The sequence below is a fragment of the Cydia pomonella genome, chromosome 1 (assembly GCF_033807575.1).
Source record: "Cydia pomonella isolate Wapato2018A chromosome 1, ilCydPomo1, whole genome shotgun sequence".
NCBI classification, from domain to species: Eukaryota; Metazoa; Arthropoda; class Insecta; order Lepidoptera; family Tortricidae; genus Cydia; species Cydia pomonella.
Window position 1 is genome coordinate 33,696,037 of NC_084703.1, and position 59,804 is coordinate 33,755,840.

The 59,804-nt window shown below is 36.5% G+C and overlaps 2 protein-coding genes across 7 annotated transcripts in view; one reads left to right on the forward strand and one right to left on the reverse strand.

Moving 5' to 3' along the window:
* The first annotated feature begins 10,641 nt into the window (after positions 1-10,641).
* LOC133520588 (TAR DNA-binding protein 43-like) lies at positions 10,642-44,197 on the forward strand. Of its 6 annotated transcripts, none has more exons than XM_061855112.1 (3): positions 10,642-11,558; positions 13,439-13,522; positions 40,752-44,197. In XM_061855112.1, the coding sequence occupies exons 1-3, from the start codon at positions 11,312-11,314 to the stop codon at positions 40,802-40,804; spliced, it is 384 nt and encodes a 127-aa protein (XP_061711096.1). In that variant the 5' UTR covers positions 10,642-11,311; the 3' UTR covers positions 40,805-44,197. The 6 variants fall into 6 exon arrangements, 3 of the variants coding, with proteins under 3 accessions (XP_061711096.1, XP_061711087.1, XP_061711107.1); XM_061855103.1 differs by lacking the exon at positions 40,752-44,197 and adding an exon at positions 30,474-31,252; XM_061855123.1 differs by lacking the exon at positions 40,752-44,197 and adding an exon at positions 13,615-13,745 and having other exon boundaries at positions 10,645-11,558.
* A 13,904-nt stretch (positions 44,198-58,101) lies between these two features.
* The window catches only part of LOC133520568 (glutamine--fructose-6-phosphate aminotransferase [isomerizing] 1-like), a 7,166-nt gene continuing 5,463 nt past the window's right edge, over positions 58,102-59,804 (reverse strand). The window contains exon 1 of the mRNA XM_061855075.1: positions 58,102-59,804. This exon is cut by the window's right edge and continues 5,463 nt beyond it. The gene's annotated coding sequence lies outside the window, so the exon portion shown is untranslated.

A 59,804-nucleotide genomic window follows, 5' to 3' on the forward strand; every position in this document is an offset into this window, starting at 1 on the left:
ATGTATAAGTGTGACCATATTCTGAGGGGTGTTATATAAGTGATACTGAACAACTTTTCTGTGGAGCAAACCCAGAAATGGAGATAAATAAATTTGCTATTCCATAGAAAACATTAAAATATGATTAATGTTAGATAGAGCAAATAATAAGACTCGATTTCCTACCACTACATTTAGGCTTTGCGAGTCCTCCCCCGAAAAGCATTGTTGTCCCAAACGTGCACGGCTGTCACGCTTATTAGCATCCGCAAATCTAGTGGAAAACGTCAAATAGCTACATCTTATAAAACAAATCCCAAACTCAAAAAGTACTGATACTGAACTACGGATTTTTATACGCTTTTCACCTATCAATAGAGCAATTCTCGAGGAAGGTCCAGGCGTGTAACTTGTTAAAGTTTTCTGTGAAATATGACGATGTTTGCTAATGACGTCGCAAAAAATCACGCTGTCTAGGAGCTTTAGTCGAAAACGCTGCCTAATCCGTTTGAGCTATAACTAAGTTCACGTAATATGTGGTACGTATTTGCAAAGCTATTTACACGGATCGCTATTCATATTCACAAAATTAAATACGTTAGTTATATTAGCATTTCACACAGATTACAATGGGCCCATTATAATATGTATGAAATGCTTAATATACCATAAACCATACAATTTAAATGAATATTTCAGGATAAATTGTAAATTAAAGTTCTGTTTCGAGCTATATAACTTATACGAAATGTTAAAGATGCTAACACCCGTTAGTACCAAATGTTACCACCTTATGCGCTGGGATCGCTTTACTTACCCCCACCATGCACTTCGCACTGTGCCAGGTGCGCCATCTTAAGTTATTCAATAAGTTTCTAGCTGGAAGTGCTGGAAGAGTTGATGTAAACTTAATATTCATGTTACCTTGGGGTGAATTCTAACTTTTAAAATGTCAAAATAATAATATTATTGTTTTATTATTATTTGATTTCAAGTACAGATTAGATGAGATCGTGAAATTTTGACTAGGTCTCCTTATTTTAACTTCAGAGCTGTGGTTGAATGCTTGTTGTTTCTCTAAAATGTTTTATTAGTTATGCACTTATGTAAAACCTTCGCCTAATTATGCGATAAAAATTGAATGGAGTCAAGTCAGGCGTGACTCCGTGTTTTCGTCACGCCGCTACAAGTACATGCGGCCCTCACCAGTTCTGGTGACTAGCAATGGCTGTCGGGCACCGCTACGGAACGGATAATTTATGTTGATATAGCCAAATTTGAAAGATTTTGTATTAGCTAAATGACCGATGTGCTGCAATACTGCTACAGTCGAATACATTATTACTGCAGGAAATTTCGAAATCTGTTAAACTAGTACGTTAACGGTACTCGCTTCGGACGGTGCCAACCCTAGCGGTAGCCACGCTCATACCACGCCTTTCGAAAGAGCTCGGTTCAATCAGAAACGTTTATGCACGTTCGGTATACCTACCTAAAAAGGGGTTTTGATTACAGCGAATCTTCTGTACGTAGTAGTATTATTATTGGTTCTGTGGTAAAGTGTAATTGGAATATGGGATAGGTACACCATGTGTATTATTGTGTATGTTCGCTTGGGCTATTTCCATTAGTAACACTAACATGAAATTTAAAGATAAAAATTTTATTGTCTTTTCAACACACTTGCTCAAAAAGACGTTTTTATTCCACCGATTTTTGTCTCATAATCCTAGATATTAAACACGCGTGCTTTTTCAGTATATTATAACACTTGGGCTTTTTCATTATATTATCCGACTGAGTTAAGAAGGTAACTGATTGCAAATAATATGCATGGAAAATCTCTTAATTTGGTTGAGTAATACATTTTTTTTCTAACCAACTATTAGGTTTCAAATGTTAGTTCAAAGCGGTTTTATCACACCAAACATAATTTATAGATTAAATTATCTCGTAAATTACATAAATGAATAAACATAACAATTTATAATATATATGGACGAAAATGTCATTTTCTAGCATTGTAAAAGAAGAACACATAAAATTAACGCTGCCAATAATACTAATAATACTTATAGAGGCAAGAGCCGAGAACGATAGCCTTTTACCATCAAAATCGGGTGAAAAATAATTGGCGGCATATGAATCTTTTATTCAATGGAAAATCAGCAAAAACGCCCAGTCTTTCTTGGAAAACATGTTGGTTGGTAGCTTACTTCAATGAACTGGCGAATAAGTGCCTACAAGCCCAGCACGCTTTGGTGCAATTATTTGATGTTAAAACTGTAGGTAAGCCAACATTTTGAAACTTGTACTTTTACTGTTTTGACAAAAAAATCTAATTTATAAGTTTTGTTTTTTCCTCGCAAGTGTGTTGAAAAACGTCGTATGAAACGCGTGTGCTATGGTCATTACATACATCGGCTTTCTTATTGCGCGCTCGCTTGCAGCTCGCGCGCACAATATCGCCTCGTGTGTAATGACTAATGACCTACTTAGCACACTTGTATCATAATGTATACTATTACATTTCGTGTTTGCCTATGTTTGCTTCTATTCGTGTTTTATCCCAGGTCCAAACCCTCCCGAATTCATGTCTGTATGGCTTGCTATGTTAAACATACGGTGCATTTATATTAAATTGCTTTATTTCCTGCTAGAATTTTAATTTCCTCAAAGCTTAGTAACTAAAAAAATATTTGTGGACAATATGATATATCCGATTTACCGTATCATCAGCGAATATTGTTTTTTTTTTTTTAATAAATAAACTGATTTGAAATTAATATAACACCTTAAAAGTAGGCATAATATCAAATCAAAAATTGAATCCTCGCATCTAGTTCAAATTAATCTATCCTAATAGGCATAAAAAAAATTTGGTTGTTATAGCGCGTGATAGCGTTATAAATATAATAAAGCGGCCTCGTGCGAGTCGGACTCGCGCATGAAGGGTTCCGTACCATTTAAGACGTATTAAAAAAAATCTACTTACTAGATCTTGTTCAACATTTTACCACTTTGGACACACATTTTACCACTTTGGAAGTGTCTATCGCGCAAACTATTCATTTTAGAAAAAAAAGATATTAGAAACCACAATATCATTTTTGAAGACCTATCCATAGATACCCCACACGTATGGGTTTGATAAAAAAATATTTTTTTTTTCATTTTATGGCGTATTAAAAAAAACTACTTACTAGATCTCGGTCAAACCAATTTTCGGTGGAAGTTTGCATGGTAATGTATATCATATATATTTTTTTTATTTTTTATGCTGTTATTTTAGAAGTTACAGGGGGGGCGGGGGGGACACACATTTTTTCACTTTGGAAGTGTCTCTCGCGCAAACTATTCAGTTTAGAAAAAAATGATATTAGAAACCTAAATATCATTTTTGAAGACCTATCCATAGATAGATAGATAGATATAGATAGATAGATAGATACCCCACACATATGGGTTTGATGAAAAATATTTTTTTTTTAATTTTATGACGTATTAAAAAAAACTACGTACTAGATCTCGTTCAAACCAATTTTCGGTGGAAGTTTGCATGACAATGTATATCATATATTTTTTTTAGTTTTTTCATTCTGTTATTTTAGAAGTTACGGGGGGGGGACGGGACACATTTTACCACTTTGGAAGTGTCTATCGCGCAAACTATTCATTTTAGAAAAAAAAAGATATTAGAAACCACAATATCATTTTTGAAGACCTATCCATAGATACCCCACACGTATGGGTTTGAAGAAAAAATATTTTTTGAGTTTCAGTTCTAAGTATGGGGAACCCCCAAAATTTATTGTTTTTTTTTTTCTATTTTTGTGTGAACATCTTAATGCGGTTCATAGAATACATCCACTTACTAAGTTTGAACAGTATAGCTCTTATAGTTTCGGAAAAAAAGTGGCTGTGACATAATCGGACAGACAGACGGATATGACGAATCTATAAGGGTTTCGTTTTTTGCCATTTGGCTACGGAACCCTAAAAAATAATGAAAATCATTTATGTCGGATGATTCAATCCATAGTTTGTTAGTAACAAATAAACTTATATGACTATGTTAGTACCTAAACTACGATGTTGGCAGGTTCAGTGCCTAACGAATAATGCACTAGGTATCCCATCTGCCCATCTCCCTGTTACTACGGTCAGGAGACCGCGGCGTGGCGTGGAAACCGTTAACATGCGCGTCGTCGGCGAACATGCCCGACGCGCTGCAGTATCGCGGCAGCCGCTACAGTACTCTGAACGCGTCGTTGTACTGTACACGCATGACATTCTTAGTACGCTGCGTGTCCACAGGCTGCAGGCGTACAGCGAAGTACAGTACGCCCGAAAAAATGTTATATATAGAGAGGTGTTTGTGGAACCTTGGGTGTTTTAGACAACTTATAAGAAAATGTATTGGCCGGGTGCAAGATGGCAGCGCCGCCTAGCGTTGGCAACTGGGTAGGCGCTCAAGTATAATGAGCGCAACAAAATAAAGATTATCTTCTTCAAAAACATTTGTTATAATGCAGTTAAATGCGCAAAATCTATTCCTTTCTAAGGTTAAACACATTTGGTTTTTAGCTTTACTGGAAATAGTAAGAATTATTTTTGTATTTAATACTATTATGTCAATATTATTCGTTGATCTTTCGTTACATATTATAGAAAAAAAATGTATGTTTTGTTGTGTTTTGATAGCATACCTTGTGAAGTTCTTTTAGCGAATACGTATGATGTTTTTAAATATAAAAACGTTGTCCTTTTTATGGATTTTAAACGGCAACTTACACCTACAGTACGATTATGTTACCTCGTTCGTCATCGTTCTCGGCCATACGCTTGACTTGACAGACGACAGACAGAATGAAGATGAGGAGATAATTGATAATTTCATAGAAGATTGACGTTGAAAATAACACTTGCACAGTCTGAGCTATCAAAATCGATGCCAACTTAGCTTGGTCAAAGTCTATGCGTCTGGCTTTACGCGCCAAAAGCATGCTTTTGACGGTCTTTCAATAACTGATATTATAACTATTATTACAATCACCTAATGTTAGCATACTGTAGTATGCATACTATTGTCTTAACAAGCAAGCATTAATTCTGTGTTGACGTAAGCTAGATCAAATGTTTAACCGTTAAGTTTATTTTTTATATTCTCGTAAGACTGAACATATTAAAATTATTTTAAACATATTTCGATTCAATTTATATAAAATCTGTATGAAATGCTAAATGTAACTAACGTATTTAATTTGTTAATATGTTTGTGTGCGTGTATATTTATTCGTGTAAATAGCTTTGCAAATACCAGATTATAAGTATGTGATCTTTTTTTATAAGTTAAGAATGGGTATAGTAAATTATCCTTAAAAGATAGATATATACCATCGCGGACTTTTTTGTAGACCAATCAATGAGAGACAATCCCACCATACATTGTGTTGTTATATCTTAAACGGATTAGGCAGCGTTTTCGAATAAATCTCTTAGACGGCGTGATTTTAGCCGACATCTTTAGCAAACATCGTCATATTTCAACCAATTTACACAAAACCTTAACAAGTTATACACCTAAACCTTCCTCAAGAATCACTCTATTGACAGGTGAAAACCACATGATAATCCGTTCAGAAGTTTTTGAGTTTATCACGAACATACTAACTGAGAAGTATTCATACACCGCGACATTTGTCGCCAACTTTGGCCACATCAAGCGCTGCGATCGTTTTTATTTTCCCGCCAAGCCGCCTGCACCCGGCCAATAGGCAAAATGTAGGAAATTGCAGATTTTTATCGCGATTTCGAGGTTGACCTAGTAGTAAAAGTTGATTGTTCACCTGTCAGTGTAAGGCCTGAGTAGACGCTCTAAGCGGAGCGTTCGGCGGGGCGTGCAGTGTGGCGTCGAGCCAACAAGTGATTTGAGCAGCGTGTACTAAGCCCGCTCCTATACGTTTGCATTTGTTAACATGGACGCCGCAGGCCCCGCCCCGCTTCACGCCCAACTCGAGCCTCAGGCCTTACATTCAGACTGTAGACACAACAAAATGAGCATGTCCATAACACTATATGGGTGTCTCAATTATATTCCTAAATCAGAATGAGTCCGTCAGTGCCAAATCACATCTGAACATGTGTTAATGCTCTAATATGTAAATGTATGTATCACTAAACAACGTACTCACGTGGATCCCAAAAAAAATTGGCATCACAAATGCATGGTTAAAAAAATTCTAGTTCCTGGTGAGAACGTTGGATATGAGCCTATTAATCTAGGTATGTCAGTTGTACAAAAGACTGAAGTGTCCCCATAAACAGGGGTTACGAGCCCCTCAAGCCGTTATCAATCGCGATTAAGCCATTTGATTGATAATTGTTATCGAAGTATAATATAAATAAAATTATTGTTATGTATTGGACATCGGCTTGGATCTCATGATATTGTGATTGAACGTGAATGTTAAAATAGAATTAAGAATTAGACTTTAGCTTCGATGTCTTAATGTATGGAGGTATATATAAATGGTGCTGTTGAATTCAATTCTCGCGTAGCTTGGTGTTAAGTAAGCGAAAAGAAACCTTAATGTGTATAAAAAGAGTTTACAAACAGCAGTGTACATCAGCATATACTAGTTTGCATAAATTATGTTTATAGTAATGTGTAAGATGTTAACCCCTGGATTCGCATAGACTCGATTACGGATAAGCAAAAAAAAACAAATTTCCATTCTAAATTTATACGTTTAAGAGGAAAGGGGACGAAGTTACGTGAACGCTTCTACATACAAAAGTATATAGTCCCCAACTTCCTCTCTGGATAACATAGAAAATATTTTTACGCAATTTGATGTACGTACATTCCAAAGATATTAGTTGAGAACTTTTAAAAAATTGCAAGGTAATTGCATTTGTTTTTCGATCATAACTCTTAATCGAAAAAAGTGAAACGATGTGGCATGGCTATGGTGCAATAAATTGTGTAAATATATTTTCCACAAAGTTAATATTCAGAGAGGAAAATGGAGACTACGTTTGTATGGACAAGCAGACGTCCACTATCGCCTTGATTTTTTGGTTGACAATTCGACCTCTGACAGTTGAAGGGTTAATATTGAGAACCTAATACCTATACTTGCTGGAAACACCGACAATTAATTAATTATAGGGTAAATCGTCAATTACTGGCCACTGTTTAATTACTGGTCACCTTATACTACATATGAATTCTATTCATCTATAAACAGAATTCGTTTTTAATATTAATTAGGTGTTAATAACAGGCCACCCTTCAAAACTACCCGACTTATAAAAAAATGAATTCCGTTTATAGGTAAATAGAATTATTAGTATTATTACTATACTAAGGTGACCAATTATTGAAGAGTGGCCAGTATTTTACGATTTACCTTATCTACTGATAGGAAGGCCTCAAAACTATTAAAGTATGTAAAACAAAGTTGTTACACTTGCGTGCAGTTGTAATTACGCGAAGTTCTACAGAGAATATAAAAGTGTCCTTCTTGTACTCGATAGTTAAGACACGCTTTTTGATTTCCTGTAACTTCCGTATGAAGGGTAACTATTGCCATTGGGATTAACTATAATAACTACGTGCAAGTCAAAAAATATAAATTATGACAATGTGTCATAATTTATATTTTTTATTAAAACCTTAAGAGTCACACGAACCTGCCGCTAAAATGCCGCTCCCATACAATCGAAATAACGCTCTCATTATAAAATTACAAGCTTTAATTATACGAAACTTAACATATTATCTATGTCTGATACTAGTTTTCGTTGCTAAAAATTATTATACCTACATAGAAAATAGAGCGAGTAGACGTTGTGTATGTTAACTTCTACTCGCTCTAATTTATTTATAATGTTATTAATGTTTGTGTGACTCTGTGTCTGTGAAATATGGTATAACAGAATGAGGCGTTACTTTGTGGAAATCCATACTAACTAAAACATAAATGTTACTTTGCTAATCCGCGAAATAATAACGTGCTAGTCAGTCAGTGCTAACCATGCAACACCTTCTAAGAAATGTCGATTTCATGGGCCAAAGTTATCTGGGCTTAAGTAACCCGACGGTACGGTACTAACCACAGTACCCATCCAGCACCGGTGGCACGTCCATCGTGTAATTTTTGTATTCTAAATAGCTAACATATTAATACTAAGGGAGAGTTTTTTAAATATTACGAACGGGAAAGACAAATGTCTATAGAAATGGTACTTTTCAGAGGTTCATCCATATTTCCATTGTTATCATTATCAAGATAAAAGGTACCAGACCACTATCGGTGCCAACGTAGCACCACTGGAAATACTGGAATAGTTGATAAAGTTGAACTCCACTGTATAAGACAAATAAAATAACTTTTAACATTGTAAAGCTATTATTTTACTTTCCTTTTTTAGGTTTATTTTAATATTGTCTCATGGGTTTCATGATGTAATGTCCATTCCATTCCAAGTAAAGTTTTGGGAAGCTTTATAAAGCAGAGAAAAAAAGCTATGTCCATCCCTTTTCAGTGGCCATAATACTAGTACAGCGAAAAACAGTTTGATTCTCTCTGACTATACACAAATAAGAAAATCCTCGCCAAACTATATATTCCATGTTATCCTAATATCCCACACACATATTTTATGACTGTTGACACACTTTTGGTCAATGTACACTATCCGGTTTATATTCTAGGTCGGTGCATACTCGTTGAATATAAAATTGTGTTATTAATTATAGCACAACTTTATATAAGGGTAACTTATAATGGTGTTCAGTACCTCTAGTGTAACTTCCATTCGATAGCGTAACGTAACTTTCGCGTTTAGGTTAAGTCTCATTTTGTATGGGATTTTGAACAGCGCGCCAAGCGGGACGTTTTGGAAAGTCAAAAATCTCATACAAAATGACACTTAACGCAAACGCGTACGTCACGTTTCGTTGTCGAAAATATTTACACTAGGGGTACTGATTCATTTTAAGCAGTCCTTTCAAGTAAAATTAAAATTGTAAAAAAGGCCTATAGTTTATCGATATGACTTTAAGCATCTGGTTCCTCATTGTTAATTGTACATAAAAATGTGGGTGGGTGTGTGATGCTACGGTGACCGCGAATCGGGCGCGAATTTACATTCGCGGCTCGTGGCTCGTCTTGTGTCTCGGCCACAGCTCGTGAGCTTGTCGAGCTAGTCAATTTTAAACACAAGGGGCACGGTATAAGGTTTGTAACCGAATGAAAAGCCAAAGCAAAAGCGCGCGTCCCCCGCGAGCCCCTTTATAGTAAACACCCCTATAATGGAACAGGCATCAGTAATGGTATGGTATAGACAAATCTTTTAAAACAAGCATTTACCATCAGTTTATAATCGCTGGCTACATTTTGCCATAAACAAGAGCCAAAGAGCTGTTTAAGTTAAATATTTTGAAAATGAACGGCGCCATACATTCCATGACTGGAGCAAAAAACCAGTTTTAATTGGTTAATAATATTGAAACCAATTACAGTAGCTTTCATTAAATACATAGAAAACAAGGGACGAATTGGACATTCAACTTTTAAAGCGTAAAGCGGTAGAAATTTTACAGGTGTCGGTGAAATACCAAAAACACTCCAAATCTTATACCTTTAAACGAGCAATTCTTGTATATATATATATGTATATATATTTCTGTGATCTCGGAAACGGCTCTAACGATTTCGCTGAAATTTGGTATATGGAGGTTTTCGGGGGTATAAAATCCATCTAGATTAGTCTTATGTTTGGGAAAACGCGTGTTTTCGAGTTTTCATGCGTTTTTCTTTCGACGCAGAATATAGTCGCTAATTTCGTGTTGCCGGCTACTGTCCGTCTGGTCCAGCGGGTTAAGACGCGGACTGCTAAACGAGTGTTACGGGTTCGAATCTCGCCCGGTACCTAACTTTTTTTTTTTATATTTTCAAGTTTATAAATAATTTTTTTAATTTTTATTGTTTTAGACAAGTTTATTTAATTTAGTAAAAAAATGTAGTTAAGATTATCACCTACACACCACCATATTACAATAAATAGTTATAACCGAGCTAAGCTCGGTCGCCCAGGTACTTTTCTCTTAAATGTTCCATATGATACACTTTATCAGTGCCTACCGTGAAAACCGAAATTCGCAAATTGCGGGGATTTTTCTCTTTTACGCCTACTAAGACATAGAGTGACAGAGAAAAATGCCCACAATACCGCGCGCCACTATCACATTCTGAGGGCTTATTTACCTATTAATTGGGGGGTCATCATCAGGGGGGAAGATATCACGTGATTTTTTTTTCAAAGCGGGAAAGCTGAAAACAACAATATTACTCAAAAATGTAATCAGATCAAGTACTCCGCTCTATCGTCCAATGTGTATTTTTATATGATTTCCAAGCTTGGGGATCTGTACAAGGACCTTTTTTTCTGAGTTCATAAAAGGAAAACAAGGAGAAAAGTGGTTTCAATCAAACTGTATTTACTATTGTTAGTTATAACTGTTTTACAATTACCTACCTAATTATTATAAGTACTAGGTATATACATTACTCATGCTTTTCAACCGCAACTTAGAACTGAACTGTCACAATTTGCGGGAGCTACAGAGACATGTCAGTCGATCCTATTTCTATGGGGAGCTACGAGTATGAGACGTTTTTCCTCAATCATCCGCCATTGCTATAAAAAACGGATATATATGAAAGAATGTATGTATATAAGTGATGAGCAGATTTTTACGGTGCCTGTTTTTGAGAGGTAGCATCTCGAACATATATGTACAGTAGAAACGACATTAGATTTGCTTAGCGTCTAAGGGTACCCCGCATCATAATTTTATTATCACGTGATCTTGTGGCAGGGGTGAGGGAGTTGCGTTAAAATCACCAAGGGGGAGCGGGGGGTCAAAAATAGGCCAAATATGATCACATGATTTCTGGACGACCCCTTTACCGTAAACGGCAGAATTTTTCAGCTAGAAATTTATGCGCATTTCGATTCCATCTAGTTATATCTTCCAAGATATCGCCAGAACTTTTGGTACTCATCGTACATAAAAATGTGGCTGTGCCTGTGTGGCTACGTTGACAGCTGGCTTAGACTCCATCTTTAGGAATATTATATCTATGCCCTATCTTACCCATTCATTCTGCTGGCAACATCAGACCAACGAGAAAAAAAATGACTGACGAGATGTCGGCCATTACATTAATATAAAATCGATTACATTGAAAGTTAGAAAGCCGTAAATATACTCTGATATTCAAGAAAATAAGTATTTACAGTTGTATTCAGATTTAAAATGAACTCGAAAAGTAGAAGTAATTATAATGAGGACCTCTTCGAGTATATTAAAGTCAGTGAAGATGAAGATGACGCTAATGCTGTGGAAATTCCTTGCGAACTTGATGGCGCCTTACTTCTGTCAACGCTTGTAGCGCAGTTTCCTGGAGCATGCGGCTTGAAGTACCGTCATCCTGAAAGTAAATCTGTCCGTGGAATTCGTTTGAGTGATGGCAAGCTTCACCCTCCGAATGATGCCGGCTGGGGTAAGCATCTTTATATTTGCGTTTTCCCCAAAGAAAACAAACGTAAGATGGAAGATGTTTCTCCAGAGAACTCTGCGGCGAAAACAAAACGTCTTGAGAAAAAACTTACCTGTTCTGATTTAATTTGTCTTGGATTACCATGGAAATCAACAGAAGAGTCCATAAGGCAGTACTTTGAACAATTTGGTGAAGTTGTTATGGTTCAGCTTAAGAGGGATAAAAATGGTACCTTTAAGGGATTTGGCTTCATTCGCTTTGCAACATATGTATCTCAAATGAGAGCTTTGGCTCAACGGCACAATATAGAAGGGCGTTGGGTAGATGTGCGAATCCCTAACTCCAAAGAAGGAGTAGTTCCTCAAATGCCGTGTAAAGTATTTGTTGGTCGATGTACTGAGGATATGACCGCAGATGATCTTCGGGATTATTTTTCCAAATTTGGAGAGGTAACAGATGTCTTCGTTCCAAGACCATTCCGAGCATTCGGATTTGTTACATTTTTGGACCCAGAAGTAGCTCAAAGCCTATGTGGTGAAGACCATGTTATTAAAGGAGCATCAGTGTCTGTTTCCAGTGCTGCACCAAAGATTAAAGCCAAATCTAACCAAAATTGGAAGGATGATGGTTATGGGCCAAATAACTGGGATGGAAACAGATCAGGTCCTTCTGGGGGATCAAATAATTCTGGTGGAAGTAGTAACATAGACTCACTAAATATGCAAAACTTGGGCATCAATCCAAATGGAGGCCCACCGGCCAACTTCAATTTACCTATAAGTGTTGTAGCAGCTGCATTAAATCAAGCAGGATGGGGAGGATTTCTAGGAGGACCTGGTAATGGGGGTCCTAATTGGCAAGGGGGTCCTCCTCAAAGCAATTCGGGAAAAAATTGGAACAGCAATCAAAATTGGGGTCAGAGTGGTCCTCCTCCATCATGGAACCAAGGAGGTGGCAACCAAGGTTGGAATGGCAATAAGAGTGGCAACTGGGGCCAAGGAAATTGGTCGAATGGCCAAGGAGGGTGGGGAGGTAATGGCAACAACGGGTCAGGCCCTCCTGTGTCAAGCAGTGCATGGAACAACAAGCCCCAGACATGAGGTGAGAAAGTACTGCTGTGGTACATGTTGGCTTGTATATGTTTATATGGTCATCACTAGGTTAAGATCAGAGTGTTATTTAATTAATTATTATTCCAAATTCAAAGTCAAACAGTGTAGAATTACATAACTCTTTAAGTGGTAATGAAAAAACATACCTCATGTACCAATTGTATTTTAATGTAAGCTGACAAAAGCAGTGTGTTATTTTGTGATGTGGAGTGCTGAGGGTATTATATTAATAAATAAGTATGTATTCTGTGATGGATGTTTTAATTTTAAAAGAGGGAGTGATTCTCTTATGTTGGGTAATATTTTGAAGTCTTGGACGTATGATAGTCAATATGGAATATGACACTGGGAATGTTTTACCCTTGGGAATTGAATATGTAGGAATGAATGTTTTACTTCTGACTGGAAGGTTCCTTACGTTTTTTAATGAAGAGCAGGATGCCATGGGCATGGTGTGCACAGGTGTGTGTGACAAGTGGCTGTGCTTCAGCCGCAGGAGTGAAGTCTGAGCCAGATACAACAAGCTGGAATATGGTGAGTGGGTTACAGTATGTTCAGTGAGGGTCAGCTGTGATATATGGATGATTACCATTTGTTGTTATTTGTCTGTTGACACCCCTGTAGCATTAAGCATTTTATGAATTGGTAGTAATATTGTTTATGTGGATTGTAATAAACATCAACCTTTGCATATATTCAATTTACTATCTATTACACAATAATTTGTTACATTTCAATTACAACTTATTAGTTCTGTTATATTACTTTCAGATATAACATGTGAAATTGGGATTCAAATAGTGATGCCAGAAGAAACTCCACAGCCGCTCTTTACATGCTCGGGGAAGATGGGAGGTAAAATCATAATGCATATTTACTCACAATTAGTATGTGTACCTTAAATCTTATTTGCTCCTTTAGTCATACAAGTATATTATTTTCCACAGCCATAAGGGAGGTATTAAGGATGAAGTGATCGCTGAAAGAAGTGCCTAATCAATGTTATTTGTTGTTAAGTTGAATACACTTCAGTATTGTTGATGAGAATACTTTATAAGATATAATTTTATTTTATTAAGTGGTTCATATTTTTTACAACTATTGACCTGAAGAGCATGACCATTCTCATAATGGTAAAAAAGTAGTGTCCGACCGAAGTTTCGGTTTCGGCAGGTTTCGACACAAAAATCGCCGGCCGCACCGAAACTTATGATCTTGTACTTTCGTATCTATTTTTTAGTGTAAAGACTGTTCAATTTACTTCGTGGACACCCAATATCTATCTATATATATATAAATGCACATGTTCTGACTGACTCATCACGCAGAGCCGAAACTACATATGCTAGAAAGTTGAAATTTATACACTAGGTTGCATTTATAAAGTGTATAAGAGCTAAGAAGCGATTTTGAGAAATTCAACCCCTAAGGAGGTTAAAAAGGGGATGAAAGTTTGTACGGGGTTCAAGTTTTATTTTGAGCTAGGAACTATTTAAAAATTTTTTTTATTAAAATGGAAGAAAATTTATTTCAGCCTTGTTGAAAATTCATCCCACAAGGTGGTGAAAAAGGGGTTGAAAGATGGTATGGAGATTAAAATGTGTTTTTCGAGTGCGGAACTTGAAACTTTGTATATTTGCATATTGTTAGAGCACGAGAAAAGGAATTTTAGCGTTTTTAAAAATTCATCCCCTGAAGGAGTAATGATTGGAAATTTTTAAGTAACCCAAAGCGGGAGCTACTATGGCCAGAATCTACTTGAAGGTAGGTTAGTAGTAGTAGTAGTAGTAGTAGTAGAGGTAGTTAGTCGGAGTTGCGCACGAAGGGTTCCGTACCATTACGCAAAAAACGGCAAAAATAACACGTTTGTTGTATGGGAGCCCCACTTAAACATTAATTTTATTTTGTTTTAGTATTTGTTGTTATAGCATCAACAGAAATACATTTTCTGTGAAAATTTCAACTGTCTAGCTATAACGGTTCATGAGTTACAGCCTGGTGACAGACAGACGGACGGACAGACGGAAAGAAGAGTTAGTAATACGGTCCCGTTTTTTGGTACCAAAACTTAACAAGTTTTCAAAATTAATCCCCGTAATTACTTAAGAATGCGTTGAATGTTTGAATCTATGCAAAGCCGCTACTGAGATTGTAAAATTAGTATTGTAATAAATATTTTGCAGATGAAAATTATAGGTGTAATATAAATCAATTAGTTGTGTGCTACTTTGCAGCGCGGGAGCGGCGCCACCACAAATTAATAAATTATATGACGAAATTACGTACATCATGTACCTATAATGTTTATGGCTGTACCTCTACTAGGGAGCGCAAATAATGCGCATTGAAAGTTGCGCCACTGGGGAGCATATTCTGTAGCGGCGCCACTTAGTACATAGAGATAGAAATGATATTAGCTATTTTTTTCTTATGTAAATTGATGTACTACTGCTGTTTGCTACGTACGTACTGAAAATAATCATTAAAATCATTAATTAGTGATTTTATTTACTTTCATTGATTCCGCGTTCATTGAGCTTCAGGATGACGGGTGGACCTGAGCGAATTTCAACGAAATACATATTTATAAACATATTGTACCTTCTGTGTATGTACCTCAGTGTACTTTTAACAGAACCCAGTGTTCCTCTCCCTAAAACGCTCTAAACAAAGCTAAAGCGTTCTTATAAATTTCGGAGGAACACCGAAATAAACCAGTTTTTACCGGTATTTTATAAACCGGTTCCGAGCCTTGATTGTACCTTCAGTGTACCTCTGTAAACTTTAATAGAAATCAGTTTATCTATCCCTAAAACAAGCTAGGCTCAAAAGAAGGTCCACCCGCTAACCAGACTTCAGGTTGGTGGGTGCACCTATGAAATCTTGCATTATTTCTAGCAAAATGTATGTAGTTATATTACTTATATTTTACCTTCAATAAAAACCAGTATAACTCTCCCTAAAACAACATATTTAAAAAATAAGGTCCAACGATGGACGAAACTTAATTTTGGAAGAGGAATTTTTTATTAAAGGTACACTAGAGGTACAGTATAACTACATACATTTTGCGTGATATAAAGTAAGATTTAATAGGTCCAGGCGAGTTTTAACGGAATATTTATAAACATATTGTACCTCTAGTGTTCCTCAGTGTACCTTAAATAAAAATAGCTGCATCTCTTCCCAAAATATGTTACGCCCAATATTAGGTTCACCTTGGTGGAACTTATTTTTAAAATATCTGACTTTAGGGAGCATTACACTGGTTTTTATTGAAGGTACACTAGAGGTATAACCACATACATTTTTGTGAAATAAAGCAAATTAAATAAGTCCACCCGCCATCCTGACGTCAGAATGGCGGGTGGACCTTTTTTGTTAGATATCTCGTTTTAGGGAGAGGTACACTGGTTTCTGCTAAAGGTACACAGAAGGTACAATATGTTTAGAAATATTTCGTTGAAATTCGCTCAGGTTCACCAGCCATCCTGACGCTCACGGAACGCGGAATTAATGGAAATAAATAAAATCACTAATGAATATTTTGAATACATACGTAATAAACAGCAGTAGTACATCAATTTCCATAAGAAAACAATAGCTGATTACATTTCTATCTATGTATACTAAGTGGCGCCGCTACAGAGTATGCTCCCCAGCGGCGCCACTTTCAATGCGCATTATTTCGCTCCCTAGTAGAGGTACAGCCATAAACATTATAGGCACATGATGTACGTTTTAGGTACATCATTCCATCATATAATTCATTAATTTTCATCGTGGTGGCGCCTCTGCAGAGTAGCACACAATTAGTTGGTCTAGAAACGTTTTATTTCCCTAAACATAATAAAACGGAACTCAATGATATAGAAGTGCGAATAGAATGTAAATAAATTGGTAAAATTTTCGAAATATACTCGTATGCGCCACATAAATGCCTGCATATACATTTTTGACGCTTGTCGAGAATCTGCAAATTATTACATTCGTTTAAATTATTCTAAACGTTTAGCTTCTCGCCTATCATTTCTTAAGTTCACCTTTACAATGCCCCAGTACCTACTTACCACTCATATTGAATTACTAAGGTCCACTGTCTGACCAGCATAGTGCGGCACTTGCCAAATCAGGCCAAAACAAAGCAGGGATAGTCTTTCTGAATTCGCTACCAATATGTTACTTTTGCAAATTGAACGCACTTTTTAGGAAACTGGAATAAATTGGCTATCAGGCAAGAACTTTCTTCCCGAATGTATCTGTGTTTATGGATTTCTCCTCACCGGGTACATGTTGTCCTAATATGACAGCAGTGTAATGTTGAGGTCTTGTTAAATTACTTTATTCATATTTTTCGTACATTTTGTCATCCATTAAAATGCAATGAGATTAATCTTTTCATTTCTCATGCTTTGAGGCTCATTGTTGTTCTATGAAGTGTACAGAAAAGTCTGTATCGCCAGAGGAGTGTCTTTTCAAAAGGACTTATTTCCATTTCTCTTCATTTTTTAACTATCAATGCTAGTCTGCTAATATTATAACATAAAATTACGCATTTGCATTAAGATTAAAGTTCTAAAAAGTCCCTTCTTGTTCTCTAAAAAGAGGTTCAAATATCGAAGTTCGGATCAAAAGGGCTTATTTCTTCCTTATACATACACAGTGTTCCTTGGCTGATATTGTTATTGCACTTTGATTATCGTCTAGCCCAGTAACTACGAAACAATAAATATTAAACATGTTTATTTCATATTAAGGTTTATTTTAACCATTAATATCATTAAGAATTGCCACTTTGAAATTTACATACTACTTCATGTATAATAATTAAATTAATTAATAACTTATACTCGAATGAATATTAGTAGTGAATTTTAATTTCTGAGTAAAAAGTTATCGATTTCGAAAAAGTATTCAATGAAATGTGCAAATCTAAAAAGTGAATATCTCACAAGGCCACAAGAAAACGGCTTAATTCCTGAAGGCATCAAAAGTGCTTAGTTCTGAAATTGTATAGTAGCTTAAATTATTATTTAGATTGATAAAAAAACGTATGCAGTGCCATAGCATTTATGTCAACTTACTTTAGTACAATATCGAAAATAAAATAATAATTACGAAATGAAAACCGTGGATTTATGTTTTTCTCGATTTCCTGAAAAAAGTTTATAGTGGAAATAATTAAGCCCTTTTGAAAAGACACTCCTCACTAGAGCATTTTAGTTTCAAAGTATGATTTTTTGGGATAATCAATTGAAGTTTTGGTTTAAATGGATTTGTTATACAATTTCCATTCTAATATTTAACTTCTCATTCCATTAACAACAATAATTTTGCCTAAATTGTTAATTGAAAGTACCCTCTAGAAATACTATAAAAGTTAATACTTTGTCATGTTTTTTTTATAAACATGTGCACTTTACTATCGGGTGAAAAGCATAATTTCAGCCTCGGACTATTCGAGCGCCTAACTACCTCTACTAAAATGAGTGCCTTTTATCCCTTGGTTAATAATCTACTATTAGTAAAATCCTGTACAGGTAGCCGCGATTGCTGCTCTGCAATTCTTTTGGCCATTTTATGCTTTTTATAGGATATTTTAAACTGTTCCTACGCTAACGTCTACTTTCTGGAATTTCGCCGATAAGATATTTTTAGAACTAACTTCTGGGCTGTGATTTTGTAAACTCTTCAATTCTTTGATGCTCTCCAAATGTTTAAAATAGGTATTTTGATTTGCGTTTGACTTACAGTTTAGCAGTGAATACTTGCCTGTGCATCATAATTGCACAGCTAACATGCAAAGGTCTAGATTAATTCGAAGCATTGGGAAAAGTATTTGACTGCTGGAGAACAAATATGTAGCAATTGATGAATAAGAGCTTGTTGCGAACTTTCGCCAATTGTTTTTAAATTAGCAGATTAAAAGAGGTGTATAAGTGTCCACTCAGTAAATTGAACAGGCCTTATTGGAGCTTGGTTGATTGTGACCTTTAAAAATACTAAACTTTTTATTGTACCACCTATTCGAATTATAGGTATTTACTTTTTCATGGGTAACGGTCCAACGAAAGTTTCGGTTTCGGCCGAAACTAGAACCAAAATCGGCAATAAAACATGTTTCGGTCGGACACTAAAAAAAGCAACACGAATTATTAATTGAAGGAATTATGCAATGATTTGAAATTCTTTACATATCACAAAACAATTATGGTGCTCCGGACGTTTGGGAGGCGTGCGCATGCAAATGTAAGGGGTACGGTCACGTCTGAAAATATCGATACGAAAAAAGTGCCAAAAATATGTATACACGACTTTATTGCCCATATATTAAGGTAGTGTATACATATTTTTGGCATATTTTTCGTACTGATATTTTCAGACGTGACTGTACATTACACTGTGCGGATTCTGCCCTTGCCTGTGTCATGGGATGGGACGCACGCAGAGGCAGCACTCCCGCCTGGGTGTAAGGACTATTGAGAGATGGAATCTAAAATGTACTAGCTAGGCTATAGGGTGAGAGCGATGGACTAAGTACTAGGCTGTGGGATATAAAACCGGACGACTGCCGGCGCGCCGTCGCCGCCGGGTTTTTTTGCCACGCCGCCGCCGCCGATAAATGATCGGCGTGACCTTGAGCGTTGTTAATTAGCTATTCCAACTTGGTATTTGGATTACAATTTAGTTTTTTGTATTAATATGTTACAGTTGTTAAATACATCAATTATTAACTAAATGAAGCTAGTTGTACAAAGTATTTGACAATTAAAATTACTGATCAATCCTCAGTATTCAGCGTCAAGACAGATGAGGGAGCGATATATGAAGTTGGGTTTTTCTCTGTTAATTATGAATTCACATTCAACTATTAATTAGAATTTTTATGCCCTCACCTCACATACTAAGAGAGAATGTTTAGTCATGAAAGGATTACAATTAATTAGGCAAAGAAAACACAGGGCTCATGTACCATGGGATCTCAAGGTGCAACAGAAAAGGAAAACTAACTAGCGCGCGATTAATGACGCGACATTTTCTTGTCACACGGTGCTATGTTTACAGTCACCTGGGCCTTTCAATTAACCAAACATGCATTTTTGTGGTAGTTATAAGCCCTTTCTATAGTCGGCCATCTAACAACAACGGTAATATGACTCGGTACAGTCAGCGTCAAATACTTGGTAGCAGTCAAAGTGGCCAAATAGTTCGGTACACCATACTAAATATATGGTGTACCGAACTATTTGGCTACTTTGGTTGCTACAAAGTATTTGACGCTGACTGTACAAAAGTCCTTGTCAAAGTCAAAGTCAATATATTCTTTATTCAAATAGGCCTAGCAACAAGCACTTTTAAATCGTCAAATTTTACACAATATCATCTCATATCATCTTAATCCAAATATCAGAGCAATTTATTGATGCAGTTATTATTGTTCTCAAAAAACATTGAATTATTATAGATGATGGCAAACTTAAACACCAAAACTGTGCTACTATTTTCACCTGGTTGACGGGAATAACAAAAAGAAATACATAGAAATGGCTTAAGATCAACCATGCTAAGACCACAGAAATGGTAGTAAACAGAGCAAACATAATCCCAGTTATCAACGCACTCGGCGATTACAAAAAAACGAGCTATTTTGTAAATCTTGGGTTGTTAACCAGTACCGGTTGTGGCACCTCCGAGATACGCCGCAGAGCTGGCATGGTTAAGAGTGCTATGGCTAACCTCGACAAGATCTGGAAGAACAGCCCTAGCCAAGGTGTCCAGGCGCGGATACAAGATTTGGCTTAGGGGGGGGGGCCATTTTGAGAAAATCATATATTTTTGGTAAAAAATAAAATTTACTCAATTTAGTAATGTGAGAGCCAGGGTTTTAGGGGGGGGCCATTGCCCCTATGCCCCCCCCCCCCTTGTATCCGCGCCTGAAGGTGTCAATCGCTATCGTTACGACAATCTCTGTATCATTCTTCCAGATTAGTTTGACAATGACAATCGGGTTTCGATCGCTACGGAGCGTAAGTGATTGGCATGTTAGCTACGCGGCCAGAGGTATTCGACGTGCAACTAAAGTGCAGTTGGTATGAGCTCTCGTCGCAATATTCCAGTATGGTGTCGAAATGTGGAGTCTCAAAAGTTTTACGTGGCAAAGGTTGACGCTATTGAAGATTGCTGCTCATAACTTGGACAGCAAGAAGACCAAACCCCTCCCGGCTCTCCATGGACGAGCCCTTAGCTTAGAGCATATTAAGCGGTTTTCAACGCATGATGTGAAGAAACATGCATTTAGGCCGAATTAATGGCAAACGTGCTCGGGGTGGAGCATGTGTGAGATGGTCGAACGTTATGAAGATGTCGCCTGGCGGCAGTCTGCACCGGTCAGTCCACACGGCTTATGACCGCACGAAATGGAGACAAATTACATGTGGTCGCGATCCTCAGCAAAGAGAAAATGGTGCTTGTACGATAAGAAAACCATTAAAGGGCAGCTATAGCAGTTCAGTATGTCTAGTAAATTTCAAAGATATTTGGAGTTCTATTTTGTTAAACTACCTCATTTTTAATACGATAAGACATGGAAATCGTGAGAAAATGGAGAGTTACAGTTAGGATCGAAGGTCATTGGGACCAGGTTGAGGTAACTTAATGCAAGCCAATTACAAGGGAAATCAAGTTATTATACCTATCCTATATTAATTTACAAATCCTAATTTACTCACAGCCTATTCAAAACTATACGTATTTCACTTATAGCAATCTGGATTGATCAGATTTTCAAGAAAAACAACAAATAGATGATTTTTCTTTAGAAACCTGTAAATCAAGGTCACGCCGAAAACACGCCGCCGCCGCCGCCGCCGATTTTTTGGCAAACGCGGCCGCCGATCATTTTTAAATCGGCGCACACGTCTACTCTGCTTTAAGACTCGACTCAGTTTTTCAGACTCTTATAATTAAGACGAAACTCGAGTCCTTTTCGACTTATTAGAGTCCCGAGTCGTTTGTAGAGACTTGAGTCCTTTTCGGAGACTTGTAATTTTTTTACAAATAACTTCGAAGTGCGTTGTCTTTATGTAAAATTCATGGATGTATATAAAATAAATCATACAATAACGCCTATTTCCTTTACTGTAGTTTAGGTAAAACCTATAAAATTTGTTGACCGAGTCTTTATTCGGAGACTCGAGTCCTTTTGATTTGCGCTTTAAAAAGACTCAATAAAGGACTCGATTCGGGACTTAAAAGACTCAGAAGTTTTTTAAGCTCTGAGTCTCGTAAAAACGAGTCGAGTTCATCAATTTAGACTCAAAAGACTTGAGTTCCTACCAACACTATATAAACGGGCATGTCGCCGTCCCGGGGAGTTACTCAGAATACTCAGGCATATTATTGGCATTATTGTCGGTTGTTCTCATCTTGCCAACGTCGAGTACATCCTAGTGTCCGACCGGACATGTTTTTTTGCCAAAACCGAAATCGAAGGTTCGGCTTTGGCTCTAGTTTCGACCGAAACCGAAACTTGTGAACGTGTTGAAATCGTTGAAAAAATGTCAAAACCGCTTTTGGGTCATTATTTGATTTGGTGTAAATTGGCAGTTCCAAGGTAAAAAAAAATATTTTATGTATTTGTTTGACCATTATGGAATGTCTAAGATGCAAGGATTTTGAAAAACGTTTTGGTACCTTTCTGTGAAATTTTATCTACGAAGATATGGACCTCACAATTTTGAAGTGTCATGGTGATGACATTTTATGTGCTTGGTATGACGTTAGTACATGGTAATGACAAATTATCATATTTACCATATAAATAATTATATATATTTTCTCACTTTAAGTGAGATATAAAAAGATCTAAAAAAGTAAAGCCCAGGCATACGATTCCTATCGAAGTCTCGTTAAGCAAAGCGCAGCGCCATCTGTTGTATACTGCGTTAGTTATATTAATTAATATAAATATCAGTACCTGGGCGACCGAGCTTTGCTCGGTTATAACTATTTATTGTAATATGGTGGTCTATAGGTGATAATCTTAACTACATTTTTTTACTAAATTAAACTTGTCTAAAACAATAAAAAATTATATATAAACTAGAACATTAAAAAAAAAACAAAAGTTAATTCACCGGGCGAGATTCGAACTCGTAACACTCGTTTAGCAGTCCGCGTCTTAACCCGCTGGACCAGACGGACAGTGGCCGGTAACACGAAATTAGCGACCATATTCTGCGTCGAAAGAAAAACGCATGAAAACTCGAAAACACGCGTTTTCCCAAACATAAGACTAATCTAGATAGATTGTATACCCCCAAAAACTCCCATATACCAAATTTCATCGAAATCGTTAGAGCCGTTTCCGAGATCACAGAAATATATATACAAGAATTGCTCGTTTAAAGGTATAAGATATATTTCAGTCGTATTGTATAGCGTGGGGACTATAGCCCGAGCCCTCTCGCACATGAGAGGAGGCCTGTGCCCAGCAGTGGGACGTATATAGGCTAAATTATTATTATTGTTATTGTATAATCGTTTAAAGGTATAAGATTATAATAGATTTTGCCGTGCTAGTTTATTAACTTCACTTAAGCGCCAATTACATCCCCATTTCCCGAAATCGCATATCAGGCCCGAAATTACACCCGAGTTTTCGTTTCACGGAATATCAGCACATCGTTAGCAATATTTGAAATGTAAAAAATACTTTGTCTATATTTACCATGTTCAATGTTTGATATTTTTGTATATGTATAATTTTTTTTTACATATCAAATATTGTAAAAGGTGAAGGTGCCGATATTTGGTGAAACGGAAAAATACTCTTTCTCGGGCCCGAAATGGGGTCTGATATCAGGCCTGATAAAGTGTGAATGTAATTGTCACTTCAAGAATATAAAGGCGACGGTATCGATGAGAAAATTTTCAGATTCTGTCAACACACAAGCGCACTTCACGCACACTACTTACATTTTACTGGGACAGGTCAATGACCCATCATGTTTTTTTTAAAGATAGCACTTTTAGTTTAATAGTATTAACCACTGGCCTTCTTCGAGGAAATGAAACTGTAAAAGCGTTCCATTGAAAGAAGAAAGAGAAACAATACATTTAGTCTTTCTTTCCTTGACTGCACACGTCACACATGACGTATTTTAATGTAAATAATCTAATTCATTTGATTGTTGACTGTTTTCTACTTAATATTGCTTTGTTGAAATTATTATTTATTTATATTATTTTTAATAACTATGGGAAATGCCCAATATGAAGAGGAGGCAACATTTCAAAGTATAGTGACTAGGTCAAGTGGGGGGTACCTATCATTTGAAAGAGCTGAAATTGACCATTACAAAATATTTTCTTTATTATTTTTTAGTAGTGAAAAAAAAAATTTATGAAGAAAAATGTGACACAAATACCTCCCCCCCCCCCCCCCCCTTATCTCCGAAGTTTAGCGAAGAAAATATTTTTTTTATATAATATTAACATTACTATAAATTTTACAGGAAAAATATAATCAGACCTCTATATCATGATAACTTTTAATTAATTCACAAAAAAACAAATCAAAATTTAATTCGCAATTTAACCAACTTTACCTGTGTTTATAAGACTTGAAATTTCTATGAGATTACATTAAAGACACTTTTTTTTTCAAATAAAAGAACAATTTTTGAAATCGGTTCACATGATAGAGAATTATCGTAAAAAACCAACATACGTCCATTACATAGCGCAAATTAGTTAGAGAATTTGCCGATAGTACACAATTATAAATAATTAGTATAGGCACTTCTGATCAACAGTTTTACGCATTTATTATACCTACATTCCATTTGGTCTTGACATCGAAAGTGCAAAAAAAGTCTAGTAACAAGTTCAAACTTCTTAAAACAATTTTTTAGTCCAAATGAATAAAAAGGGTCTAGCAGGCTAAGCTAATAAGAGTGGCCCCCGCGAGGGATTTGGTTATACGTAAACCACGACTAGGGAATGCAAAAACCGGTTTTTTCTTCGGTTTTAACAAAAAAAACCGAAACCGTTTAAAACCGGTTTCGGTTTTTAGAATCAACAATTCTTAAATTCATCGCCATGGAATAAAGAAAAGATTGTTTCACGTGTAAAAACGAATGCTAGTATAGTATATACACGATTTTATCACGAAATTAAAGAGAGAATATCTGACTATTTTATTGTATTGTATGGGAATTGTCAAATGACTTAATGTTATTTGTAACTAGGAATAGGAACAAACCAATATTATTAAATTATTTTTTCGGTTTGTTGTTTAGACATTGTCATTTGTCATTTTTTCTTAAATATATGACAATATCAATTTATAATTTAATGTTATTTGTCTTAAATCAAATGGCCCAATCCGAAATCTTGCTCTAAATTTTTCGCTGTCTTCTAGTATGTTAGAAACTGATGGTGTTAGCTTAAACTGGGCAAACACAGGTAGTCAAGTAATTCCATTCTTTAGGGTTTGAACTACCCTTTCCTATGAGAGCGAAAGAGACAAAAAAGGTTGTCGGTAAGTCGTTATCACCGAACCAACAAAGACTAAAGCTGCCATTGATATAATTGATTACGTGGAATTTTTCTACAGCGCATCGCATAATAAAATTATAAATAAGACCTTTTATACCCATTTTTATTAAAAAGTACTACTATACAATTCGTACACCAGCACGGATGTCCTGCCACTGACAATACTTTAAATTATTTAAATCTTTCGTATTTTTGTATTTTGTGCCGTAAAAATTAATTAAGCGGTACAAATGATCAAACTAACACAACATCACATTATTTGATTTGATGTCGATTCAACCGGTTTAGGACCGATTTATACCCTTATAATGAATAAAACATGCAACTTAGGTAAATAAATAAAAAAACAAATAAAACCGAAACCGGTTTTTCAAATTCTAAAAACCCGGTTTTGGGTTTCCGTCAAAAAACCGGTTTTAACCGGTTTTTTTCGGTTTCGGTTAAAACCGGTTTGCATTCCCTAACCACGACCTAATGTGTCAACCAATGCTCTTCCTCTGGTGTGACCACTACAGACTGACCTAAGACGGGCTCTACTTATTTGCTACTATAATACAGTAAAGATAACGTTATACCTATTTACATACTCATTTGCCACTACTACTCTATTGATATGATATAGTGAATATCCGTTCCTTTATTTAATTTTTTTGACATCACGCACCATGATATTTGAAAATGTTTTTAAATGTATACGTAGTTGACAATTATGGCTTGTCATGTAATTTTTTGGTAGTTGTGTCTCCGCGATAAGTAGCAAAAAAATGAAGTGAAAAAAAAATAGTTTTTTTTTTCATCTAAGTTTAAGGACATGAAGGTCTGTAAAAATATACATTATTAAGGGGCTGTCAACACCCAATATCCTTTAAATTGATGTTACTTAAACAGTTTTTTAAGAAAGACTATTTGTTTTAGTCAAGTAAGAAAAATATATGTTCATATTAATTATATTTCAAAGACCGTGGTTGTACTCGATACATGATTGAACGAAATCGGCTCGATAGAAAATAATTGCAAAGATTGGTCTTAAAATCACAATTAAACGGTTCTATGTCTTTATTGTTTTAACTTATGGGTCTGCAATTAAAATCACAATTTCAAAACATTTATATCTAAACCGCTAATGAGTAAAATATTACACTAATAATCCACTTTTTTTTAATTATATAATTTTCTTATTATTCCCTTGCCCAGGCCCAGTAACATGCGACAGTGCTTTCTCATTTACTCCGATACAAATAGACAGTGTGCGCGCTTTAGGTATTGACAGCCTCTTAACCCCATTCTATCCTCCTCAATTCTGAATTTATTTGATTTCACTCGCATGCTTGGTTTAGCTAAAAAAAAAGTTTAAAAAAAAGCTGCCAAGTGCGAGTCGGACTCGCCCATGAAGGGTTCCGTACCATTTATGACGTATTAAAAAAAACTACTTACTAGATCTCGTTCAAACCAATTTTCGGTGGAAGTTAGCATGGTAATGTAAATCATATATTTTTTTTAGATTTTTCATTCTGTTATTTTAGAAGTTACAAGGGGTGGGGGGGGACACAGTTTTTCACTTTGGAAGTGTCTCTCGCGCAAACTATTCAGTTTAGAAAAAAATGATATTAGGAATCTAAATATGATTTTTGAAGACCTGTCCATAGATACCCCACACTTATGGGTTAGATGAACTTTTTTTTTTAAATTTTATGTATTTAAAAAAAAACTACTTACTAGATTTCGTTCAAACCAATTTTCGGTGGAAGTTTGCATGGTAATGTATATTATATATTATTTTTAGATTTTTCATTCTGTTATTTTGGAAGTTACAGGGGGGGGGGGGGGGGCACACATTTTTTCACTTTGGAAGTGTCTCTCGCGCAAACTATTCTGTTTAGAAAAAAATGATATTAGGAACCTAAATATCATTTTTGAAGACCTATCCATAGATAGTCCACACGTATGGGTTTGATGAAAAAATATTTTTTTTTAAATTTGATGACATTTAAAAAAAATAATACTTACTAGATCTCGTTCAAACCAATTTTCGGTGGAAGTTTGCATGGCAATGTATATCATATATTTTTTTTAGATTTTTCATTCTGTCATTTTAGAAGTTACGGGGGGGGGGGGGGGACACATACATTTTACCACTTTGGAAGTGTCTCTCGCGCAAACTATTCAGTTTAGAAAAAAATGATATTAGAAACCTCAATAACATTCTTAAAGACCTATCCATAGATACCCCACACGTATGGGTTTGATGAAAAAAGTTTTTTTGAGTTTCAGTTCTAAGTATGGGGAACCCCCAAAATTTATCGTTTTATTTCTATTTTTGTGTAAACATCTTAATGCGGTTCATAGAATACATCTACTTACCAAGTTTGAACAGTGTAGCTCTTATAGTTTCGGAAAAAAGTGGCTGTGACATAATCGGACAGACAGACGGGCATGACGAATCTATAAGGGTTCTGTTTTTTGCCATTTGGCTACGGAACCCTAATTACCTTGATTTTTTGACATTGGTGTGAATATATCTGAAACAAAAGAAGATCGAAGGCTGATATTAAGCATACAGTGTTCTTAGGTCCTGCCATTACTCCACCTAAAAGTATAACCAAATCCCTCGTGGGGGGCACTCTTATTAGCTTAGCCTGCTAGACCCTTTGGAATTTGTCCACCCATTTGTATGTGTTTGTCATTTCTACGTGTCTCGAAAACATGCCCTCGTTCAACAGCTAATTCTCCATCTAAACAAACAAAGTTAGTGTTGTAATAGTTGCCACTTGTGTAAGATCCGAAATGTCACGATAAACTTTCAATCTCGACGGCGCGGCGAACAGCCGGTATGCGCCAAACCGGTTGGAGCTGGCCACCAAATCGCTTGCAAATTATTATAGGTAGATACCTACTTTGCGTCTCAACTTTGCATATAAAAAACCAATCGGTAAACTATTGAGGCATTTTTATTGCGTAACTAGCGACCAGCCCCGATTGTTTGTGTAACCCGTGCGAAGGGTTACACAAACAAGTTATACACCGAAACCTTCCTCAAGAATCAATATATTGATAGGTGACAACAGCATGAAAAACCGTTCAGTACTTTTGGAGTTTATCGCGAACATACATACACACAGACAGAAGCGGCGGGGGACTTTGTTTTATACTTAGTTGGGTCATAAGTTCTATCAAAAAGGTTTTGACTGATAAAAAAGCTATAGGTTAAGATCCCTTATTATTCATATATGGGTTGAAAGCTTATTTAATGTTGAATTACTTAAATTATAATTAAACTTAATTTTCTGTCTCAGTTTTGCACAATTCTATGTAATATTCAGAAAAATGTTATAAAAAACATGCAAAAAAATAGGCGACTTGTTCGAGGTGATTTTGATCCCTAGTTATTTATTTGTCTTGTTTACATGATCGAATCTTAGATTAAATTAAAGCTGGATCTTTTATCTTTCTTAAAATATATAATTCATGTGTATTGGTATTGCCAACCTGCAACTGTACGTGTTTTTCCAAACGTACTCGTAGGAAGGCAGTCAAAAATTTGCGTATCTTACTTGTCGGAAAACTAATAAATAAATATACGTTTGTACAGTCAAGGTATTAAATATCGACACGTACAAAGTGCCAAAAATATGTACACACGACCTTATTGCCTATACATTAAAGTAGTGTATACATTTTTTGGCACTTTGTCTGTGTCGATATTTAATTCCTTGACTGTACCTATTTTATTCATGTGACACTGATTTTTAACCGACTTCAAGATTTCAAAAGGAGGAGGTTATCAATTCGGTTATATGATTTTTTTGTTTGTTTTTTTTTTTAAATGTTTGTTGCTTCATAACTCCGTCATTTCTGAACCGAGCTTGAAAATTTTTTTTTAATTGTATTTGTATATATACAGATTGGTTCCGTTTTTGTCAAAACTCAGTTCTGATGATGGGATCTATGAGGAATCGAGGGAACTCTTCAAATATTAAGGGCATACATATAGTGATTTTTGTATTTTCATCAACAAATCAAGCATTTACATTTAAAAGAGTGACATTTGATGCAGTGGAACTGCTGATGATGATTAGAATGGAACTCTTCAACGACGTATGTTCACGTTTGGCGATTTGTCCTCTTCGCTGTGTTTGTTAAGCAAATTAGATTTTCAAGACAATTTTTTTTCAATTTCGAGTTCTCACGACAGAGTTCATGAGGAATCGAGGTAACTCCTCAAATATTAAAGGCATGTATATTGTGATCTTAGTATTCAACATCAAGCATATGAAAAAAATCATATGAAACATTTCACAATGATGTCACTCACATACTTTTTTATATTTCTATCCTATTTATTATATAGAACTTATGTTTAATAATAACTGCTTTTTATGTTCTTCTAATAATTATCTGGTGCTTCGAATACTTACCCTATTGCGACTATCTTACCAGTCAACCATAGGGCAAATCTGAAATATGTCAAGGTGGGTGCAGTGACAAAAAAAATACATTTTACGTCCTTTTCTATATAATAAGGCGTAGGTAGCTGTCTTTTTAATTTCATTGTATGAAACCCAAAATCAACAATCATCTTTCTTTCACCCGGGCTCCCGCGATGAATTCAGTTTTATTTTTCTTAAAAGTTATAACTCTTTTTGGTAAAGTATAATTTTTCACAATTCAGCCGCGTATTTGCGTCTAACGTCAATCCCAAATTAAACAAGTAATAATTTAAGACCCGATCTAAATTTTAAACTAATTATAATACGTTTTGATCAGTATAAAACAAGCTTTCAATTCATGGCAAACTTTTTATTAAAAGCTTTGTATTACATTTTATCAGTCAAAACCTTTGTGACAGAACTTATGACCCAACCAAGTAAGGTGTAGTGATTGATTATACATTACCTATACCTAGTAAGAGTAGTTACCTATTTAACTACTATGAATACTATTGCATACCTACGACAATTTAGGTTCGTTTCCCTTATAGGCCTAGCAATAAGAAGGTATAGCCCCCGAAAAATTTAACCTTCAAACCCCCCCTCTCTTCCCCGGCTGAAGGGCTACGGCCGGGGACTTTTGATATATTCACCTCCTAACTAGTTCAAACAAAGTTACGGAATCAAAAATCGTGTTCCAAGCATTTCCCCCTATACCTTCTTATTGCTAGGCCTATAAGGGAAACGAACCTAAATTGTCGTATCGTATGTCGTCTGATTACCCTGAAAATAAATTCTGCCATCTCTCTCTCTCGCAGACGCGTGCTCATATTTCGCATTGCACACCACCGGCGAACCAGGAAGCGGGAACTAGACCGCAAACTGTCCAAAGCAGCAGGTGCAAACGTCACAAACGTAGTCTGCAAGGTTAACTACTTATACAGAGCCTTTCCTTTTCTTCCATTATTTATAATTTATATTGTATTTAAACAAGTATTGGCATACAGCTTGGCATAAGTTAGCTAACATAAGTAGTAGGAACCTAGGAACGTAGTATTTGTACCTTATAGTGCTCCCACATTGCATGATAGTATCGATAGTGTTTTATTATATTGTCCCTGTCACACAATATTATATAGCATTTTTTAACAGCCAATGTGGGAGCACCATTAGTTATCTTAGTGAGCAATACGACTAAGGTAAGCGCAAGGACGATTGTTGAAATTGATTATGAACCTCCATTTTTAGAAAAAGAGCGATTCTCCCCAGGTATAAACTAAAACACATCCTTATTGCAATCCGAAATGCAGTTAAAACTGTTTTAGAGTCAGACCAAGCTAAGTTGGCAGCGATTTTGATAACCCAGCCTGTGAGTGTTGAGTAAAAATCATAATTTTCATAGAAGTTTGACGTTTAAAATAACTCACTGTCTGGGCTGTCAATATCGCTGCCAACTTGGTGTGACTCGAGTAAATAGGTACTAGTCGTAGGCCGTTAAAATGAATATCTATAAGCATATTATAAATATTCCTAGCGCTACCTCCAGAACATATCGCGACGCGATGTTGACGTAAGACTTGTTGCACACAAGTTGAAAGAACATCACGGCGATTCCGCAGTCTAGTTCGCGCCAAGTTAGGGCCATCCCACACACTGTCGTCTTTTGCACAGCGACGTCAGTTTCCATAGCGCTGACTAGACGACGACGCTGTGGCCCTAAAGAATCAGCTAATCGAATTTTACTATGAGTTAGCTACGACGGAAGCATAGTTATGTGCTGTAGCGATTTATCCATTTTGTTTTGATGTCCATTATGGGGGGCCCATCACTGGTTCCACGTCCAATACCGGGGCTCCACTACTGGTGCTTTGTTGTCCATGAGTTTCATGACTGAAAAAAAACATAGTTTTAATTTGTTAATTATGTGGAAACTAATTGCAGAATGTTTGATAAACACGCCTTAAACAAAAAACGGGCAGGACGTTCAATTGCTCATGGAAAAGCAGACGCGCCCTTAATAATGCGCATGTTACTTTCACCTTCGCGTCCGTTTTTCTAAGGCAGCTGTGCCACCCCGACCCCCGACGATTATCAATTTGAAACGATTGTTTTTCTGGGCGTGTGTTTGTTTACTCCTAGGTAAAGCTTTTGAAGCTCAGAGTGAACAGTAAATTCAATTTCAAGCTTCAGTTTCAATTCAATTCAGTTATTTACCTACCTATAGGTTATATAGATTACAGTGGTAGAAGAGCCGGCTGCAAAATTTCGCTCCATCGCACCGACTTGATAACGCGATGAAATGCACAATGGTTTCCCATAAAAGTGATGCTGAAGTCCGAATTTGATAGTCTGTCACGGCGCAAGTTGCCGAAAATATAAAAAAGGCCACAGCTGCCTGAACCTGCCTACGCCCATGATTTCACTTCATATTTACAGGAGTGAATCGTGAAAAATATCTCGAACGAATTTGTAAAACGTAGTTTGTCACAACAGAGCATCATCACCGGCATGCTTTGGTTTAAAGAAGTTACTAAAGATATATCAGAAGTAATTACTGAAATGAATGGAAAACTACATGAAGTCTATTGTGTAGCATACCTAGACATTAACTACTATTATTCGTATTCTAGAAATAAATTCAATCCAATTCAATGCATTTAAGTATTTGTCGAAAAGCAGGACAGTGTTACAAACAGGTGTTACATACATATAATTAAGTGCTCCACTTTTGGCCATAGTATGAATTATGAAGCATACAAATATTTAACGTGAGTGGCGGTGTAGCTCATGCGATTCAAATTAATTGTCATCATCAAAATAATAAATGTCAATTAATTACATACACCTGCTTATCAATTAATGTCAAAATTCTATTTGTTAAATGCCAATTAAGGCCTATATTTAAATTATATTATTTAGATAATACATTACAAATAGTACATGCATCAAAAAAGTTCGCTGTCAATGTCATTTAGATAAAATGAATAACAATAATGCATTAAATTAAACCGATGCATTCTATGTGTATAAAGAACTGCACTCTTATATTAGATAGCATTCAAAAATAATACTGTAAGTACTTCAGTTTTCGTACATATTTCACGTGACTAAGTGATTATTGTGTTGTACATGAATTATCGGGATATTATTAATAATAATAAACTATATTAAATAAAAACATTGTTATGGTAAATATTTATTACCGATTCTTTTATGCCATATTATAATAAACGAAAAAGAAAATTGCCTTGACATATTTAATTTATTTTCAATCTTACCTTATTTTTAGGGTTCCGTAGCCAAATGGCAAAAAACGGAACCCTTATAGATTCGTCATGTCCGTCTGTCTGTCCGATTATGTCACAGCCACTTTTTTCCGAAACTATAAGAGCTATACTGTTCAAACTTGGTAAGTAGATGTATTCTATGAACCGCATTAAGATGTTTACACAAAAATGGAAAAAAAACAATAAATTTTGGGGGTTCCCCATACTTAGAAATGAAACTCAAAAAATCTTTTTTCATCAGACCCATACGTGTGGGGTATCTAGAGATAGGTCTTCAAAAATGATATTTAGGTTTCTAATATCATATTTTTCTAAACTGAATAGTTTGCGCGAGAGACACTTCCAAAGTGAAAAAAAGTGTGTCCCCCCCCCCCTGTAACTTCTAAAATGAAAAATCTAAAAAAAATATATGATATACATTACCATGCATACTTCCAACGAAAATTGGTTTGAACCAGATCTAGTAAGTAGTTTTTTTAATACGTCATAAATGGTACGGAACCCTTCATGGGCTAGTCCGACTCGCACTTGGCCGCTTTTTTTATCTTTGGCGGCTGGCAGAGGGCTAAAAGTAGTACTTAATTTTAAATGTTTTGGCAGTATTATGATCTAAGTATTTTCTTGCAGCTTTTGATTCCTATTACATTATTAATTTTTAATTTTTATTTTTTCCATACAACAACCAGCCCACCCTAATGCATAATATATATCAAATATTGTTGTTCATTTGCATGTACAACAATATTGTTTCTAGACACCTATGATTATGACTTCCCACTGTCGTCACTCCTACAATCCCCTAGACACCTTGGATTATAGGTTTAAGTTCGTTTGTTATACCATGTTGCTATGTTGCTTTGAGCTTTGTAGACTGGTTGCCAGATTGTTCACCCTCATTCACACCACCAAATCACATTGATAAAGATAATTATTGACGGTCCAATTGGTTTATGCAAGCATAAAGATACGTATACTCTCTCTTTACATTTGAATTTATTAACCACCAAACACCAAAATACGTCAATGTGTATGTATATGTGTCGGTGCGATATTGATAATATATAGTGAAGTGGGTAAAATTAATTGATTTTTAGCCAAAAAATATATAGGTTTTATTTCATAGCTGATTTTATTGTTGTCTAATATAAAACACTTTAACCGAAAGATTGTAGAAAACAAATAATATCTTAAAATGGACTCAAACCAAATAAATAAAAACATTAAGACTGATCCAAGAAATTAGAAGACTGATTAAAGAAATCATAAGTCTATTTGTGTTTATTTTTATTATATTTGTCTATTTTTTTATTATATTTGTACATAATTTGTGTCGCATTAACCCCGTTTTATGACAAAAATATGTTATAATAATATCTTTTAAAATATTCATCACGATTTTGTTGTATATATTAATGCTATATGCACTGTATAACGGTTTATTTATATTTAACTATCCAATAAACAGTTTATTAACAAAATCATACGCGGATCGAGGAACCGGCCAGAACCGGGAATCCCGGTACTGGTACCGCTCGAAACCGGCCGGTACTGCAGGCGCTACATAGAATAGAGCAAGAGCTCCAAACGTCCTGCAGTGCCGTTCTCTCGACTATTATTGGGCTCAAATCAAAAGTTTATTAAAAGAGGAAAATGAAAAAGCCAAAAAACATTAACAATTCCAGCACGCAGACGGAGACGGGCTGATGCAGGCAAATATAAATAACCGGCCAAGAGCATGTCGGGCCACGCTCAGTGTAGGGTTCCGTAGTTACTCTTCCGTCACAATAAGCTAAACTGGAGCTTAAAGTATAGTAAATTGTTAACCAAGGGATGAAACGGTACCTTTCACCCGAGTTAAACAAATTGGCAAATTTGCATAATCAGTACCTAATTAAAGTAAGTCTTTTTTACTATGAAGGGAAAACTTTTTGCGATAACTCAAAAACAGCTAAACTGATCATGTCCGCTATAGTTTTCATTTAATGTCTTTCTTAAGCTCTACTTCCGCGATTTTTTTCATATTTTTTGGACCTATGGTTCAAAAGTTAGAGGGGGGGACACATTTTTTTTTTCTTTCGGAGCGATTATCTCCAAATATATTAACTTTATCAAAAAATGTTTCTTGAAAACCCATATTAGTTTTGAAAGACCTTTCCAACGATACCCCACACTCTAGGGTTGAAGCGAAAAAAAAATTTCACCCCACTTTACGAGGTACCCTAAAAAATATTAAATTTTTAGATTTTATTGTACGACTTTGTCGGTTTTATTGATTTATATATCCATGCCAAATTTCACCTTTCTAGCACTAACGACCACGGAGCAAAGCCTCGGACAGACAGACGGACATGGCGAAACTATAAGGGTTCCTAGTTGACTACGGAACCCTAAAAAACTGACAAACATCTAAATTAAAAGTCGCTTTTTATTGTAGTTATTCTAAAAACCTTAGTTTGACTAGTTTGTTCGCATCGCATCAGTTTTTTTAGGTACACTGTCATAGTAGCACTTCGTTTTCAATAAAGTTTTTATCGTATTGCGGAATCTGTTTATCGGTAAAGTTTGTATCGATTCTGGTAGTTTGTTAAAAAAACAACAACAAGTAACATCTATTAAGTTGTAAGCGACCATATAGGCTACGGTATTGGCTTACTATCGTGATGGCCTTATGTTTTTTGTCCATTATATTAAAATAGATGTATGTAACTATGTAATAACAGCATTAACAGCAATTAATCAATTATACCATTGGATAGTCACCGGACCAAATACCTATAATACAATTTTGTAACTTATAACATTAAAAGTAGGAATTTTGCAACTCATAAAACACTTATTATATATAGTATTAGCTATTAAACAAAATATATGTTTTAAAATCATTAAAGCTTTTTTGAAGTTCATTTATAAAACAACTAACATAACTAATAAGTAATACAAAATAATTTAATGTATCAATTTATCAACAAAAAAAGTAATATATCATAAAAAACACGACATTATTACGGTTTGTTCGAGTTTTGACAAGCCTGCAAAAAATCGGAACTACCGGATTTGACGCAAACAAACCCCATTACAAAAGTCGACAAAGTTACTGGAATGTGTTTGATTTATTAAAGAAGACACAATTTGCTTCATTATTTTTATTATAGTATTTTATGCAACAGTTGTATAAGAAGGGTCAAAAAAGGCGAGTGGCGTGAGTTACAATGTGAGCCGGAGCCGAAGGCGTAGGCGAACATTGTAAAAGAATACGCCACGAGCATTTTTTGACCTACTTATACAACGTTGCATACAATATTTTTCCTACGAGTCAACAAAAATAAATCTTAATTTAGGTAAACAAAGCAAAAGTATATACTTGTTACGCGCGCGGCCGGCCGGTCCGCGACACCTTCTCGTAACTCATGAGGCCCTGGTACTTGCTACTTGCTAAATTAAATTTTTGGACAGTTTTTTCTCAATTTTGGCCACCGTAGCCTACGGAGACTAACAAGCAACGCTAAGCGGTCTTCGTAGTCTATGCAAACAAATGAATATTTTGTAAGTTGGCAACAATGCACTTAGTTTAAAACTGTATTCGTTTTGGTTTTGTTAGGTTGGTAGCCATTAATCGCAGTAACGTTATAGCGATTAAAAGCACAAGAGCTTTTATGAGGAATAGACAATATAGACTTTTCTTGAAACCTTTTATGTATGTTCTTATATTCGTGTTAATGAATGCATAAATGACAGATAACAGTAGAGGAGTAGGAAAAGAGTAGTAAAGACGACGGGGACCGAGCTTTAATATATCAATACTAAATCATTTTACATCTATTCATGGATTTTAATATAGAAAAGAGTTGTGTCAGATTTTGACATAATTTAGTGTAGAAACATGTTTTACTTTAAATGAACCTGAATCCCTCAAAAAATGACATGGTATTTGCCAAAACCTTCACCTCGTCCCACGTGAGATTTAGGGAAATTCAGCTTCAGAGACCCCCTCCTCTCCTGAAGGCCTCACGTAATTTATGGACATGCCCCTTTAGTACCTACCTATTTAATCAAGCTAATTTTAATTTAACGTACGACTATATTCACTAAAATTCGAGGCTGAAAAATCGAGATAGGGTGACTTCCTCTCACCGCAAATCTTATCTATTTTTGGAGGCTGAAAAGCGCCTAACCCTAAGAAGTAAATAACAGACGCCCCCTTACCTGTTTATATCTAATTTGTGGCAGACCGTATACCTACTGGTACATACCGTATTATTATTCGTCGTGCGTGCGTCGAGAGTATCGTTCTGGAATTTCCCCAAGCTCATTGACGCCGGTGTCGGCCTGCGTCTGCGAACTGCGTTAAGTGCGTTAGTGCTCGCAGCGCTGCGAAGCGATGCACATCCAACTCATGACTTTAGGTAGTTTTTGAGGCCAGCGTACTTAAGGGCTACTTGGACCATCCCACTAACCCGGGGTTAACCCAGTGTCAAATTGTACTGGTAACTATGGTAACTCCAGGTTTAACCGGTTAACTCCGGGTTAGTGATTGGTGCAAGTTGCTCTAAAGAAGGCTATTTCAGACAAGCGGTAGACAGCATATGGGCGCTTGGCGACTTGACATGTGCAACCAGCGCGTTGCGGACCTTTTTTTAGCTCGAATTCAAATATAGTATGTGTCAACAAAGAGTTTGAAGTTAAATTCAAAGAGTAAAGTAAAAAATGTTACTCTTTGAATTTAACTAAGTTCGCCGTAAGTTTGTCGTCGGCGCCTCTGCTTTGGGGACATAAGATATTACTCACTCGTCACTAATAGATTCATACAATACTTAAAGTCGTCTAGCTATCACTAACTAACTGAGTTGTCTGAGTAAGAAGAACTGTCATTATGACTGTGGTCCTCTCCAGGGCTAACACACTGGCCTAGCTAGTTAGTTAGTGCTTCTGGGCATTTTCCGCAAATCGGCAACCATTGTGCCTATTTGGCGTGAAACGAGATAGCGTTAGTCTAACCACCCCAGCTCCTCCGCGAAGTCTAGCAATGTTTTCAGGTTGCTACTGCCTCCCTTAGTGTGCACGGCGTCCCTAGGTATTTGCTCCTGTATACTTCTACCTGTCTGCAGTGTCTGCAGTCTAGGACATGGGGGTAGCGATAACGATAATGTGTTATGTACAAATTCCTCGGCCTATTAAGTCGCTCGTCCGAGACTTTAATGCTTAGGTTACATTCTAATTCTGTAACTTTCTCGGCTATATTGACATGATATTTTAATCAAATTTCATACTGTATAGATACGGCACATTGCGGTCTCGGGAATTTGGGAGGTGTGCGCGGAAACGAAGCACGTCGATCCCCTTTCGAGTATTTAATGGAATGTATTTGCGGTACTCGAAATTAATAATTACGCGTATTTGCACACTAATGATGCAATAAATATTCCGATTCCGAATTCTTAGAATCAGGGCTTTTCAGTCATCACAGGAAACTAAATCAGTCAATTATCCCTCGTTATCAATATTACAGGTGATTATCGATTTTCAATAAAGCAACAACAACTACTTTATTCTTATTATATGGTCGGGCAAGAGTGATATACATAGTTAAGAGGGAAGTATAACCACGAGATCGTCTATACAAAAAGAGAAAACGTTTTTCTACTTCTAAATATATTTTCCATTCTCCATGATGTTTTGGTATGTTATTGACACAATGAAAAACTAGGTTTGTAGGTATTCCTTTTTAGGGTTCCGTAGCCAAATGGCAAAAAACGGAACCCTTATAGATTCGTCATGTCCGTCTGTCTGTCCGATTCTGTCACAGCCACTTTTTTCCGAAACTATAAAAGCTATACTGTTCAAACTTGGTAAGTAGATGTATTCTATGAACCGCATTATGATGTTCACACAAAAATAGAAAAAAAAACAATAAATTTTGGGGGTTCCCCATACTTAGAACTGAAACTCAAAAAATCTTTTTTCATCAAACTCATACGTGTGGGGTATCTATGGATAGGTCTTTAAAAATTATATTGAGGTTTCTAATATCATTTTTTTCTAAACTGAAAAGTTTGCGCGAGAGACACTTCCAAAGTGGTAAAAAGTGTGTCCCCCCCCCGTAACTTCTAAAATAACAGAATGAAAAATCTAAAAAAAATATATGATATACATTGCCATGCAAACTTCCACCGAAAATTGGTTCGAACGAGATCTAGTAAGTATTTTTTTTTTAATACGTCATAAAAATTTTAAAAAAAAATTTTTTTTCATCAAACCCATACGTGTGGGGTATCTATGGATAGGTCTTCAAAAATGATATTTAGGTTTCTAATATCATTTTTTTCTAAACTGAATAGTTTGCGCGAGAGACACTTCCAAAGTGAAAAAATGTGTGTCCCCCCCCCTGTAACTTCTAAAATAACAGAATGAAAAATCTAAAAAAAATATATGATATACATTGCCATGCAAACTTCCACCGAAAATTGGTTCGAACGAGATCTAGTAAGTAGTTTTTTTTTAATACGTCATAAAAATTTGAAAAAAAAAATTTTTTCATCAAACCCATACGTGTGGGGTATCTATGGATAGGTCTTCAAAAATGATATTTAGGTTTCTAATATAATTTTTTTCTAAACTGAATAGTTTGCGCGAGAGACACTTCCAAAGTGAAAAAATGTGTGTCCCCCCCCCCTGTAACTTCTAAAATAACAGAATGAAAAATCTAAAAAAAATATATGATATACATTACCATGCAAACTTCCACCGAAAATTGGTTTGAACGAGATCTAGTGAATAGTTTTTTTTAATACGTCAATAAATTAAAAAAAAAAAATTTTCATCAAACCCATACGTGTGGGGTATCTATGGATAGGTCTTCAAAAATGATATTTAGGTTCCTAACATCATTTTTTTTCTAAACTGAATAGTTTGCGCGAGAGAGTTCCAAAGTGGTAAAATGTGTGTCCAAAGTGGTAAAATGTTGAACAAGATCTAGCAAGTAGATTTTTTTTAATACGTCTTAAATGGTACGGAACCCTTCATGCGCGAGTCCGACTCGCACTTGGCCGCTTTTTTCAAATTTAGCAATGGAAAAAATTCAAAAAAGCGAAACAATATAATATATAATGCTGAAGCGATCGACATCAAAATCAAAGTGATTTGTTAAAACTTTGTTAGTGAAAACCATTTTCTCCCGAAATAGAATTTCGTAGAAAAAAAGCGGCCAAGTGCGAGTCGGACTCGCCCATGAAGGGTTCCGTACCATTTATGACGTATTAACAAAAACTACTTACTTACTTACTCTCGTTCAAACCAATTTTCGGTGAAAGTTTGCATGGTAATGTACATCATATATTTTTTTTAGTTTTATCAATCTCTTATTTTAGAAGTTACAAGGGGGGGGGGGGGGGGGACACATATTTTACCACTTTGGAAGTGTCTCGCGCAAACTATTCAGCTTAGAAAAAAATTATATTAGAAACCTCAATATCATTTTTGAACACCTATCCATAGATGCTCCTTACGTATGAGCTTGATTTAAAAAAAAAATTGTGTGAAAACCTTAATGCTGCTCACAGAATACATCTACTTACCAAGATTCAACAGTATAGTTGTTATAGTTTCGGCAAAAAGTGGCTGTGACATACGGACGGACAGACAGACATGACGAATCCATAAGGGTTCCGTTTTTTGCCATTTGGATACGGAACCCTAAAAATACGGTTATTTCGTTAGATTCGAAAAGATATTCTATATAAATAAAATATAAATAGTATTAGGTGAATTGATTCACCTCTGTTACGAAAATTAATCACTTAGTTTTTATTTCAGTTACAAGGCATGGGTGTTGGCGTGACGAATCAGTGGAAAACTGGAAGAATTAAGACTCAATAAGGCCTTTACTTTTTTTTGTCAATGCAACTTAGTCCCTTAATCTGAGGGTCGAGGGCACATTATGTGTCCTAGCATTTGTTTGCAACTTTGCACCTACCATCATCATCATCGTACAGCGACGCGACGACGCGGGTTCGCTCGACACTACGTTGATGCTTGTTGCACAGCAGACGCCTCTCTCTGTTTCACAACACGACCTACATGGCGGCCACTGCCACACATAACAGCGCCACTACACACAATTGGGTGTGGGGTCGGCGGACCTCCTGCGTATCTATTCATAAGATGTATTGTACTCATAGTTATTCATATTGCTGTGATGGTACTAGACTCTTGAGTACCAGTATAATTTGGGTGCCAAGTTCTGTGCTGTGTAGAAAATCCTGAAATTATAAAGCAGCATCCTCGGCACAATGCCAAAGGGGCCTTTTTAGGGTTCCGTAGCCATATGGCAAAAAGCGGAACTCTTATAGATTCGTCATATCCGTCTGTCTGTCCGATTATGTCACAGCCACTTTTTTTATATAGATATTTATGTTTATTTTTATTAAGGTGCCATTCGTGAGTAAATAGTTATATATGTAAAAAATAGTACAAAAGAAATTACATTACCTAAAGGATTTGTCTTAGCTAGTTTTTACGTAAAGGCTATTTATTATATTTGTCTAAAATTTGGTTTGTTGGTAAAAACTAGCCAAGTCAAATCCTTTAGGTAACGTCATTTCATTTGTATATTTTTTTTTACATATATAACTATTTCTTCACGAATAGTATATTAATAAAAATAAACGAAAATATCTATATAAAAAACCGGCCAAGTGCATGTCGGGCCATGCTCAATGTAGGGTTCCGTAGTTACCCTTCCGTCACAATAAGGTAAACTATAGTGGAGTAAGTTGTAGAGCTAGAGACGAATGATAAAGAAAAGCTTTAAAATAAAACCGAAATTTATTATAACCAAAAAACAGCGGATATGATAACTGTTAAATAGTACGTATGTAATTGGGTTCATTGAAAAATTAGCGGCCTGGCCAATTAAAAAAAAAACTTTTTTCCTTTTTCTGCCGCCATTTTGAACTGTTATTATTCAACTGTCTTCCCGCAAAATTTCAATTGGCGTCTATATTTAAAAACAATTTTACGGCATATTTAAAGTTACGTGTCGGTAGATATCGTGAAAATGGAGAAATTAGGGCAGCGTGCTGTGATTAAATACCTCCATAAAAAAAGGATTGACACAGAAGCAAATTTATGATGATATGCAAAGTACATTAGGGCAATCCTGTCCATCATATACGATGGTGAAAAAATGGGCAGCTGAATTCAAGCGTGGACGAGATAGTATCGCAGATGACTCTCGTCCCGGGAGGCCAACAACGGTGACTAACACGGACAATGTGGCAATTATATAATGAAAGACCGGCGATTAAAGGTGCGGGAAATAGCTGACATCGTAGGCATCTCTTATGAAAGAACTCAAAATATTATAGTCAACGAATTAGGTTTTTCCAAGGTGTCGGCGAGATGGGTCCCGAGGCTTCTTTCAGTGGAAAAAAAATCGCTCGCCGTACTAATTCACGTGAATGTCTAGACCTGTATGAAGCCGATACTCAAGACTTTTTGGAAAGATTTGTAACTATGGACGAGACGTGGGTCCACCACTATACACCAGAGACCAAACATCAATCGAAGCAGTGGGTTCGTCCTGGTTCTCCGCCTCCCAAAAAAGCCAAAGCAATTTTGTCGGCCAATAAAGTCATGGCATCTGTTTTCTGGGATGCAAAGGGAATAATAATGGTTGACTATCTCCAGAGAGGTAAAACTATAAATTCCCACAATTATTGCGAGTTATTACGCAGATTACGCGAAGCTCTGAAGATAAAAAGACCTGGAATGTTGACAAAGAAAGTTATCTTCCACCAGGACAATGCACGTGTTCACACGTCACTAAAATCGATGGCGGAGATTGCCAAATGTGGGTTTGAATTATTGCCCCACCCACCCTATTTACCCGATTTAGCACCATCGGACTTTCATCTGTTCCCCAATTAAAAAAAAAACATATGGGTGGTATGAAATTTTCAAGCAACGCCGAGGTCCAAGCTGAGGTGGATGCCTATTTTGAAGGTCTCGAGGAAAGCTTCTTCAAAAGTGGTGTAATGGCTCTGGAATCCAGATGGAACAAGTGCATTCAACTCGACGGGGACCATGTAGAAAAATAAAAATAAAAAAAAACCTGTTTTGTTTTTAATATTCAGGCCGCGAATTTTTCAATCCACCCGTATGTAGCTTCACTGGGTAAAATTGTATTGATTCTCTATGTATTGTCTAACATCCACACGTAAACTTACAATTTATGGCTTAAAAATAATAATAACAATTTTTAAGAAAAAAAACCGACTTCATTGAGGGAGACCGGTGAAAGAACGATTATTGTCGATTTGAGATTTCATACAATGAAATTAAAAAGACAGCGTCCTACGCCTAATTATGTAGAAAAGGTGCAGTGGCAAAAAAAAAACATGTTACCTTGTTTTTTTTTGCCACTGCACCCACCTTGACACATTTTAGATTTGCCCTATGGTTGACTGGTAAGATACCTACCCGCAATAGGGTATTCGACTGTATTTAAGATAAATTATTTCAAACCATGCATGAAATAAAGCACCAGATAATTATTAAAAAAACTAAATAGGATAGAAATATAAAAATGTGCCTTGAAAACCTAACTGCTTGGCAAAGAGAACAAATTGCCAAACGTGAACTATGCATCATTGAAGAGTTCCGTTCTGTTCATCATCAGCAATTCCACTTCATCAAATGTCACTTCTACAAATGTAAATACTTGATTTGTTAATGAAAATACTAATCACTATATATATGCCTTTAACATTTGAGGAGTTCCCTCGAGTCCTCATGGACCCCATCGTCAGAACTCGAACTTGACAAAAATTTGTCTTGAAAATTTAATTTGCTTAACAAACACAGCGAAAAGGACAAATCGCCAAACGTGTACTATGCGTCGTTGAAGAGTACCATTCTGATCATCATCAGCAGTTCCACTTCATCAAATGTCACTTTTTAAAATGTAAATGCTTGATTTGTTAAAGAAAATACAAAAATCACTATATGTATGCCTTTCATATTTGAAGAATTCACTCGATTCCTTATGGACCCCATCGTCAGGACTCGAACCAGACAAAAATTTGTCATGAAAATCTAATTTACTTAACAAATACAGCGAAGAGGAGAAATCGCCAAACGTGTACTATACGTCGTTGAAGAGTTCCATTCTGATCATCATCAGCAGTTTCACTTCATCAAATGTCACTTTTTAAAATGTAAATGCTTGATTTGTCATAGAAAATACAAAAATCACTATATGTATGCCTTTCATATTTGAAGAGTTCCCTCGATTCCTCATGGACCCCATCGTCAGAACTCGAACCTGAAAAAAATTGTTTTGAAAATTTAATTTACTTAACAAACACAGCGAAGAGGAGAAATCGCCAAACGTGTACTATGCGTCGTTGAAGAGTTCCATTCTGATCATCATCAGCAGTTCCACTTCATCAAATGTCACTTTTTTAAATGTAAATGCTTGATTTGTTACAGAAAATACAAAAATCACTATATGTATGCCTTTCACATTTGAAGAGTTCCCTCGATTCCTCATGGATCCCATCATCAAAACTGAGTTTTGACAAAAACGGGACCAATCTGTATATATATAAATTCAAACAAATAAATAATTTTCAAAATCGGTTCAGAAATGACGGAGTTATGGAGTAACAAACATTTAAAAAAAACATACAACCGAATTGATAACCTCCTCTTTTGAAATCTTGAAGTCTGTTAAAAATCATGCGTACTGGAATAATTATCGCTCGTATTTTAAAAATTTGCATTGGCCGTTTTTCACACATTTTCTAGTGACGAAATCGAGCGTTTGAAATTAAAAAATCGGCCAGGAGCATGTCGGGCAATGCTCAGTGTAGGATTCAGTAGTTACCATTCTGTCACAATAAGCTAAACAAGACCACCCACGTAGCACACATCTATAGGTATCAAGGATTGATTCACCCGCATTGCGTTGCGAACACGATAAGCGTTGCGGGGCGATGCGGGGTTTACTCGCAAACGTCAAGCGGCGCGGTTTACTCGCTAACGTCAAGCGACGCGGTTTACTCGCTAACGTCAAGCGACGCGGCGCGGATAAAACACACCGTTGTTCATTGATGTAAGTATAATTAACTGGATTCACAATCAGCCGAAAAAAATGGCCCCACAAAAGTAATGCTCGAACGGCTTGAGCATGAGTTTTGATCCCAGTCTCGTTTGGCCCGTCGACAACGACAACTGTCAAACATGACGAAATGTTCTGTGAAAAAATGCGCTTATAATAGCAAAACAACAATAAAATTGGATGATATATATTTATTTCAGTGAGTTCTATTGATATTTTTAACAGAACTAATGTGAAGTCTACGTAATTTTATGGTATTTAATAATTCATTTTGTTGATACAAATTAATGGTGGTCACGGAACAAAAATCTATGGAGTCTACATTAGATTTTTATATTTCATAAAAATATTATGGTTCAATTTGCAAATTCCACATGTTTTATTGCGACATTCTAATAATAAATTACATTCAATGGGAAACATACAGCACATAATAAAACAAAATGGTAAAAACTAATCTAAATTAAAATATATCTAAATAAGGCCCCCGCGGCATTGTGCCAAAGATGCTGGCAGCATTCCCTCGCTGAATGGCAATACTAATGCGCTGCGAGAGAAAGCTGCCAGCTCTCTGGTCACCGGTAGAGTCTATGAGCCTTTTACTCATTTCCTTAAAAAGTATCTTGGCGCTTGGACCCCACGGCCCTAGTGTCTCGACTCCAAACGCCACAAAGTGGTATTGGGGGCCGAGACTTCGATATTTGAAAACCTTTTTGGTTTCAGCCGCCTCGGCAGCTGCCCCAGCCTTGGCCGAAGTTCTTGGTAGATGGGACGGTGCCAGTGTATCGACGCATGTGGCGTCCCAGACTAGCACTCGACCCATCTTCCATGGGACCAGGGTCATACCGTCCGGTCTCTTGCCATCGTCCCTCGAAACGCCGTTTGGTTCAAGGATAGCCGGCGCGTTGACGGTAGCAAGAGATCGGCGGATGATATCGTTTAGGGCAGCGTGCCTGGAGAGGCGACCGGCACTTAATTGACAACAAAGGCCGTGGTGTCCAAGCACGTCGACGGTTGCGCCGCAGGGGCATCTGTGGGGGGCGCAGACCTTTACTCCTAATCTAAGGCTTGCGGCTAAACGGAGGGTATCCGGCTCTAGATATGTACCGGTGGGGGGGGAGGGGTAGGCATGCAGCCACTGGCCGGATTCTAGTTCTGCAGCTGCGAGGCGCCGCGCGCGTGTAGGACCAACTGAGCTGGAAAGTAGTTTATCAAAGTTAATTTTGCACAACGTGTCGTCCCAGCAACGTTGAATGTTTAATTTTGAAGGTAAATTTTGACCCGGACAAGCCGTCAGCCAGGCGTTTCTGGCCTCCGTCAAGCACGCCGTCTCGTAGTTTAAAGTGCGGGCCTTTAATATTTTTCCTACGAGGGAGGACGTGCCATGGACGGAAGATAGAAACGCTGGTAAAGCAACACTAGAAATTTTGCGCGTACCCAGCCCGCCGAATCTGATGGGCAGGGACGCCTGGTTCCAAGAATGCTCGCTAAGTTGTATATTTAGAATGGATTCTAGGGAAGATCTAATAAGGTTGTCAATCGGTGTTAAGGAGTTTTGGTGTTTCCAAAATGGACAGCAGCGGAGCAAATAAGTAAATTTTGGTACAAAAAGGCAGGATTTTAAAATAGTCAGAGCGGAATGAGAATTGACGTCGAGCAAGCGATCGGCGCAGTTTTTGAATTTAGTAATCGCGTTTGTAATGATGCTGGGAATGGCTTCTTCGAAAATTGGTGACCCTAGGAGGTTTAGTGAGTCCTTGTTTACTACTTTTATATTAGGGGTGCTGGCTTGAAATTAATACCATGTTGGTGTCAAACAGGCATACGTCTCACCTGGTGGCAAACGGTCACCGTAGCCCCATAGGTAACCTAGTAGTCCTGAAACACCAGGGTGTCACATACGCGTTGCCGAAACGTTATGTGAAACTGAAACTTTTTTAATTCATTACATGCGAAGGGAAATAAGCCATGACAAAATCTATAATAGGCTGTTTGTCTATTTCGTTCGCGCCTTTGCCTTGCGCGCGCATTGAAAACGTACGTAAAAAAAATAACGCGCCAGCCATTTTCCGTATTTGTCATAAAATTGGAATAGTTTTGCATGTTTTTAGTTTATATATTGACGAAAATGTCATTTTCAAGCATTAAAAATGAAGAACACATAAAATTGACACTGCCAGTAATACTGCCAGTAATACTATGTAATAGAGACAAGAGCCGAGAACGATACCCTTTTACCATCATAATCGGATGAAAAATAATTGGCGGCATTTGAAACTTTTATTCAATGGAAAATCAGCAAAAACGCCCAGTCTTTCTTGGAAAACGTGTTGGTAGCTTACTTCAATGAACTGGCGAATAAGTGCCTACAAGCCCAGCACGCGTTGGTGCAATTATTCGATGTTAAAAGTGTAAGCCACCATTGTGAAAATCTAATTTATAAGTTTTGTTTTTTTCCTCGCAAGTGTGTTGAAAAACGTCGTATGAAACGCGTGTACATCAGTGATTACCCACATCGGCTTTCTTGTTGCGCGCTCGCTTGCAGCTCGCGCGCACAATATCGCCTCGTGTGTTATGACCAACTTAGCACACTTGTATCATAATGTACTATTACGTCATGTCCACCAGAAGAAGAACATAACAGCAATCATAGAATTGTTGTAATAAAGTCGATAACCAACCTGTATCTAACTTTCGTTTCTACTTACGTTTACATTACATTGAAAGAAAGATTCAAAAGTAAATGTAGATCAAAAAGACAATTATACAACAAATTGAATTTATTTCAAGGAAACTAGGTGTTTTTTAAGTCGTTTTATTTTATATTTATGTACGTAGTAAAATATTCTTCTAAAGTAGCATACTCCTGCAGGGCAATCGCAGACTGCTTGTGTCATTTAAAACAAAGATCATTCAGACAACTATCTCAATCGTTATTTAAAAAAAAATATGGATTCTATTTCCGATTTGATAATTTTATTTAAAGACAATTTTATTATATTAATATAATTTGTATACATAAAGCGACTCCATTCACTCGCTATTCATTATATAAAGTCTTAAAAGTTTTGAAATGTCCGTTTGGAGACACTAAACTGTATTGCATTAAATTTACTTTTGTATGAAATACTTGTCTTGACTAAAATTATAAAGAAGCGTTTTAGCATCTACCAGAGTGCATTGCCTAATGTCAGTTTGCTCCATATATTTTGACATATTTCTTTCGCATTGGGCGTCCTCTTCTTTTAATACGTCAATACCGTTGTTACGTTGGGAGTGTCTTAGGCTTAGAGCTCGTTCCCACTATGTTGTCTGTCGCGACGATTTTTAATCGGGTGTCGGCGTCTCTGTTCACACTAGTCGTTTGTCGAGACGATTTTTAATCGGGTGTCGGCGCATCTGTTCACACTAGTCGGCTGTCGGCCACAACCGCAGCTGGTGCCATTTTAACGACAGTCAAACGAGGCTTCTGTACACGATGTACGCAACAACTCTGCTTGCGCGCCAAAATGTGTGTATGCGCGAATTACGCGATGCGATCAGCGAGCGGCAGCGACGCACGGGAGGCATAGGGGGTGCGGCGCCGGCAGGGTCGGCCCGACATCCGACATCATATGAACAGTGCCATCAAACACGATTTTATTCCGGACGGAGGGCTGACAAAACACACGATATTTTACGTCGGATCCGACACAAAATCGTTGTCGGACGAGTGTGAATAGTTTCATATAAAATGTTCTGCCGCTACGACACACGATAAAAAGTCGTCCCGACAGACGACATAGTGGGAACGAGGTCTAAGGCATAGACCAACATTCTGTGGGCTTAGGTAAGCGACCTTGCCGCGAAGGCGAAGCGGGGGCGATAAACCCATTTGATTTTAGGCGCGAATTCGACGCGGTTAGAGGCGTGGCGCATGTAGAAATACCGGATTTGATTTGATTGGTGGACTCACATTAGATATTTTATAGAATTTCTTGTAATCTATGGGCAAAAAATTGTTATAAAAGACTTAAGCGCCAATAACGTATATGGCACTTATGACTGTTGCGAGTTCACTGTGACTCGAAAAGTAATCATTTTTTAAGCTAATTTCGAGGTATACAGGGCTATAACCGAGAAAATCGAAGTTCGTCAATCGCGGGCATTTTTCTCTGTCACTCTTATTACGCCTTAAATAGTGAGGGTAAAAGAGAAACATCCCCGCAATTTGCGAATTTCGGTTTTCGCGGTAGGCCCCTAGCTCACAGAGCCCCTAGTTTCACTTATTGATAAGGGCCCTCCACACTCGTGCGCGAATCGAGGCGCGAAGCCGCGAACGCGAATGTGGAGGGCCCTCGCGTCGATTTCGCAGATTGTTCACGCCTTCGCGCCTTATTCCCCGGTTTTTGTCGGTATTTGGCCCGTGTCAAGGAGACGCGAAGCGCGAACTTGCAAAACTCCACACTCGCGATCGCTTCGCGCCGCTATTCGCTCACGAGTCGATTAATCTCAACTGTCAGAATCTTCTATGGCGGCTACTTGGTTATATTGGGTGGGCGAACTTAATCAACCAAAAATCCATTTGACAGTTCCCAGTTTGAATCAGTGCCTTGCCGCCACGGACTTAGTGTGTCCACATGAGAAGTCAAAGTGGTTCGTTGCATCTCTTTCTAATTAGGGTGACCATGAGTTATATGTATCTGGGATATTAGGATAACGTGGAATATATAGTTTGGCCAAGATCTTTTCTCATGTATAAATTAACTCATATAAACAGGACTTAATCGCATAAGTTTTAATTTTTATGTTTACATCCGACGTTCCTAGGACGGCATTGTCCCCGTGGTCTCGAAGAAGACTGACTAAAGTTGACATCAACATCTTCTAGCCGCGTGAGTTTTTCGAACTACTCGCACTTGGTCTTGTTTATTGACTTGAACATTTTGCGCACTAGAGATGTTACTCTGTCGACACACAACACTAACGATATCCGATTTTTCGACTGTCGATATTCGTTCTCGCTTACACATACTAATAACTGGGGGCCTACCGATAAAACCGAAATTCGCAAATTGCGGAGATCTTTGTCTTTTACTCTCACTAAGACGTAATAACACAGAAAAACGCCCGCAATTGATGAACTTCGATTTTCGCGGTTATAGCCTTGGATTCCATGTGGATGAGATTTATATTTTCTAATTAAAATACTTAAGGTGTTACGATGCCGGACATGTGTTTAAAAATTTATAAATGGCAGCCGTTAGCCGCCACTGTCGAATTAAAAAATGGTCACGACTTTTCATTTGTAGTCTGTCTCTTTCGCACTCATGGTATGTTCATATGCGTGAAGGCTTACGTTTTGCACACTTTAACTATCTTTAATTCTTTAAGCGTCATCTACTCATCGTAGATCCGTGATTGCACTTGTTTTCAAATTTGCCGCCTTTTTCTACTGACGGAAATGTGTGTCCAACCTATATCGAATTGATTACGTATATATAAATAGTTAGTAAAACCGTTTCAGTATTAACATATAATGTATAAACGTAAGTCTGGAATGTTTAAGGACTTTGGATTTCAATTTTGGCAATTAATTATTCTGTATAGACATATCTAATTAGATAAACTTACTTAAGTACTTAATAAGAATTGTGTGAAACTGATTCACCTTTTCATGATCTGACTAGCGACCACCAGCCATATCGTTTAAACCTCAACGTTTGATGATTTGCTTGGCAACTTTTAGGCATATCGATAAGTAGGGTGAGATATTCCTAGGCAGATCATGAAACGCCGCCATTTCATGATATGTTTAGGGAACACAAGGTAAACCGTGCAAACTTCAAGGTGTGATAATCTTTGGCTAATCATGAAAGCTCAAGATGTTCCTAGGCAGATCATGAAACGTCACTATGAAATCTGACTGATCTGACTAGCGAACACAAGCCAAATAGGGCAAACCTAAAGGTTACCTATTCCTAACCAGATCAAGAAATGCCGCCATTTTATGATCTAACTAGCGAATACAAGCCAAATCGTGCAAACCTCCAAGTGATATATTTCTAGGTAGATCATGAAACGCCGCCATTTCATGATCAGACTAACGAACACAAGCCAAATCGTGCAAACCTCAAGGATGGATATTCAAAGGCAGATCATAAAAAAATAGGTCAATAGTCGGACAAAAAAAAAATAGGTATGGTATGATGGTACTGAACCCTAGTGCAAGTCCGACTCGCACTTGCCTGTGTTAAGTACATGGTTAAGGTTTACGAGTTAATATAACTTTAAAATTAGTAGCAATGTAAAAAAACAAGACAAGGTCAAGGTCTTATAGGTACATGTACCTAGGGGTATTTCCACTTTCACGCATGTCATCTTTTCGTTGGCTATTAATGCCACTGATTATGATCGCTTTGTGTTGTGTGAAGTACCTAGTGATATCAGGCGGAAATGTCGCTTCGCCATTACGTAGAACTGCTTTGATCAGATTTGAATTTATCATCATAACTGATAAGTATGCCAATAGATATATCTGCAAGATTAATGGAGTACCTAACTGCTATAAGTCAGTTATATTTAATGAGTTATATTTTTCGTTCCGACAAAGGAAAACTTCTGGATCTAATAGCAAAAAGGATAGTATACTAAAATAACTAGGCTGGTTTTATTTTCCAGGGCTAGCTCTCAAATAAGTTTCACTGACGTAGGTGGGTACTCCCCTGACGTGGCAAGGTGATCGTGCAGCCCTGGGTCGGTCATCGGGACGTTTCGGGAACTGCCGAGGTCAGTTGGTGCGTGAAGGAGCGCTCTGGTTTGCTTACTACTCTGCGGCTGAATCAGCAAGTCGCTCTTGCCGCCGTAGGTTCATCCCGTAGCAAATAAATCGTCTTTTCATTGAACACCACAAGCTTTTTGATCACAACCATGAAGGTATGTCACAACACATTTCGCGTTTCGATTCGAATGTTTGGCGTGTCAATACCGAATACATTTTATTCTCGTCAGTGATTCTGTTTGTCGTAAAACAAAGGTTTTCGGGTGTCATAAAAAAGTATGAACACACAAAAAAAAATTAAAATACCTGCAGAATGCTTTAGGTTTTAAATTCTCCAATAAAACAATTGATTATGACACTGGAGCATTTTACTTTCCAAGTACGATTCTTTTAATTTTTTGCGATAAGCAATTCAAATTCGGTTTTAAATAGATTTGTTATACAATTTCCATTCTGATATTTAACTCCCCATATTCCATAAATAACGATATTTGTATCTAAAATATGGTTAATTAAAAGTACCCTCAAGAAATGCTATAATAATTATATTTATTCATTGACATATGTATATATCTAAGGACGGGCCTTACGGACGGAATAAGAATGGGACCAGTACAGCGGTGACTCGGACATGGACACGAATTCGAGCCAATCGTGCAGTCTGACGCCGCAACGCGATTGGTTGATGAGTTCGCATCGAGCGCGCGATTGCTCGCAACTAGTTCCGTTGGACTGCACGATTGGCTCGAATTCGTGAGTGACACCACTGAACTAGCGCCATTCTTAGTGCCTGTAAGGCCCGTCCTTAGATATAGGTATATGTCAAATGTATTTAGTCATGTTTTAAAAAAAAACTCATATATTTTACTTTCCTCGTATTCGAAATGAAAAGAGCATTTAACTCGGGTGAAAGGTTATCATCAGACAGATCAGGTTATGTCAGCCTCCGACTATGGTCAACAATCTACTATAAGTGTATTCGACAACTTCGTATGCAGTTGCTGCCGTTGCTGGCAGGCGTGTGGCAACATCGATGAACTTGGAGTTCGAGTTGCTGGCAGCGAATGTTAACATAATTGGGTTACGATACCGGCACATAGGTAAGCAATGTGCCGTCTTACATATAATCCATACATTACAAACCGGTGCAGCGTGTGCACGCGCGACTCCATGCCAGGAACCATTATAAAACAATTTCGCGTAGCTGCAAACCGTATCTCTAGAGGCATTTTTAAAACGACAAGCTAGCAAAAGGTAACTCTAATAATAATTAGAGTTGGACCAAGGTAAGTCTGCATGGAATTTGTAATAATGTGGAAATGTCATCATAAATGTCAAATTTCTACGAAAATATGACGTTTAGGGTCGGTATAGTGACACCCCCCAACCCTTTTTTGTATCAAAGTCGGCGCTGCGAGTTAGCTTAGAAGGACTAGTGATAAGTTGGCAACTACACTCAGGAGCAAGCTAACAGAGCGAAGTGGCCAAAATCACACCCAAGCGCAATTTGATTATTAAGAAAATCAGAGCATATGCTATTCAATGTGAACACCTGGCTGCGTAGCCAACATGCCAATCGTTTGCGCTCCGTAGCGAACGAAACGCAACGGTCATTGTCGCACTAATATTGTATAGAGTGATAGAAAAACACAAAGCATTTCATTGTCGTATCGCAAACGATTGTCACCTTGGCTAGGCACCCTGCATGCCAGTGCGATAAGATACAATTAAAAATGTTTTATTAAACTCTAACCCCCTTATTCATAAACCTGTACTAAAGTTACGATGCTGCTAATAATCGTTTGTCCCTTTCCGACGTATTGGTATGATGGAAAGGGACAAACGATTATTAGCGACATCGTAACTTTAGTACACGTTTATGAATAAGGGGGTAAATGTATAACAAACACGCATACATATGTATAGTTACAGAAGACACGTACCGTGCATTTACAAACTATAACGTAATACATATACACGATGTAGGTAATTGCGATACAATAGTTATTTTTAGCAACTAAGATCAACGTCGATTGTTACTGCGAGCCCCGTGCAGGTGAATTATTCTATTTTATGGGATTTTAAAAATCTTGAGGCAGATACTCAAAAGCGATGTGAAAATAACTCCGATCTGGTGCTTTTCTAATTGTTTTCTCGCAGAAAAACGTGTGTTTAATCGTTTAAGGTAAACAATCATATTATCCACGTGTGTAAGAATGTTACTATACATGTAAAGATGAAAAGAAAAATCTAAAGAGTATGTTTCAACATTCTTAGAAGATTCTGATTTACACTTTGCAACGCATAGAAAGTACGCCATATAGTACGCCGTATATCGAGTGACGATGACAAACATTACCATTAGGCCAAGATCCTTTTTGGAGTTTTGGCCACTGAACAAGTGGAGTAAGTAAGTATTGCTTTCATAGTATTTCCTGTCGAATGAACACGAGGTGAGGCCCTGCCTAGATGTATTTCCAACTATGCACCAGTTAATCCAGATATAAACCCTCCTTATTAAGTACGGTTTTACAGACAACATAGTAACCATTTAAAATTAGTTGGGGTAACGTCTTTGTATTAAAACATATGTAGTTAAAAACCTTATTTCTGTGTTATCTAAAATATCCGTTTATTCGGATATTTTGAGTTGTAATATTCGAATATTTTCTGATATTTATATTGGCGCATATTCGAAAAAAATATATATCCGAATATTCGGATCGCAAACCCTAGTCGCACTCAACGGATTTTGGTGTCTGTCTGTCTTTGTATGGAGACTTATACAATACAACCTTGTGATGCGTCTATACAGTAGGGCTAAGATGGTCGACTCTTTATCATTTGTCACCATGTCTGTCACGTTCTAACAAATATGTAAGCGCGAAAGTGACAGGCATAGTGACAAGTGATAAAAATGGAACCATGATGCCACCGCAGGATATTTATTTAGTCACCTGCGATAATTTACGGGGTAAATATATAGGTCATAATGAGCAAATTTTACTATGGGACCAACGCCGAAAAAATATTGGCTATGTCATACAGTCAGCATCAAAAGTAGCGGATCAAATAACGCTTCATAAGTATCTACCATTCTGTAACAGCTTAACAAAAAGTGATGTCTTTAATATAGAACAACTAAGACTGTAAAAAATATATTTTTGAACGCGAATTTTAGAAAATTATCTACATTTGGAAAAGTTATACGGAATATCAGATACTTTTGGCGCGTTGTTTCATCTGCTACTTTTGATGCTGACTGTACATTTTGACTGTCTGACCTTAACATTTTCTATGGGAGAGTATTTACTCCCATTTTTTTCACGATTTTAGGGTTGGTTCCATAGTAAAAACATGACTTATATAGTCAGCTCGTAAATTATTGCAGGTGACTAGATAAACAGCCTGTATACAGATCCGCTTCGTACGCAGCGCACAAGGTGGGTTGAAAATCGGCTTTCATAGAAATAACATTTAAAGTATTAGTTACTTTTATTAAATGAGTTTTATTTAGCTGTAATCATATCCTAAAATGAAAAAAAAGCGGCCAAGTGCGAGTCGGACTCGCCCATGAAGGGTTCCGTGCCATTTATGACGCATTAAAAAAAACTACTTACTAGATCTCGTTCAAACCAATTTTTTAAATTTTCGGTGGAAGTTTGCATGGTAATGTAAATCATATATTTTTTTTAAGATTTTTCATTCTGTTATTTTAGAAGTTACAGGGGGGACACAAACACATTTTACCACTTTGGAAGTGTCTCTCGCGCAAACTATTCAGTTTAGAAAAAAATGATATTAGAAACCTATATATCAATTTAGAAGACCTATCCATAGATACCCCACACGTATGGGTTTGATGATTTTTATTTTATTTTATTTATAGACGTATTAAAAAAAACTACTTACTAGATCTCGTTCAAACCAATTTTTGGTGGAAGTTTGCATGGTAATGTACATCATATAGGGACCGTGCGCGTTGGAGGGTCTGCCATCTTGTGGCCTGAATCGGAACCATAAACATGTACATTTACACGTCACGTGTTTTCTTGTGCATAGTAGGTTCTGCCATCTTTTGGGCTACATCGGAACAATAGACATCACATTTACGCCTCGCGCCAAAAGTCTGACGGCTCCTGTGCTGCCTCCTACAGTTCATGCACGCTCCCTATATATTTTTTTGGTTTATCATTCTCTTATTTTAGAAGTTACGGGGGGGAGGGGGCACACATTTTACCACTTTGGAAGTGTCTCTCGCGCAAACTATTCAGTTTAGAAAAAAATGATATTAGAAACCTCAATATCATTTTGAAGACCTATCCATAGATACCCCACACGTATGAGTTTGATAAAAAAAGATTTTTTGAGTTTTAGTTCTAAGTATGGGGAACCCCCAAAATTTTATGTTTTTTTTTTTCTATTTTTGTGTGAAAATCTTAAATGCGGTTCATAGAATACATCTACTTACCAAGTTTGAACAGTATAGCTCTTATAGTTTCGGAATAAAGTGGCTGTGACATAATCGGACAGACAGACGGACATGACGAATGTATATGGGTTCCGTTTTTTGCCATTTGGCTACGGAACCCTAAAAAGTGAAATTAGTCAAGATTTTTTTTTCGAAAATATGTTGGGAAAAATGGGTTTTTCTCTGGAATTAATAGGTAAACATAAATATCCTCCAGGTGTTTTTTTTAATTCTTACACATTTTGTACCGGGTGCACTTTATTTTTTACATCATATTTAATTTGTGCAAATGAAAATTTATGTTTTTTTCTAAAAACTACTTTTACTAGCTATTTTAATTTCAGAAAAAAAAAAAATGATTCACTTCTATTTTCTAAACCAATATTCGGAACTGGAAGCGAAAACCCATGCTTGTTTAAAAAAAAAACTTAGGTACATACTCGGTAACAAATCATTTTATCGGGCAATTTCACTTATATTCAATTTGGGATATGATTATAGCTAAATAAAGGGCCTATTTTAGATATAAGCTAGTTATATCATCTGTATATATCCATTATGTATATTGTTATTGTAAATAAATAGCATATATTATTATATACAAGGTGCCCGTGAGCATTGCGAGACATTTTAACTAAACATTCTTGGTAATATTTAGAAACTAAAATGTCATATATTTTTTCTGTATTAGGCCTAGTTTCAGAGATAATTAAATGTTTTTCGAAATCATTCTTTCGCCATAAGTCGGTACAAAACACATGACTGCGGTATTGCCACTTTGAGGTCTAGTCTGGACATACCTATTGATTGACATCGAAAAATTTTAAAAATGTATTGGAGAGGCTACCCCCAAATAAAAAAAAACTTTTCAGTTAATTTTAGGTTATGTGTTTATCAATAAAAATTACGTTTTATGTACTGGAGTGTTCAATAAAAGGGGAAAAAAAAAACATTTTCTTTAACAAAAAGTCATATAACATTTTTTGCTTCTGTTGCCATCAGGAATGCACCATTAAAATCTCTCGCAATGCTCACGGGCACCTTGTATATAAAAAAAAAACCTAAATAAAGTACTTACAAAAAATAATATAGCATTTTAATAATTGAGTTTCTATTTCTATTACAGCGGATTTTCAGTTCACCATGCAACGCTACATCAGCAATTTTATCATTTCAAAAATCACATATGAAATGCATATTCAAAATTTCTACGGCATGGTGCCGTACACACATACCTACACACACCTTCGCTACAGCAATTAGTTAACTTCGCAAATATAAGCATACTTGCAACGGGCCTCATCGACCCGATGCCTTTAACACATTCACCGCTGAGTTATGGTCGTAGCTGATAACATGGTATGTAGCGAAAATGGTTCGTAGAGGCAAAACGACAACGTGTCTCACGACAGCGCTTAATTGATTTTTTGTTTTTTGTCTTTTACTAGTAATATAATTTTTTATTACATATTTATTTTTCTGTTTTACTTCAATGACTGTGGATACAGTGGACTTGCTGCCCAAAACAAGTATCCGCCAGAAACACAATTTAGACAAAATGATATCACTCTCGACGATGGTTCCTTTTGTGTAGTGAATTAAAAATATAGACCCAAGTCCCTGAACTTTAGCTTGCTCTTGCAATTCTTTAATGAATCAGATAGGTATCTGATAAAAAGATAAATTTAAATATTATATAGTAAATATAATATTTACTAACACGGCGTAAATTAAAATTAATTAGACGTTTGAGGTGATTTTTGACGTTTAATAACTATTATATTACTTATTGTTAAAATAAAACGAGAAATAATATCACAAAATAAAGTTATATTATAATTCTATGCACGTACATAAAATATGAAAAATAAAACGTATATTATTATTAATCTCTACATTAGACTAAATACTTGTGATTGTGACGATTTGCAAGAAAATCTAACAATGTCAACAAATACAAGATAAATGATTGATAACTAAATATATCGAGTCAGCGCATACCAAGCCGAGCGCATCACCTCGTCAAACCAAGTGGAATCTCTCATTACGCGTACCTAAATTACTTACAAATTTTGAGACATTTATTACCTTCATCTACCTAAGGCGACGCGCTCAACTTAGGACTCCTGTAATGTAACTATACAGGAAACTGTTGCCTGAAAAGTGGACTATGGAAAATAAACCACTAAAATTGAGTTAAGTATCACAAGTAAAATGCATAAAATAAAATGGTTATCTATTGAATAAGTTTCAATCTCAGCAGAGTCCTTCACTGTTCCGTGCTCGGGGCGAGCCTTTCACGCTTCCTTAAGGAGCCGCCGACGTAAAAACACGGTGTCAAATAATATAGCATCATACGAGCACGAGATTACCATAAATTGGTAGGTACAGTCAGCGTCAAATACTTCGTAGCAGTCAAAGCGGCCAAATAGTTCGGTACACCATACTAAATATATGGTGTACCGAACTATTTGGCTACTTTGACTGCTACGAAGTATTTGACGCTGACTGTACATTAATTTGAATAGTATTAAGAAAAAGAGGGTCAGCGTTTTTAGAGCTCAAGAGTAAGAAAACTTCAGATACAGTACCCCTAGTGTAAATTTATTCGATAGCGTAACGTGACGTACACGTTTGCGTTAAGTGCATTTTTTTAAATAGAATAGAATAATATATTTATTTCAAGAATTTGGCATTACATGAGCAACAGTACAATGATCCCCACACTAGGCTCAGCCTGTAACGTGGGAATCTCAGAGAAGTATTGAAATGATGCGGTTCATATTTTAACAGTATACATTATTGTTAAAGCAAATTTAATTTTTTTATTATATTACTAACTATCAAACTAAGTACAAAGACAGTTAAAAAGGTCTCAGTAACTTTTAGGTAAGTGAGAGTGTTTATGTGAGGGTATGTGTGTATGTATGTATGTATGAATATGTGCGTATAAATAACTACGGGATAGGATTATAAATTTTGTGTGGGATTTTGAGTTTCCTAAACATCCCGCTTGGCGCGCTGTTTCTAAATCCCATACAAAATGAGACTTAACGCAAACGCGTACGTCACCTCACGCTATAGAATAAATTTACAATGGGGGTTCAGAAGACTACTGCTTTATGAACTTCATTTAGTTAAATTATATTTGACCGGAGGGACCACATAACATATTATTTTACCACATAGATTTTTTTCCACGACGACCGTTAGTTACTATGGTTATTAATGTCTTAAGAAATATGAACAAATCTTGAAGAAATATAAACTTGGGCTACTTATAATATTTTAGTTCCAAACAGTTGTTAGAATATGTATAGTTAGAATGTACCTGGTTTAGCTGAACTATAGTTTTACACTTCACACCTTCATTATCCATTGAGAGTTACGCGTAAAAGCCTTATTGGTAGTATATTTTCCTTATTACACTAAATTCTAGCTTACTAAAGTATGATAACTATCATAAGTAAAATGGATGAAAACGAGAGTACATAGTTGGTACACGGACACTTA

Coding starts and splice junctions, on each gene's coding strand:
- LOC133520588 (XM_061855103.1), top strand. CDS start 11,312: ATGAACTCGAAAAGTAGAAGTAATTATAATGAGGACCTCTTCGAGTAT. Junction 11,559..13,438: donor TCCGAATGATGCCGGCTGGG/GTAAGCATCTTT, acceptor TATTACTTTCAG/ATATAACATGTGAAATTGGG. Junction 13,523..30,473: donor ATGCTCGGGGAAGATGGGAG/GTAAAATCATAA, acceptor TCTCTCTCGCAG/ACGCGTGCTCATATTTCGCA.